A 72,089-nucleotide genomic window follows, 5' to 3' on the forward strand; every position below is an offset into this window, starting at 1 on the left:
CCAATATTAACCAATGAGGAATTGCACTGCGGTTCCCGACTGCCTCCCGCCACGGCGCACCAGAATTACCTCACTTCCACCTGTCCCTCCACACAGGACACGCGGACGCCATTTCGGGGGGGGCAGCCCTATGGAATAATGCTGTGTCACAGGAGAAATAGGCACATACTGGACAAATCAAATTGACCCATTACATGTTTAAAGATTCCAAACTACTGTTATGGCTCCATTGTTCAATTTGTGACAGGCTTTTCACTCTTTTGTCCCTTAGATTCCTACCGCTGAAGATGAATAGGATATGGAGACAATCCCCTTGTACAGAACCTTGGTGAACTTGGCCACACTGGAAAACAGGCACATATTACTCACCTATAGACTGCACAGGGCCACAATCACAAAGCTGTGTGCCCAATTGGCGCCTGACCTGATATCTGCTGTCTGTCACCCCACTGGGATCTCACCTCTTGTACAAGTTCTAGCAGTTCTCCATTTCCTGGCAACTGGTTCTTTCCAAGTGACAGCGGGCTTGGCAGCAGGAATGTCACAGCCAATGTTCTCAGTAGTGCTGACAAGAGTATTGTCTGCCCTGATAAAACACATGTGCAGCTACATTGCATTCCCCCAGGTTGAGGATTTGGCCACTGTGAAGGCCAAGTTCTATGCAATGGGACATATCCCCAATATAATTTGTGTGATTGACGGAATACATTTTGCATTTGTCCCCACCGCCAGAATGAAAAGGTGTTCAGGAATCATAAGAGTTTCCACTACATGAATGTGCAGATGGTGTGCTTGGCGGACCAGTACATCTCACACATCAGTGCTAAGTATCCAGGGTCGGTGCATGATGCCTTTGTCCTGAGGAATAGCAGCATCCCAAATGTGATGGGCCAACTACAGAAGCACAGGGTGGCTAATAGGTGAGCCCTGGTTCCCACCCAGTATATGTTGGTGTATGGGTATGGTGTGGGACATATAGCATAGTGTGTGGCTAAATGTTGTCCTTCAATATTTGCAGGTGACTCTGGTTACCCAAACCTATCATGGCTGCTGACCCCTGTGAAGAATACCAGGACAAGGGCTGAAGAACGTTATAATGAGGCACATGGGCGAATCAGAAGGATTATTGAGAGAACCTTTGGCCTCCTGAAGGCCAGTTTCCGGTGCCTCCATCTAACAGGTGGATCCCTGTGCTACTCACCCAAAGAAGGTCTGCCAGATAGTAGTGGCATGCTGCATGTTATACAAGCTGGCCCTCAGACGCCATGTCCCTTTTCGGTAGTAGAAGGAGACTGGAGATGCCCCTGTGGCAGCAGTTGTCCCTGTAGACAGTGACAATGAAGAAGCAGAGGATGAGGATGAGGACAACAGAACAACTGTAATCCGTCAGTATTTCCAAAGACACACAGGTGAAACGGTGTAACTTTACATTTCATAGACTTTGGTTGTATTCTGTGTGGCATTGGCATGCTGGTATTTCGCAATTGAATGCCAACTTACTCTTCCCTCTGACTATTCATTTTGCAGATGTTGGTGATCACTACAGCCAGCTACAGGTCATTAATTGTATGCTCATTCTATGTACAGTTCATTTGCACTGGTAGTACCTGTTTCAATCAATACATATTTGAAATATATGACATACTCTAATTCGATTTGTTTTCCAATAGTGTTTACTGAAGTGCTAACATATAGGGGGTAAGTGCAGTAGGATGGGGTTATGATGGAGGAAAGTCCAGGGTATTGTTCCAGTCTGTTTGTAGCACAGGTGCAGTGTTCAAGTGGACATAGGAAGGGGAGCAATGGCAGTTCAAGGTGGACAGGGTGAATGTGTAGGACACAAGGGTGACAATCAGGAGAGTCTCATTACTTGGTGGGGTCTTGGCAAGTGTCTCTGGCTTCTGTCTATATTGCAGGGAAAGTTTGTGGGGTGGTTCACCTTCTGCAGGGGGAGGGGTGCTGGTGGCCTGTGGGTCCTGTGGCGGGGCCTCCTGGCCACTAGCGGCGGCAGAAGTGGAAGGCTGTTCAGATGACTGGCTAGTGGCAGGGGCACACTGATATGAGACTGCCTCCCACATAATGTTGGCCATGTCTGCCAGCACCCCTGCTATGGAGAACATGGTGTTGTTGATGGCCTGCAAGTCCTCCCTGATCCCCTGGTACTGTCCCTCCTGCAGCCCCCTGTTCTCCTGCACGTTGTCCAGGATCTGGCCCATCGTGTCCTGGGAATGTTGGTAGGCTCCCAAGATCTCGGAGAGTGCCTCCTGGAGAGTCGGTTCCCTGGACCTGTCCTCCCCCTGGCGCACAGCAGTCCTCCCAGTGTCCCTGGTGGCCTGTGCCTCTGTCCCCTGAACAGTGTGCCCACTGCCACTGACCACAGGTCCCTGATTGTCTTGGGTATGAGGTGTGGCCTGGGGTCCCTGTACAGGTGTGCACATTGCTGATTGACCTGTCCTGGGGACAGAGGTGTGGGTACGCTGGGTGGGTGCTGTGGTATTGTTTCCTGATGGGGGAGACTCTGTGGTGGTCTGTGACTGGGCTTGGGTAACCGGCTGTCCAGTGGTCCCTGATGGGCCAGGTAGATCGTCCAGATCCTGAAGTCCAGAGTTACTTTCATCACTGTGGGCCTCTTCTGTTGGGGTACTGGATAGTGCTGATACCTCCTCTCTGGTGACATTGGCAGGGGTGGCTGTGGGGATGTAAATGATGTGTTATGGTTCATGTGTATGACATATTGTACATCCCTGGCTTCACCTCTAAGGTTGGTGTTGCCCTGCCAGCCTTTACTTGTGTACGTTGGTGTATGGTGGGATTGTTAGTTCACCTATGCTGTGCATGCTTTAGTGATGAGTGTCCATGTAGGGTTATGAGGGGTGTCCATGCATTGGTACAGCATGCAGGGCTTGGCATTGGGTTTGAAGAGATGGGATGGAGTGGAGTGATGGGAGTGAGGGTGAGAGTATGTGATGGCGTGCAGGTATGGGGGTTGATAAGTAATAAATGTTGACTCACCAGTGTCCAGTTCTCCTCCGACTCCGGCCAGGCCCTCAGGATGCAGTATTGCCAAGACTTGCTCCTCCCATGCTGTGAGTTGTGGGAGGGAGGTGGGGGTCCACCGCCAGTCCTCTGTATAGCGAGCTGGTATCTTGCTGCTATGGAACATACCATCCCCGTGGGTCGTTCCACATCTTCCTGATGTCGTCCTTTGTTCTTGGGTGCTGTCCCATGGCGTTGAGCCTGTCCACTGTTCTCCGCTATAGCTCCATCTTCCTTGCAGTGGATATCTGCTGCACCTTTGCTCCAAATAGCTGTGGCTCTACCCTGACAATTTCCTCCACCATGACCCTTAACTCCTCCTCTGTGAAATGGGTGTGTCTTTGTGGTGCCATGGGTGTTATGTGAGGTGTGTTGGTGAGGGTGTGTTGGGTAATGTTTTGGGGTATGTGATGTGTAGTGCATAAGTTGTGTATAGGTGTGAGTAGTGTGTGGCTCTAGTTGGCTAAGTGGTCTTGGTGTCAGTCTCATGCCAATGAATTGTAATCGTAAAGGTTGTGGGTAATGTGGGTGTGTGTTTTATAGTGGTGTGGGTGTGGTGTGTGTATGGGTGTCAGGTGTGTGTTGTTTGAATTGTCCAATGTGGTGTTGTTTTGTCTGTGGGTGTCCATTGTGAGCGTGGCAGTATGTACCGCCAATGGTTTACCGTCGCTGAATGCCCACCGTGGTGATTCGTGGGTCATAATGTGGTGGGCGTTGTTCTGTTGGTGTAACGGTGTAGGTTTTGATACCGCCACTTTATCACTGACCTTTGGTCTGGCGACTTTGTGTATGTGGCTGAATTCTGACGGATTGGTGTGTGCGTCATAATACTGTGAACGGATGTCCGCCGCAGTAACTTGGCGGCCGTCAGCGTGGCAGTAAGCAGGATTTACCGCCAATGTCATAATGAGGGCTAAAGACTTTATCCCACCGCTGATACACCAAATTTCAGAGGCTGGTCCTCTATGTAGTGTGCAAAACTAGGCACACTATGCAGTGGGTCCCGACAACCGCACGTTGGTTTACGGAGGTAAAAATTAGACCACTTAATGCTTCATTTTTTAAGGTAGCTGGTCAAGCAGTTAGGCTAATCCAGGAGATGTGCTAAGTATTTGCTGTACTCCCAAATCAAGCCATGCACCACACACACTCTATGAATAACTCGAGTCCAGATTTGATAAAAATAATTCAGACTTTTGTATACATTTTAAGACAAAGATCTTTAAGATATGTTAAGTACTTCTTAAGATATGACTTTTCAAAGTTTTAATAAAGTTAGTCTTTCTGTGCATAATTACGCACCATAGAAATCAATAGGCAGTCACTTTTAAAAATTAATTAAAAATTGTACAGTTGGGTTACCAGTCTCTTCTTTTCAGGGTGGTCAAGGTAGTCGGTGGGCACCATGTGCCAGCTGGAGACCCTCGGGCAACTTCCGGTTCCGGCGGGAGCAGCACTGGAATGCCTCTTGGCACAGGCACAGGGCCACCTGGATGGGCCACTTGGAAAAGGAGCTGGTTTGCAGATTTAAAGGTGGTGTCTGGGGGTCCCCTTTGGCTGATGAGGTCACAAAGGGTTGGGGACCCGGGGCACACAGCAGATCCTGTGGTGCAAGGCTCAGGGCGTCCAGGTGCAGGGCGTTTTGGAGGTCTTGGATGCTGTGCACAAAGGGACCCTTTGGACCTGCAAGTAAGTCTTCTTCTTGAGGCCGTGCAGGATGTCGCAGGTGCTCTGGCGGGAAGTCCAGGGTGTCACTCAAGTCCCTCGACTGGGGCTTCCTCTTGCTCCAGTTGCAGCTCCGGGAAGCTGTTTTTGATGATGTCTGATGTGTACTGGTCAGTACCTGAGGTATTGCCACAACTCCGCCACAGGAGGGCCCTGTGCCACCAAACTCGGCACACTTGCAGGTCTCGCCGGGCTGTCGTTGGTGTGTTGTTGGGTCCAGCTGCAACTTCCGGTTGCGGAGATTTCATCGTTCGGTGAAGTGTGCATCACTGGTTTGCAGGTTCCTTTAGTTTCTTGAGTGGTTCCTCCACTCAGGAGGTTGATCTCAGGGTATTTGCAAAGCCTGGAGGTCATCTGTGTATTTTGAGGTCAGTCCAGTGGTCAGCTCCTCTGCATCTGCGATTGTCAGGACACTGGTGCAGCAAGCAGGGGTCTTGGAGCCTCTTCGGATGCAGGAGGGTCTCTGTTCTCGTCTTGGTGGGTCCTTTGGTGCTGTCTTCTTTCTTCCAGATGAATCTAAAATCTTGGTCTAGGGGAGCCCACTAAATACTGAATTTAGCGGGCGTTTTAGGGGGTAACCTGGTAGTGTTCAATGGGACACTTACCCTTGGGTGGCTGCACCCACTACAGTGACCACTTCCTGTGGGAAGGGTCATTTCCCTAAACTCTATTGGATATTTTCCTGCCATACAACATGGAGGAAAATGAGATGGATGATCCACTTTTCCTACAAGCCCCTTGGGTGGTACATGCTCAGTGAGGCCACTCCTCTTACCCTTTGTCTGGTTTCCGACCTTTGCTCCTGCCAAAAGTTGGGGTGTACAAAGGGGAAGTCATCTGATGCTAGCAGCAGGCCTGGCGGCTCGAGTTTCAGGGGCAGTAGCCCTTTGAAGCTCACCGCCAGGGTGTTATACATTCCTGAAGGAGGGGGTGTTAGTTCCTCCACCCAGGAAGGGCATTGTTTTACAAATCGGAGATTCATTGCTCTCCCCCAGGTTTGTATATTGGCTGTCTGGAGTGGCAGGCTGGATGGAACAAGTCGGCAACTATGCCACTTAGTTTAGCTGTTGCCAGGGGCGCCTCTAAGGTGGCCCCTAGGTACACTTAGGGTTAAATCCAATGCTGGTACCAGTCTGGATTTAATATTCTGAGTTGTTTGGTACAGAGTGGCCATCATGTAACTTTGGGAACTTGTGTTTGACCAGTGTCCAGTACATGTACTTAAAATGACTGTTCTGTGCACTCACTATGGTGGTCATTTCGAACTCGGCGGGATTTCCTGCCGTATTCGGGCTGGCGGTCTTTCCATCGACTGCCAGCCTCCTGGAAAACCCACCGGCCATATAATGTTTTCCCCACCAGGCCGGCGGGCAGAGACAGTGTCTCCGCCCACCAGCCTGGCGGGGAACACGGCTGCAACATTGAGGGCGGCTCCATGAGGAGCGCCGCCAATGTTGGTGTGCGATGGGTGCTGCTGCACCCGTCGAGCGTCACTGCCCGAAAATCAGGCAGTGACATGCGCAACGGGTGCCTGCACGGGGGCCCCTGCACTGCCCATTCAAAGTGCATGGGCAGTGCAGGTGCCCCGGGGCACCCCCCTTTATCCCGCCAGGAAAAGGCTGGCGGCATATGAAACATTATCCACAGGGTAGCGCAGCTTCCCTGGCTGATGGTGTTTCATCCCGCGGGAGCATGGCGGTGGTGCCGTCACCGGGCCGAACCGCCAAGTTCATAATGACCGCCTATGTCCCAGGTTTGGTAAGGGCACAGTGGGGGCATATTGCTCATGCTATTATACCTTCACATATTGTATTGTGCACCCTGCCTTAGGGCTGTAAGGCCCACCGGATGGGTGATTTACCCATATCATATGCGGTTTAAGGTGGACAGGGCACAAAGGAAGTGTGCTGTGTCATGTTTTCCTTTTTAGTTTTGCCCCGGTACACTCAACGTGCATTGGCAGTTCTGAGTGCATCTGTGTTTAGGGACCCTAGAGGGTGGCACAATCAGTGCTGCTGCCGTCAGTGACCTATTCATACTATCCCCTGCCCTGGGTACTGGGGTATCTATTTACTAGGGTCTTATAGTGATATGTAAGAGTATATCCAATTGTGCCAAGCTTCACAACAGATTTAGGGAACCTGGTTAGCAGGAGCCCTGGGCACTACCAACTTCAGGAACACATCACCATCAGACAAAAAGTGGGGGCTAACCATGCAAAAAGAGGCCTCCCCTCACAGGTTCGGATAGGGTAGTGAGTTTGGGAATGAACCTGATGCAGTAGGTGGTCATGCCCAGTAAGCTGCATACCTCAGTCACATTTTTTGGCGCTTGGGCTTGTTTAATAGCTTGTGACTTCCTGGGGTCATACTTGAACCCTTGCTGGTTGAAGACATACCCAAAACACTCAATCAATGTTTGGAAGAAAGAACATTTTTCCTTGTGCAGAGTGAGTCCATGCTCTGACAGGCACCGGAGCGTCGCTTTCTGATGTTGATGGTGCTCTTCTGCTGTGGTGGAGTGGATCAGGATGTCATCACTTGACATTCATCACTCTTTGTAGCCCTGACAGGATCTTGCGAATGGTGTCTTAAAATACTTCGGTGACTGACGAGATGCGGAAATTCAAGCGTTTGTACCTCCGTAGCCCTAAATGCATTGAGAATTTGTTTATGTAGATGCTCTCCTCTACCAAGTTCGATTGATGGTATCCGGCGTTTAGTTCGATTTGTGAGGACTACATTGAGCCGTTCATGTCGGCGATGATGTCATCAATGGTGGGTGTTTTGTGCCTTTCCCTTTTGCTTGCTTTGTTGGGGAGATGCATGTCGATATACAGACGGATCTTTCCGGGTTGCTTGGGATTTTCTGCGATTACCATAGGTGACACCCAATGGATGGGACCTGATACCTTCTCTATCGCCCCTTTGCTTTCAAGTTTGTCCAACTCCTGCTCCACCGGCGGGCGGAGATGCAACGGGATGCGTCTGTGCCTCAGAGCCACTGATTTCACGGCTTTGTCGATGTGTAGCTGGATAGGAGGTGCCTTTAGGCACCCCAGGCTGGTGAACAGTTCTGGAAATTGTGCCAACAACTTGTCCACTTTGAGTGTCCTCATGCTTTTCGCAAAGGACACTAAGCCGAGTTCTTCAGCGGAGTGGCTGCCAAGCAGGGTGTCTGCTTCCTTGCTGACTACGTGGAATGTGGCCTGGATTTTCCTGTCATTTGACTTGATACTCACTGCCATTCTCTCCCTTAGCAGTAGGGGTGTGTGTCTGTCATAGGTGAAGCATTTGGTGGCCGAAGGTGTCAGTGCGGGGGGGTGGTCTAAGGCGCATATGTTGCTGTAGGCCCAATAAGTTTACTGAGGGGCCTGTGTCAGTCAGGGCTTTTACTGGTGATCCAGCCACTTCCACCACACACTTAGGCTGGGGTCGCCTGTGTTTTTTTTTAGGTTTTCTGTGAACGATATCATGAATACATCTTCCTCTTCCGGGGACGAGTCTGCTGTGACCGCGTGTGTGGTTTGGTATCGTACGATGTACAGTGTTGGCTCCTCTAGCGATAATAGTCTGATTGCCCTCTGGGCAGCGCTCCTTCCTCTTGCACCTCTCCCTTTTGGGTTGCTCCTGCCGACAGGTGCAAAATGGTTTGGCTTTCCGCAGTTGGAACATGTCTTCCCCTGGGCTGGACATTCTTTTGGATTATATTCCTCCCTTCTGCAGTACTAGCAGCTTCTCCGTTGCTTGGTCGAGGTGTATACGTTCTCGTTTTTCTCCTGGGTTGTTGAGTCTGTACTGCATCTGCTTGTTCCATTTTCACTGTTGGGGGTTTCTCGGGTGCTTGGGTCAGGGCCAGGTCATTTCTGCTGGCCGGGCTGCCGGGAGGTCATGTGATCGTGCCATTATTAATATGTCATCTAGACTGATGTTGGGCTGCCTCATGATGAGACCTCTTACTGTCTTGTTTTGGCACCCCTGGATGGGCCCTTATTTCTTTGGCCTGGTTGTCGTCGATGCACGTATTCGGAAGCTCCCTGAGCCATGTGTAAACTTGATCGATGGACTCCCCTTCTTGCTGACGTGCTTGGCAAAGTTTACAGTGCTCAAAGTCGCGTTCGATTGCGGATCAAAGTGTGTATTCAGTGTTCTTACTGCTGCATCATAGTCATCAGCAGCGGAGGTGTTCAGAAAGTGTCTGAACAACTTATATAACTCGTCTCCCCCGAAGTGTAAGAGGAGCAAGCGCTTGACCGCATTGTCGCGTTTTAGGTGGCCACAAAGTAGTTTCTAGTCTGCTGACCCACATTCTCCAGTGAGGGGATGCTGTTGCAGGATCAGCTATCGCTGAATGGCAGGATAGTATGTTGCTGGTGGGGTGCGTGGGTTTTGGGCTGGGGACTGGTCATCGACCATGGTGTGAGCTGAACAGTTACCACGTCAGTGGGCTGAGTGATGTTGTTTCTGGTTGCGTGGGTTGTCACTGGGTCACACTGGTAGTTTGTCGGGCAAGATGGGTGGCACAGTACCTGTGGATAAAGTCTCTTTGGGACGGAAGGGTGCTCGTAGTTCTTCGGTTGGACTATGTGCCTGATCGTCCTTTAATGTGTCACTTTTGTTTTGTCTTTTTCTTTTTCTGGAGGCAGCAGGTCACCATTGAGTAGGTCACCTACTGCCTTCACGGTGAGTGCTGGTGGCAGTATGCACCAATTTTATTTTATTTTTCTCTCTTACACTTTTCTCTCCTGCAGTAACTGGCCCTTATTTCATGCCAGTGACGAGAGTGTGTGGCTCGGCAGGCCCAGGGCAGTGCATGGCTGTTGGAAGTTGGCTCTGTATATACTATATCGCAATGAGATATAGGCCCTCATTTTAACCCTGGCGGTCTTTTGACTTCCAGGGTTAATGTGGCGGCATTACAGCCAACAGGCTGGCGGTACATTCCGCCACATTGAGTGTGGCAAGTTGGCTGCAGCAAACCCGGTTCTTCTCCACTCATACCGACATGGTGGTATGAGCCTCCAGGCTGGCGATGTCAATCTCCAACCCCGCGGCCGGCAGACTACAGCCGGTGGCATTCTAAGCCTGCCTATCGCCATGGTTTCTGTGGCGTTAGCAACGTCATGAAAACCATGGTGGTAGGCTCTACCAGTGACAGGGAATTCCTTCCCTGCCACCAGTAGGCAGCTCCCCCAACACTCACCTGACACCCCCAACACCCGCCGATTCAAACACCCCTCTCCACCTCTGATAAACGCATCCACCCCCCACCCTCACTACAGTCAAATCGCCCCACTCCCCCCTCCCCGCATACACACATACATACACCCACATGCACCATGCATACACCCATTCACGTACACTGGCATACATGCATTCACTGGCACATATGCATTCGTCCAGACATACTCACACACATTCTTACACACTGACATGCTGACACACACTCTCTTCACCATTCTTACACGCATTCACTCACGCATACAACACACACACACGCATTCACACACTCAGACACACACACACAAAACACACACCACCCTAAACTGTAAAACTTGGCACTTGTATGCGCACTACTCACCCGTTAGGGTCTCATGGCGCTGTACGCATACCGCTGTGGAACCCCTCCTGGCTTTTCCCTGTGAGGCGCCCACTCCTGGGCAACCCCCAGGGTGAAGCCAGGCTTCCAAGCGCTGTCAGGGCCATTGTGGAGATTAAGCAAGCTATTGCCCAGAGTTACAGAGTGGGACCTATTCATTAGATTAGGCATGAGGTGAGAATTATCTGGTCCAAGGTAATTGAGCCCAAGACCCGCCAAGTCAGGAATTGAACCCTGGTCCCAGGCCAGATCTCTGCATCAGGGTCTGCTGCTCTAACCATTATGCTACACTTCTCCAGCCTCCCACCCCCTCCTAAACCCCCCCCAACCCCACCCTGTCGGACGCCTGACGTACTTTGTCCGGCGAGGAGGTCGTCTGGCAGGGAATGAGAATGGGCACTGCTAACACCAACAGCGCCTCACCAGCAGAACACCGCTAGGCCACATTTCTGCACAAAATACAGCTGGCGGCGTTCTACTAGCGGGCGATGCTGGTGTTCGCAGCGCCAGGTCACCACCGTCCACCAGTATGAATAGTGCTGGATTTCCGTCATTAATGAGGCAGATGTCAGGCAGTGCTCATAATCTGGCAGACGGATGGTCACCGCCGTGGTAATATGTTAAAGGAGTCACTGCAGCGGTAGGCGTTTTCTACCGCCAATGTAATTATGAGTGCCATAGTGTGCAGAGAGTCCAGGCGTTCCCCAGAGGCTTAACAGAGGCCAAAGTAGATAATACTGATGCTCTCTTTCGTGGTAGTGTGGTCGAGCAGTTAGGCTTATCAGAGGGTAGTGCAAAGCATTTGTTGTACAGACACAGATGATGGAAGAAGCACACACTCAATAGCTTAACTCCAGACCAATGGTTTTTATTAAGCAAAAATATATTTTCTTTATTTCTAGAACCACAAGATTTAAGTTGTAGGTAAGTACTTCAATAGATTCTTATTTAACACCTATATCACTAGTACTTTGCTTTAAATCGATAAGTTATACCGTTTTTGAAACATTGGCAATTATCTGTTTTAAAAGTTGACTGCAATTTTCAGAAACAGTTCCTGGGGGGAAGAAAAGTTAGTACGGTTTACAGGTAAGTATTCGACTTACAGTACCAGTCTCCTGGGTTTAGGAAGTCCACTGGTTGGGGTTCAATTTAACCCCAAACACCCACCACCAGCAACACGGGGCCGCCCGGGTGCAGAGGTCAAAGTTGAGGCAAATTTAACATGGGCTCCTATGGAGTCTGGGGCACTCGGTTTCAGATCTGCAGGCAGGTAAGTACCCGGTTCTTCGGAGGGAAGGCCTGGGGAGTTTAGAGGAGCACGGGGGACACAAGTAGGCCCCAAACATACACCCTCGGCGGCACAGGGGTGTCCTGGTCCAGGGTGCAAACAAGGCATCGGGTTTCCAATGATTCTCTATGAGGGAAACCAGAGGGTCACTCAGATGCTGCAGGTGAGGTACAGGGGGGTCAACTCAAGATAAACCACAGGCTGGACAGGGAGGTGGGCTGCCTGCTGAACGTAGCTGTACCCACAGTTGGGTTCTCCAAGGCCTGGGGGCTGCGGGTGGAGTGTGTCTTTAGGCATTGGATATCTTCGTCTGGAGCTTTCGCAGTCAGGGGGGTCCTCGGGATTCCCTCTGCAGGCATCGTTGTGGAGGGGTGGAGAGGTCAACCCAGGGTGGGTACTTGCTCAGAATTGCCTGGGGTTTCTCTCTAGCTGGTTGGGCCACCTGGACACGGCCTGTGGGCGTCGGGTGCAGAGTGGTCAGGACTCACGCATTCAGAATGAGGCTGGAGTCCTTGGTTGTTTCTTTTTGGACAGGGCCGCTGTCCATGGGAGTTCTTGGTCCTTTTGGGTGCAGGGCAGTCCTCTGGAGCTTGGCAAAGGGCGTTGATCCCGCTGGTTGTGTCGCTGGTCTTGTGCAGGTTCTTTGAAGCAGGAGACAGGCCGGTAGAACTGGGGCCAAATCAGTTGTTGTCTTCCTTCTTATCTGCTGGGGGTTCAGCTTAGCAGTCCTTCTTCTTTCTTGCCAGGTCACCAGGAATCTGGTAAGTTGGGTTCAGGGAGGCCCTTAAATCCTAGATTTAGGGGCATTTCAGGGGTCAGATGGCAGTAGCCAATGGCTACTGTCCCTGAGGGTGGCTACACCCTTCTTGTGTCCACTCCCTTTGGGGAGGGAGCACAAACGTAACCCTATTGGTCCCTGCCCTCCAAACAAAGATGGAGGATTCTGCAGGAAGGGGGTTACCTCAGCTCTGGACACCTAAGGGTGGCGCTAGCTGGGGTGGTCACTCCTCCCTGTTTATCCTAATTTTAGTGGGTGGGCAGCTCCACTAGCTGGAGTGTCCTGGGGCACTGTAACCTGAGGCTTGAGCCTTTGAGGCTCACCGGCAAGTGTTACAGTTCTTGCAGGGAGGTGTGTGTGTGAAGCACCTCCACCCAGGACAGGCTTTGTTTCTGACCACAGAGAGCACAAAGGCTCTCATCCCATGTGGTCAGAAACTTGCCTGAAAGTGGCAGGCTAGTACAGAACGATCAGTCCTGCAGGAGCAGTTTGGCTAACATCTCGAAGATGCCCTCTGGGTGCATTTTTCATAAAATCCCACACTGGCATCAGTGTGGGCTAATTGTGCTGAGAAGTTTGATATCAAAATTCCCAGTATTCAGTGAAGTTATTATAGAGCTGTGAAGTTCGTAATGACAACTCCCAGACCATATACTTAATATGGCTACACTGCACTTACAATGTATAAGAATGGACTTAGACACTGTAGGGACATATTGCTCATGCAGCTATCCCCTCACCTGTAGTATAGTGCACCCTGCCTTAGGGCTGTAAGGCCTGCTAGAGGAGGGTCTTGCCTATGCCACAGGCAGTGGTTTGTGGGCCTGGCATGGCACCCTGAGAGGAGTGCCATGTCAGCCTTGCCTTTTTCTCCCCACCCAGCACACACAAGCTGCAAATGTACATGTGATTGGTGAGGTGTCCCCCAGGGTGGCATAATATATGCTGCAGCCATTGAGGACCTTCCATGGCCACAGGGCCCTTGGCACCATGGGTACCTTTTACAAGGAACTTAACTGTGTGCCGTGGATGTGCCAATTGTGGAACCAACTGTACAGATTTTGAGAAAGAACACTTGTGCTGGGGCCTGGTTAGCAGGATCCCAGCACACTTTCAATCAAAGCTGGCATCAACATCAGGCAAAAAGTGGGGCGGTAACCAGGCCAACAGTGGCACTTTCCTTCACCGGCCGTGGCTGGTGGGCAGGGCCTCTGGGCTGTGCCTCACGTGTGCTGTGGCCGGCTTCAGGAAGGACTTTAGGAGCGGCTGTGGGCAGGCAGGCAGAAGGTGTCCGCCAGGGAGAATCTGCCGACGGTCTGCTGGTTGTGCGGAGGTGGAGGCTCCCAGGCACCAAGTTTCCCCAACAGGCAGTGCCATTGCCGGTGCGTCCTGGGGCCAGAGGTTAGTGGCCGGTGCACACGGCTGCTATCTGCTGCTCGGCAGGTAGTGGACGATTTTATAAGGAGGGGGCACCACACTCTTTGCCAGTGTAACAGCACAGTGTGTCTCACACGCTGGATCCAGCGGTAATAGTTCAGACCACACCAGTGATATATTCTGGGCACAAGAACCCCTTACCTGGTTCTTCCCCTTTATTTATATTCTCCGGCCCCATGCCCAGAGGAAGTCCTCTCCTACCATCCGGGTCTGCCAGTCATGACCACTCACCAGCGTGACATTGGACCGTGGCATGCCATTGCAATTCGGAGGCATGAAAACGTCACAGAACCATCTGCTGCTCAACTGAGAGAACAGTGACAACTCTACATTTACAGGTGGGAGAGACTCCACAGTATAAGATCACTCTATGCTGATGAGCCACAGGCAGCCTCGGTTGGAGAAAGGGGGCTACGTTTGGCGAGCTGGCAGCAAGGCTAAATAGCACAGCCAGACCGGATGGGAAAAGGCTGTGAAACCACAAGGAGCCCGAGCCGCACCTGCATTAAGGCAACACGTACTGGGGACATAAGGCTTCTGTCAGCCTGCTCCGTGAGCCCTCATGAGCTTGCCCCTGCTCACCTCGACCAGAATCTCTGTGGGTGGAAAAATATTGCTGTTTCACATAGCGCAAATTTGAGCCATAACTACTAGACCTTACATCAAGTCACTCGTTTCTAGCAACGGGGAGATAAACGGATTTACCCAGATTCTCTTCCAGGGGATCCTCATTAATAGTCATAAACATTGAATATTCCCGCCCTCGTGCGGGGACCCCGGAGCATACATAAAATACGCACATATAAAAGTATGAAATATACACGAAAAATATATATATAGCATTTTTAGTAGACAAATTTTCATACTAAACTCATATATACGTGTGTAAAACAGCAATGCAGACTATATTCATAAACAAGCTAAAATGCTTTAGTTCTATGGAGTTTTTTTTTTTTTTTTCTAAACAGCCCTTTTCAAAATTACAATAAGAGAAAAAAAACTTTCCAAAGCCCCATAGCTGGGCCCAGGGAAAGAAGCAGTAGCAACATCAGTGAAAAAAGAGAAAAAACTACATTGAAAACAATGGAGCATTATTAGCCAATAGGCTGCATGCAGGTTAACACAGGAGAAAACATAAAAACTCTGGCACTGTGCCTTTAAGACCCTGAGCACCTCCAGTATCCCACCATGCCTCAGGGGTGAAGGAGAGGTGACAGTTGGTTCACAGTTAGGTCAGTTCTTTTTTCCGGCTTCTTCTGAGAGGATCCTGGAGCATTGAGCTCTCAGTTTTTCTCAGAAAAATACTTCAAAACAGCGTTTTTTCTGCTTTCACTCGACATTTTACACCTTTGTCAGAGTAAGGAGACTTTTTTTCTGACTGAAAAATGCCTTCTCTTTTTGTGAAGTGCCCTTCTTGTGGGAAAAAGAAAGCCCAGTCAGACCCACACACTCTCTGCATTGTGTGTTTGCCTCAGAGTCACTGCCCTGACACTTGCAGACACTGCAAGAACATGTCAAAGAGGACTCTGAAGGACAGGTAGATCAGACTTCATGGTCTTCATGAGAGGCAGAAGACATCGTCCTCTTCATTTCCCAGGCAGCCAGCAAGCCATTCTCAGGAGAGACAGGCTAGATCGACGTCAGCAGGTAGGAAGGTACCTGTTTGTTCCCCGTCGATGTCATCGCTGCCACGTCACATTGCCATAGATCGACGGCGACCCGACCAACGTCGAAGGATATGACGTCGAAGGAACATGGCCACCACAGGGGCAGATCTCCGTCGACGGCAACCCACTGATCGACGTCGAGCCAGCACCTGCGTGCCCATTCGCCGTCGAAGGCCTCGCACCCCTCGCCGGCATGAAAAACGACGTCGAAATCGCCTCAACGGCGAGAGCAAACACATCCGCCGTCGACGGCCCATCACTCGATGGCGAGGCACACGACGTCGAGCAGGTCGCGGTCAACGGATCGCCGGTCACCGTCGAGGCGCTCAACATTGAGACTAGAGCAACCCACGTCACTCCCTTCGACGTTGTTGCAACTGTCGACGTCGACACAGGTTTTGCCTGTCTTACAAGGGGAAGAGCGTCGGCTACCACCGGCGGATAAGGCCACCCCAACATCTCTGGTGGTCTCCTAAAGGAGTGGTTCATCTGGGCGGTCGAGAGCTGCATCGTCTGGGCATGTCTCGCCCATCAACTTGTCGCCAAGATGGTTGGAGAGCCTTAATAGAACGACTGCCTCCCAAGACTCGCAATACTCGAGGATGTACTCACCTTCGGCTTCTCTCCCGAGAACACCATCACCAACAGCGCGGACAGGACGGGCTCGTTCTGCGTCTCGCCAGTCTACCACTAGGCCTCGACGCGCCGCTATAACATCTCGGAGTAGGTCACGCTCCCAGAGAAGATCTACATCACAGTCACGCCGTCGCAGAAGGTCCCCTTCTTGGTCATCGTCGGGATCCTCAGTTAGAGAGTACTCCCCTACACTAATGGATTCTCCACCAGCTAGAGTTTCCTCGGTGGACAATATCACAACCTTTAACGAGGTGCTTCTCAGGGGAGCACAAAAGCTGAATATAGAGGTCCCGGAACCTTCTACCTCCTCGTCCGTGATATTTGAAACCCTGCAACATAGAGCGGATTCAAAGAAATTGCTACCGCTGGTGCCTGGTCTTTTACAACCAATGGATACCTTTTTAGCACCAGCCACCCTCAGATCAGCTCCTGCTAGGATCTTGAAGAAATATAAGGCACCTGAGCAAGATCCTTTGTTTCTCAGGACTGATCCACCGCCGGACTCAGTCATATTGGCCGCAGCCCGGAAGACGCACTCAGTGGCATCATCCTCCACGGTTCCACCGGACAAGGAGAGTAGGCACCTGGACTCTCTGGGGAGGAAGATGTGTGGCATGGCGGCTTCCATGATGAAGGTCTCCAGCGCCTCCGCACTCCTAGGCAGATACGACCGATCACTCTGGGACTCACTGAGCAGGTTCACAGAGAAACTGCCTAGGGAGGACAGGCAGGATTTTCAGGAGATCCTTCAGGAGGGGTGCCTGGTCTCCAATCAGGTCATCAGTGCAGCAGCAGATGGGGCAGGCTTAGCAGCACATGGTTACGCGCATGGGGTTTGTGCGAGAAGGTCTTCCTGGGTGAGACCGACAGGATTGAAGCAGGAAGCGCAGCAGCGTATCCTAAACATTCCGTTCAACAGAAACTCGCTTTTTGGAACCCATACAGATGAGGAGATGGCGCATATGAAGACGGAAGTGGACACCATGAGAGCAGTGGGCCTGGAGAGAAAAAAGGACTTCAGGCAAAGGTATAGACCTTACGACAGGCGCCCTTTTCAGCAGAGGGTTCAAACCCCTCATTGGTCCCAGAGGCCACAACAGAGACAAGGGCATCCACTTTTCCAATCTCGTAAGACCACGAGAGACCGAGGGTCAAGCAGACCGCAGCAGTTCACACCCAAAGCTCCTGCAAAGCAATGAGGACTCGCTTCCCTTAACACCGTGCACCACTCTGGTGGGGGGAAGTATCACAGCGTTCATTCACGAGTGGCGTGGCATAACAAAAGACAAATGGGTGCTCAACATTGTAGAGAATGGGTACTCTCTTCTTTTCCGACAACCTCCTCATCACTTGCCACCAACCAAATGCAATCCGGCTCACATGAGCCTATTACGCAAAGAGGCTCATGCCCTTTTACTGAAAAAAGCAATAGAAAAAGTCCCAGTCGCGCACAGAGGGAAAGGAGTATACTCTCGCTATTTTCTGGTAGCAAAAAAAGGTCGAGAAGGAGTTTTCAGACCGATTCTGGACTTACGACTACTGAACAAGTACGTAAAAAAGCAAAAGTTCAGGATGCTGGCTCTCCACCAGATATTCCCTCAGCTACATCGAGGAGACTGGATGTGCTCCATAGACCTGCAAGACGCGTACTTTCATATCCCGATCATTCCCAAGCATCGGAAATTCCTACGCTTCCGGATAGCCTCCCAGCACTATCAGTTTAAGGTGCTTCCATTCGGCCTAAAATCTGCCCCTTGCGCTTTCTCAAAATGCGTAGCAATGGTAGCGGCACATCTAAGGAAGCAAAACATCTTCATTTACCCATACCTAGACGACTGGCTACTGAAAGCCTCCTCTCCGGAGCAGGCGAGAAGCCATCAGGACATTGTGGTCAGTGTTTTTAGATCTCTAGGTCTACAAGTCAACTACCAAAAGTCCACACTAATTCCAACGCACAATCTCCACTACCTGGGAGCAATACTGAATACAGAGGTCGCAAGAGTTTATCCTTCTGAGGAACGACTATTATCAATAAAGAGAAAGTGTCAAGACCTTCTGAAGTCTGACGCACCTACGGCCCGTCAGGTGACATCTCTACTGGGTTCCATGGCCTCGTGCATTTTTATTGTCCCGAATGCCAGGCTACTTATGAGGCCTCTTCAAGAGGCGCTGGAAAACGACTGGAACCAGAGCACAGGCTGCTGGGAGGACAGAATGCGTCTTCTGATAGAAGCACGACAATCGTTACAATGGTGGATGCACAGACCTCACCTGTCAGTAGGAGTTCCATTTTACCAGCTAATCCCGTCCGACACTCTGGTAACGGATGCGTCGCTTCAGGGATGGGGAGCTCATCTGGGTTCCCTTCAAGCTCAGGGCCTGTGGTCCGACAACGAAAGAGAGTATCACATCAACCTGCTGGAGCTCAGAGCAGTTCATCTGGCTCTCAAGTCTTTTGCTCCATCGATTCAGGGGAAATCTCTTCTAGTGCAAACGGACAATACGACAACAATGTATTATCTGAACAGACAAGGGGGGAACGAAATCCCTTCCCCTATCTCTGGAGTCTCAGGCAATCTGGCATTGGCTCTTAGCGAGGGGAATGTCTCTTACAGCAGTCCACCTACCAAGGCAACAAAATGTGGAGGCGGACTTCCTGAGCAGAAATCTCGAGGATGCCCACGATTGGGTTCTTCACAACGAGGTCGTCGAAGACATCTTCGCTCAATGGGGTCGGCCTCAATTAGATCTCTTCGCAGACGAGGAAAACAAGAAATGCCCAGACTTCGCGTCCAGGTTTTACCGTCCAGGGTCTCGAGGGAATGCCCTGTGGATCGACTGGTCAGGGATATTTCTCTACGCTTTTCCCACTGATTCCCCTCATACCTGCGATGATCAACAAACTCTACAGATCCAGCACCAGAATGATTCTCATTGCTCTGCAATGGCCTCGTCAGTTCTGGTACACAGATCTCCTCAACCTATCAGAACAGCCTCACAGGAGGCTGCTGTGCAGACCGGATCTCCTTTGTAGGCTGGGAGGCAGGATACTTCACCCCAACCTTCCCTCTCTGAGCTTGACGGCATGGCTCCTGAATTCCTGCAGTATGGGCACCTAGGCCTCTCGCAGGAGTGCATGAACATCTTAAAGGAGTCCAGACGACCTTCCACGCGACGTTCTTACGCGTTCAAGTGGAAGAGGTTCTACATATGGTGTCCTCAGCAAGGTCAGAATCCTATACTGGCTCAGGAAGAGGTCATACTGTCTTACCTACTCCATTTGGCAAAATCGGGTCTGCAAGTGTCATCAATTAAGGTACATTTATCTGCCATTACAGCCTATCGTAAGTCACCTTCTCAGGAATCCTTTTTTACAAGGCCAGTAGTCAAGGATTTCTTAGAAGGTTTGAAAAAAGTTTTTCCACCCATTCGACAACCCTTCCCTCCATGGGAGCTAAACATAATACTGTCGAAACTCATGGGCCCTCCTTTCGAACCTATACACAAAGCCTCCTTGCAACACCTTACGTGGAAGACGGCTTTTCTGGTAGCCATTACTTCCGCGAGGAGGGTCAGTGAAATTCAGGCTTTGTCCTCCAAAGAACCATACACAGTCTTCCACGAGAATAGAGTGGTTCTACAAACTCATCCATCATTCTTACCAAAGGTGGTGTCAGATTTTCACATCAATCAGACTATTTCACTACCAACTTTTTTCCCCAATCCGGATACTCCGGCGGAGAAAGCTTTGCACTCCCTGGATTTGGAAAGAGTACTAAAATTTTACTTGGATAAAACCAAACTAATTAGAAAATCTCACCACTTATTTGTAAATTACGGTCATTTGAGAACAGGCGAGGCAGCCTCAAAACGAACCATATCTAGATGGATAGTTTCATGTATTGTTACTGCGTATCAATTGGCTAACAAACAACTGCTTGCTAGGCCAAAGGCGCATTCGACAAGAGGAAAGGCTGCCCTCCTTAATAATGTTCCAATCTCTGAAATTTGTAAGGCTGCTACATGGAAGTCTGTACATACATTTACTAGCCATTACTGTTTGGACTCAGATGCCAGAGCAGACGCCCAAGTTGGGCAAGCATCTCTGAGAAATTTGTTTGCATAATACATATCTCTTCCTGCACTTCTATTAGACAGTCCGCAGAGTTAAGGGATGGGCTTGCTAATCTATTCAAAGTTTATGACTCTTGATGAGGATCCCCTGGAAGAGAAGGATAAGTTACTTACCTGTAAATCCTAGTTCTCTTCCAGGGGTATCCTCATCAAAGTCATAAACAACCCACCCTCCTCCCCGGACGCAAGTCTCCTAGAAGTGCAGGAGACACTATCTTTCGAATCTGCTACACAAGTTGTCACCGTAAAAAAGTACTGACCTAACTGTGAACCAACTGTCACCTCTCCTTCACCCCTGCGGCATGGTGGGATACTGGAGGTGCTCAGGGTCTTAAAGGCACGGTGCCAGAGTATTTATGGTTCTCCTGTGTTAACCTGCATGCAGCCTATTGGCTAATAATGCGCCATTGTTTTCAATGTATTTTTTTCTCTTTTTTCACTGATGTTGCTACTTCTTCTTTCCCTGGGCCCAGCTATGGGGCTTTGGAAAGTTTTTTTTCCTCTTATTGTAATTTTGAAAAGGACTGTTTAGAAAAAAAAAAAAAACTCTATAGAAATAAAGCATTTTACCCTGTTTATGAATATAGTCTGCATTGCTGTTTTACACACGTATATATGAGTTTAGTATGAACATTTGTCTACTAAAAATGCTATATAAATATTTTTCGTGCACATTTCATACTTTTATATGTGTGTATTTTATGTATGCTCTGGGGTCCCCGCACAAGGGCGGGAATATTCAATGTTTATGACTTTAATGAGGATACCCCTGGAAGAGAACTAGGATTTACAGGTAAGTAACTTATCCATCCTGTTGAGCTGACACCAAGAGTCAAACCTGGTTCCCCAGTGGCAGCTCCCCACTTTATTGCTAGGCTTTCTTTGCTCCAGGGCATGTCCCTAGTTTGAGGGAGCCCGTATGTTATGTTTGCAACTACCCTTTTACTTTCTCTGTTGCCTTATTCTGGTGTCCCCGCCATCAGGCATTCCGGGGCACACCAGTTTGGCAACCTTATCATTCCTTATGTCTCCGACCCTATTTTGCTTCATTTATTTATATGCAGTGTATGTTGTTTCCCGAAATCGCTCAATGCTGCTGCCTCCTGGGGGGAGGGGGTCATTTACTGGCTTCTTGGGTGAAGTTAAATCCATCCTGATGGATTGTCATTTGATGGCCCTTGCCTATTCGACAAGAAAGCAGATTCATCCTTGTAAGGAAACAGCCTCCAGCCCTTGGTTTTCACAAGCAGGGAGTACGTTTTGAGAGTACCAAAACACAACTTCCCTTTTGCCGGTGTCTATTCTCAGCCCGTACATCAGCATAAAAAATCCACCCTCCCCCACCAATGACATACCTATAATTATGAGGACCAGCCCTTGACTTTAATGAAGTATGCATTTTCTATTCTAACTCCACGCGCACTTTGATAGTAGGGAGGGTTATAAAGTGGACCGAGACAAATATTACTATACTTTTAGATTTTTGATGCGCTCACTCAAAACTAACTAAACACACTACGGGGACCGGTCCTCCTAACGCACCGGCCCTCACAAGGATAGTGTTTTTCTGGAACTGAGAGTGCTTACCCACTCTATGAGGAACAAAGCGGTCCTCACAGCGTGGGCTATACACGTCCACTCACACACACCACACACACTTCAGAGAAATGCAGTATATTTCTTTACAGCCATGAAACATGTTGGCGGTGGCACACAAGAACACTACTCGTTATCTTGGCGCCACAGGCGCGCCGTATGTGCTGTGTCTGATTCACTCAGTCTGTTGAGTATCTCTTCAGACGTGGCCAGTTGAGTTCCTATTGTTTTTAGGTTGAGCGTACAAGCGCTTTGACCTGTTGTAAGTATTGTGGGTTTTTGCCACACCCATCTCACGCCCATCACTTTCATTTGTTCCTGGGCTTGCCTTTCTAAAATCCCTTGATGTCATTAGTAACTGCTTTACGTTTGTCCCGCCTTGCAGCTGTTTTCGTCATTCAGACTGTCCCTGTACATGGATAATTATTGCATGACTGCCAATATACTTCAGCGTGGGTGAACAGTTTTTTTCTTTTGTCTCTCCCCTTCGTGCTGCATGGCAGCCATGATGCTCATAGTGCGAACAGATACAACAGCGTGAACTTGATCAGCGGTATTGGGGCGCTGGTCACATTGTTCACAGTTACCTAATCAGAATTATTTTCCTGTGGCTCTTCGCCTAAAACACTTGGAATTGGTAAATGCTTAACATAAAGCAGATATCCTTAAAGCAAAATCAGCTCTCTTGGCACAGAGGGAGAGCTGATACTTCAATATTCACTGCACTTGGGAAACTCACCCCATAATGCTTTGCAGGGCATTAATTTTACAAACCTTTTTTGCTCATAACTCAGCCTGGGGTGGTCCTAGGACAATGGAACCACCACTAAAATGTTCAGCGCGGCACATTCTTTCTTTCTAGATCATCTCTGGGTCCCCACACAAGGTTAGTGGGGACCCCAAAATAATAACCCTCCCACCAGTCAGTGTCTATGCTCTCACAGCTAAAACTTTTCTTTTACGGCTGGGAATGGCTTGTATTTTAAGGGCCTTGTATGTAATATCATTGCTATAGGCATGCTACCCCTGAAAATGTGTAATGCAGTACACCCTCTAGGAGCTAAATATATGGATACAGTGCACTACTTTCTGCCATTTTCTTTTTGTGTGATTATGCTCTCTAGGGGCTAACTTTACAGTTACATGACCATGTTTCTTACAAATGCTGTTTCATTGTAGTGCCCTCTAGGGAATGTTCTAAGCATTACAGTCATGTCAACATACTAAAAATTTGTGGTACTGAAACTTGCTCCTTAATGTTTTTCAGGGTATTCCTTTTACAAAACATTGTTTTCTCATAACTCAGCCTGTAGTGGTCCTAGGACAAGTGGACCACCTTCAAAACATTGGCCACAATGTGCTTTTTCTGTCTACATCATCTCCGGGTCCCCACTCTATGTTAGTGGGGACTCCAAAATAACACCTACCACCATTCTTTATCTTTTTAAGCTCTTTCATGGCTGGAACGTTTGTTTAACAGCTGGGAGAAGGTATGTTTTATTTACCTTGTTTGTGATACCATGGTAATAGTTCTGTTAGCCTTGAGAATGTGTAATGCACTATGCCCTCTAGGGTCTAAATATAAAATTATACTGCATTATTTTCTCCCATTCTTTTTTCATGTGGTTATGCTCTCTAAGGGCTGACTGTATGGTTACATGACCATGTTTCTTCTAAATGCTCTTCTTATTGTGGTGTCCTCTGTGGGCTGTTCTGGGCATTGTATTCAACGTACTATAATATTCGCTGCACTCTGTCATCCTATAATGCTGTGCAGGGAATTACTTTGACAAAACATTTTTGTCCCTAACTCAGCCCGTGGTAGTCCTAGGACAATGGGGCCACCTTCAAAATGCTATTTCTGTCTACATCATCTCTGGGTCCCACACTAGGTTAGTGGGGACCGCAAAATAATAACCCCTCCCACCATTCAGTGTCTTTTAAGCTCTCTCATAGCTAGAACTTTTGTTTTACAGCTGGGAGACGTTTTGTTTTAAAGGCCTTGATTGTAATATCATTGCATTAAGCCTGCTACTACTAATCATGCCCTCTAGGGGATAAGTATATGATTACAGTGCATTACTTTCTCCGGTTTTCTTTCATTCAGTTATGTCTTCTAGGGGCTAACAATATGGCTACATGACCATGTTTCTTTCAAATTATATTTTTGTTATGGTGCCCTCTAGGGGTTGTTTTGAGAGTTCCCTGTTGTCTTATCCAGGTGACTGGTTGACACCTGTTCGGTATAAGTCAATAAGGACGCTCAATGAAGGACCACACGCCAATTATGAATACACTTTTGCTTTACTAGAATTTCAGGTAAATGCATGCATTTAGCACGTCAACAATAGTAGAATAAGAATAGCAATGAAAAACATCTAATTTATTTATGAGTACACTACAAAGAGCATCTATGCATAAATATATATATATAAGCAAAGAGTTCATTGACAGATATAAGCTTTGATTAACTGTATACCAAAATGCATCACACTACGATGTTCAGGAAGCAAAATATACATGAGTTGAATACTTCAGATAAGCTTTGATTTACTGCACACCAAAATACATGCTTCAATTACTGCAGCAGGCTCACACTACGATGTTCAGAAAGCAAAATATAAACGAGCTGAATACTTCAGATTAGCTTTGATTAACTGCATACCAAAATGCATGTTTTCAATTACTGCAGCAAGCTCACACTCCGATGTTCAGAAAGCAAAATATAAACAAGCTGAATACTTCAGATTATAAACACAGTGCAAGCATAATAATCAATCATAATAATAGAGCAGAGAAACAAAGGCCTTTTATCCCTGTGTGGAACTTAACTTAGTCCATGAAATGCTGGGAAGCCCTCTACCGCCCGCTTGGACCTCTTCCCCTCTCAAGCATCACGGTCTCTGAACAGCAAACAGAGAGGCAGCACTGGGTCTGGAGATGGCAGCTTTCACAACCCCATCTGCGAGCTTCAAATCCCTCACCCGCACTTCAGTGCTTAAATAACTCAAAGCTTGGATTCTATCTCTTTCTGGCATTTTCTAGCTATGTTATCAGCACTTGTCTCTTGGCTGCTCTGCCTTTCCCCAGCCTTTGTTTTCATTCCATCTTCTCCCTGCACTCTCGTTCTCAAGGTTGAGATGGAGTTTGCTACACAAACAAGCTTGAAAATAACATCATGAACTTTTCCACATTGTTCGGGGGTTTCAGCAGGCATCACGCTCATCTACACTGCTCAAGCTAATTAACCCTTCGCGTCACAATGTCTTCCGCACCTTTCCCTATACTGATCACAGTCTAATGCCAAAAGTGTTATTCTGATAAAGGTTTATATGATAATTTCATATGTTTTAATAATCCCTCCTTATTGCAGTTATAACCATGATTCCGGCCAACTTAACATCTTTATTACACTATGACTGTTTGAACACTCGATATGTTTGGGTGACCCTTCTGGTTTATTTCTCCTCTGTGGCTGTCTTGTGTCTTTTTGGGGGTAATTGTGTTACCCCGCCAGCAGCTCTGATGGTGTGGTGGTGAAAGTGGTACTCTATTGGAATTAGCATGGCATATTTAAGTTACAATGCTAAATGGCAACATTTTCATTTTTTGCTGCAGAGAGAAGAAGAAGGTAAATTTAAGTGCTTTAGTGATACGCAGGGGGAGTGGAATTATATGGCAGAAAAAGATGAATTTATGAGGCAGGGTTGACCAATTTATGTGGCAAGAAAAGTCCAGTTATAAATGTACAATGCCGATAGCTGTAGCCAAACAAATGTGAGACCTTTTGCATTGCAAATGCTTGTTCTGCCTTGTGCAGGAAGCCCTGGCTTAGGCCTGCCAAGCTCTCCCACACTTTAACGCACCCCTTTGTGCGAGAAGCCATTGAGGCTGCGCCAGCACCTGTTCCTGCTCTGCTGCAGCCCTCTTTGTCTCTGCTCCAGCACTTTGCTTTAAGTACTTTCACAACTTTATTTCTTCTAACAATTATTGGTCTCCGCGCAGATTCCAGGAATATTTCTTGGCTGCTCGCCTCGGGTGGGCACAAATGATTTCCCTTGTGAGGAAACTAAGTGGTTTTTTTTTCATTTCTACCTGGTTTTATTTTGAAATGTTACATCTGGGCTTCTGGGTCTTTCGGCTGCATCGTTTTCTAAAAAGCACAGCTCATTCGCGCAGCTGGCGGCCTAATGAGTAGTGGGGGCCACCGTGGACGGTGACAGGGTGTGCAAACCATGCTAACTGTTTGGCCTTTTCAGAAGGTTAGCACCCACTCACTGGTCATGGGCCACCCACCAATCCAGGCCCTTCGGTAGCGAAAATGGCGCCCGTGACAGTCACTAAGCTCACAGATTTATCATGGCACATTTTTAGGGTCGAGCCTGTATCGCATGCGCTTGCTCATGCGTTTCACTAAGAGAGACGCTTTAGGAATTAAAAAGGGCTCGGAGCACTGTCCACGTCACGTCAGTGTCTTTCACTGGCTCGTGGGCTTGCCTGTTAGAATCTGCTTGATTTCATTAGTGGAAGGCATGCATACGTCATGCCTTTTCCGGTGGATAGCCCTCCTAGAGCGCATCGACCAAGTACAGAAAACATGCGAGGCTCGCTGTTTTCCATCGGGCTCGTGGACTACTTTTTGTCTATTTTCCCAGCGCGATCTCGCTTAGCAGAAGTCGAGCGATTTCCATAATATCGACCCTGTTACAAAGTTAATTGCACTTTTTCCGGTTACGTACATAAATGCACTTTTGCCGATAGGTTTCATTACGAGTGAAAAGTCGGGTTAGGAGTTTACAACGCTATCAGTTCTAACACGAGCAAATGCGAGACCCGTTGCATTGCAAATGCTTGTTTCTTTTTCAGCTCCCGAAGTTGGGTACCAGCTGCAAAAGGCATTTCGTTTTTTTACTGATGTTGTACAGCATTGCCAAAGACAATAGTTTCCAAAGACACCATCTGTGTGCTTTGATAATGCTGGTTAAAAATGTAAACTCGTGGTAACCTATGTAAAGTGCATCTCCTCGAGCTTTTCCCAACAGAATAGAGAGGCGGGCATCAATCAATGACATGTATTGTGAGCATTACTTTTACTATTTGTTTATTTGTATAAATCTCCTACTCCCACAGGCAGTGCAACCCTAGAAATCACAAAGAGTGAAGAAAGGAACTTGGCCGACAGGATAGGTTTTGCGCATTCTTCATAAAGGGTGCTCCTTCTGGTGCAGTACATTGGTAGGGAGGGCAGTTCAGAGCAGGTCTCTGGACTTGGGAGCGTACGTCTAGCTCCCACCCTGGCTGTAGGGGCGCCTGAAGCAGGGCCCTTCAGGAGTAAGAGACCGCTACTTACCAGGTGTTTTACTGGGTCTTAATAGGAGACTAGATTGGAGCGAATATTGGGCTCGGTGCTAGAGAGAAAGCAGTGTATCGTGCACACTGCCCCGGAACTGAATCATTTGCCTCACTGGCAATCAGTGCAGCCGGCTCAAAGTGGAGCCAAGCATTGGCAAAGCCAGTATGTCTCGCCTTTGGGGCCTTTTGACTTTGCTGTACTGCGTGAACATGCTGTGAAGCATTGGCGGTCACGTCCGCACGCGAGTGCACCAGCGAAATGCCTCGGGTGTTAATTTACTTTTTATTTACCGATCCAAGATGGCGAAGGTTATTATATTGGTAAAGTAAAAAAAAAGTTGTTTGGCATGAAAACACCAGTTTAAAAATCAAATCATGGTTGTTGCTTGCAGAGGTGGGAAGGAGGAGGACGTAGGGAAATCACAAACCTCTAAACCCCCAGAAGCACTATCCAAGAGAGAGTAAGGTGGAGTGTGGGGAGAGAAGCACATGGACAAGAGGACAACGTAGAGCGGGGGGAAAACATGCTGAAACAAAAAGAAAAAAGTAGTTCTCTAAAAGTGAGCAGTGGAAGAACACAAGTAAAGAGTCTCTGCTATAGCCGAAGGACAAGCACAGGCCGGACAAGGCAAGCTATTAAATGAGAAGCAAGCAGCTGAAATGGACATTGAGGCCTTCTCATGGGAAGCAATGGCCGCTGAGTCCTGAGGCCCTGTATGATCTCGGTAAGCTGACGCTAGGCAATTTTCAACCAGACAGCTGCGCTATCTTTTGTAGTCGCAACCTACCAAGGAAGGGGCAGCAGGCCTTCCTTCCTTCCAGTGGCTCGTGTACTAAAGGCCTCCTGTACATGATCTAGAACCTGCTAGCAGCCACCCTTGCAGTCTCTAAGTAGCCTGGAATCGGGGCAGAGGACCCCCCTGGAAGGGTGCAAGGTGCAGGCGATACTGAGTTTGGCTGTAGTGAGCCACTTAAATATAGAGTATCTGGGGAATCACTGAGAGTATGTCACACCATGATACTGCCTTGTTTTCAAGCGCTACTTCTCCATAGCAGGAGAGAACCTGTGTTTCATCGCTACTCTTCAGAGTACAACCCAGAGACGAACAAATGAATCTCTCCAATACCTAAACATCAAGCTTCTCATCGCGTCTCGCTTGGGGATAAAAGCTGGCTTTTGAGAGTAAGGCACCTCCCTCCCAGGGGTCCGTTTTACTAGTCTGCATCTTAGGCCACACCACTAGGGTGGGGTTTTTCTGCGACCGTAACAAATCATACAATGGGAACTTTCAGGATTTGTTTTTCATTTCATGCATTGCACAATTATTAAGTTTCACGAATTTTGCCACCGTAATTTACATTTTCTCTAGGCCTGGTCTCCACCTCACCCCCAGTAGCATCACTTTAACAGTGTTGTGTGGCGGAGTGAATTAATGCCTTTTTGTATAGTGCACAGATTGCCCGCTCGTCCTCAGCCAGATAATGCTCCCTGGTGACCTAAGTGCCAGAGACGTTGCAGCTCCTCTCCATCCTGCTCTCAGAGACCCGTGGGTACAAACTCTGCACCAATTACCTGCGGCGGCTGCCCCTGAGATGCACGCAGGTGCTGGTGTCAGGGCTTTACCTTGTTACTTGCAGAAGGTAGCAGCATGTCGCTCGGTGCGTGGGTCGGACCCAGACTGTACCTTGGCGGATGTTGGCTGTAAATTGGCTGTTCATTCTCCGAGTCACGAAAATTAATCCACTTTCTCATGTAGCCTGATCTCTCCTGGGTGCAGTGGAGCTCCGATGACCCCCCCCCCCTACCCATCAGTCCGCCTGGAAGACTCTTGGGGAAACATGACCTATATGTTTCTATGGGGAAGCTTGTGTGCTTGTTAAATCACAGCGTTATTGGAGTCTGTTGGCTGCGCAGGTGCCTCCTACCGGCGCTGCGGTGAGAAGGAGGGGGTTTGGTAGTTTATCATTGTGTGTAAACCCCAGTTGAGTTAACAAATCACTTTCTCAATGTAGTAAAGTACCCTCTTTTTTGCATGGTTACCCCCACTTTTTGCCTGCTGTCAGTGTGTTTTGACTGTTTTCACCAGTGTCTGTGCTCTCTCCCTCTAAATATGGTTGTTCCTGATTTAGTACACCCACAATTGGCATACTGGTGCCCCCATATAAGTCCGTAGTATATAGTACCTAGGTACCAAGGGCATTGGAGCACCAAGGGTTCCCCATGGGCTGCAGCATGTATTATGGTAACCATGGGAGCCCATGCAAAATGTGTATTCAAGCCTGCCATTGCAGCCTGCGTGAAAAGGTGCATACACCCTTACACTACAGGACACTGCACGAGGTCACTGTAAGGCACCTCTATGGCACTCCTAGCAGTGGTGGCTCCTCCGCTATGGCGGAGGAGCGCCCCCGCAGCAGAAGCTGCAAAGCTTTCACAACAAACGGATAATAAACTATGTTTATTGTCCCCCCGTTGTGAAAGGGGCAAGGCTATGTGCAGTGTGCTCTCTCCAGCCCGGCACCGTGTTGCCGGACTGAAGAGAGCCTGCACAGGCTCCCAGTCTGCCTGGGAGCGCCCAGCCAGGGCGCTCCCAGCCAATCCTGATGCTGCTCTGAGCAGTGTCAGGATTGGCCGCAGGGCAGGCTGGAAGCCCGTGCCTTCATTGCAAGACTGAGGAGCGGCGGCGCGGGAGAAGCGGAGCAGAGGTAAGTTTATTCAAAATTCCCCCCAACCATCCCCCTGCCCCCACGCATCCCCCGCCCGCCCCATGTAACCCTCGCTAGCCGCGACTGCCTCCTAGCCCAGAGGGCAGAGTTCAAGTGTAGGAAAGTACCCTATTTCTGTCATGGTTACCCCCCACTTTTTGCCTGTTGTCAGTGTGTTTGATTGTGTTCACTGGGATCCTGCTAACCAGGAACCCAGAGACTGTACTCCCTCCCTTTAAATTTGGTTGCTTGGACCACACACACCCCACATTTGGCATACTGGTTCCCCCTTTTAAGTCCCTAGTATATGGTAACCAGGGCATTCGGGCAACAGGGGTTCCTCATGAGCTGCAACATGTATTATGCCACCTATGGGGAGCCCAGGAAAAGTGTATCTGCAGGCCTGCCATTGCAGCCTGTGTGAAAGGGTACATGCACCCTTATCACTACAGGTTACTGCACCAGGTCACTGTAAATCATCCCTATGGTAGGTCTTCCTAGCCCAGAGGGCAAGGGCTGGCAGGGTACAAGTACCTGTGTGTGAGGGCACCCCCTGCATGAGCAGAGATGCCCCACAAACTCCAGCTCCATTTTCATGGATTTCGTGAGTGCAGGAATGCCATTTTACGTGTGTACTGGACATAGGCCACTACCTATGTCCAGCTACTTAATGGCAACTCCAACCATAGGCATGTTCAGTATCAATCATGTCAGTATCATCCCCCAATACTGTTGCCAGTATTGGAAGTATGATTCTCTCGTAGGGGATTTCCATTTATAGTCATAAGCGCTGAATATTCCCCACCCGCCTGCGGGGACCCCAGAGCACTTTTTCCAATATAACTTCTTAAGTGTCCATGTTCGCCTTACTTCAGAAAGGTCTGCCAAGTCACTTAAGAATGTTCCCATGCAGCCTACAGGAAGGGCTACAGTGTTCAAACTTCTTCATTCAGATTGTCCTTGAAGTAAAAGCATTAAAATGCTTGACAAATGAATGCAATTTTTTAGAAAAATTCCTTCACAAACCTCTTTGATATCAGAAAAAAAACCTATGAAGGAGTGCAGAGCAGTGCAGCCCATAGGCTGCCATTAGTAATGAAGAAAAAGGATACTGTGCCTTTAAGAACAGCCAGTCCTCCTGTATCCCATCATCCTTAGAGCGAGGCAGTTACCTCAGTTCTTTTTTCCGGCACCTGCTGACAGGACCCTGGAGCATTGAGCTCAACCTTTTTAAGTTTTTTCCTTCAAAAATATAGAGAAACGTTGAGAAAAAAGACTTCATTCAACATCTTTTATCTTTCTCTACTGGATTTTGAAGTTTTCTGACAAGAATTTAGGGCTTTTTTACTCAAAAAATGCCTTCCTTGTTTGACAAATGCCCAAAATGTGGCAGGAAAAAGGCCAAAACAGATCCTCATGAGGTCTGTATCATTTGTCTGCCTTCCTCACATATTCCTGCCTCCTGCAACATCTGCAAGACATTTTCCAGGCGCACATTACGTGACAGAGGGAGAGCCTTCAAGGGAGAGCAGAGAGAAGACGCCAAGGAACCAGTGGGACTTCTGAGCGAGGGGAAGGTCAGTCTTCCACCAGGGCTCATACCTCGGCCTCCTATTGTCGTGGAAGGTCTGAGAGGCGTTCTTCAGGGCGAAAACGCCATTGGTCCCAGTAGACGTCGAGAAGATCGGCATCGAGAGGAGGGACGCGCCGACATGCTCGCTGTCGAAGTCCGGCTTGACGTCGTATAGAAGTCGCCGTTTGACATCAAGGCACCGCATGACGTCGAAGACCCCGAGACACACGACGTCGAGAAGCAGATCGTCGGAGTCGACGTCAAGAAGTAAACGTAGACGTCATGGGTCGACACCCCGTACAGCGTCGATGTCGAGGAGTCCATCGACGTCGAGGATACACAAGAGACGCAGAATTTATTTGTCATCAGAGCGATCTACTTCAGTAGTGCTGCTTCCCTCGTCACTTTCTTCTCGTGCTTCTCCGCATGCTTCTCCTCCTCCAGATCTATCTGCAACGTCACCTCAGCCAACTAGTCAGGAGTTACCACAACCGGCACCGCTCCCAGTGCCTCAAGTACCGGCTAATGTCCCAACTAGACCGCGCTCTACATCGCGCCACTGTGCACGTCATGGCCATGACTCATCCCGCTCAAGGTCGCACCGCAGATCTAGGCATAGATCAAATTCAAGGGAGCAAGAGAGGGAGTCTTGGTCTTCCACCAGAGACTACTCCCCTACCTTATCGGACTCTCCTCCACCTCGAACGATAGATCTTTGTAGGATTCCCTATTGCAGTTCGCAGAGCATCTCCCAAGAGATCACAGAGAGGACTTCCTAGAAATAGCCATAGAAGGCGCTATGGTCTCCAATCAGATCATAAGCGCGGCGGCGGACGCGTCTTTACTTTCAGCACATTCTTACTGCCATGGGGTGACGCTGAGAAGACATTCATGGCTGCGGCTCACGTCATTGAAACCAGATGCGCAGCAAAGAATAATGAATCTGCCATTTTCAGGATCAACCTTATTCAGAACACACGCAAATGATGAAATGGCAAGGATGAAAGCTGAGGTAGACACATTAAAAGCAGTAGGACTGGACAAACCTAAAGAGCAACGTAGGTCCTCCCGTCCTTTCCATCGCTGCTACACCACGCAGAGGGTTCAAACCCCTCAATGGGTCCCTACAAGGCCTCAACAGCAGTACCAGCGAGCCTACCAGCCTCAGTGTAAGGCACAGAGGGGACGATCGTCTCATCAGTCCACTCAGAGTACCCGACAACCTACCAACTCAAAACCCTGAGAATTTCCTCCCCCCAACTTCGTTAACCACTCCGGTGGGGGGAAGCGTCACCAATTGCCTGGTAGAGTGGCAAAGAATTACAACAGACGCTTGGGTCTTAAACATTGTACAGAATGGATATTGTCTCAGGTTTTCCACACCACCTCCGGCTATCCCGCCAAAACCCTCAACTGCACACCTCGTGCTCCTAAAGGCGGAAGTTTCCATCCTCCTTGAAAAGAGAGCAGTAGAATTGGTTCTCCTCAGCCAACGGGGGAAGGGTATTTACTCCAAATACTTTCTCATCTCAAAGAAGGACAAGAACGAATTCAGGCCCATTCTAGACCTCAAAATTGCCAACAAATGGATCCGAAAGGAAAAGTACAGGATGCTATCCTTACACCAGATATATCCTCAGATTTAACAAGGAGACTTGCTTTGCTCAGTGGATCTACACAATGCGTATTTCCATATCCCCATTACGAAGAAGCATCGGAAATTCTTGAGGTTTGTGATGGGGCAAGATCACTTCCAATACACGGTCCTACCATTCGGTCTCAGATCTGCACCCATAACCTTTTCCAAGTGCATGGCGGTGGTGGCAGCTCATCTCAGGAAAAATCTAATTTTCATATATCCGTATCTGGATGACTGGTTAATCAAAGTATCCACTTATGCAAAAGCAAAACTGAATTTCCAGATGACCTGTGACCTCCTGTACCGACTAGGTCTTCATGTCAACTTTCACAAGTCAACAACAGTTCCTGTCCAGAAGTTACACTACTTAGGAGCTACCATAGACACACTGCAGGCAAAAGTGTGTCCTTCGGAGGAACGATGCTTATCCATTCTCCGGAAGTGTCAGGCTCTCCGATTAATGCGTCACCCAACAGCGCGAACAGTCTCCTCACTTCTCGGCTCCATGGCATCCTGCATTTTTCTGACACCCAACGCTCGCCTCCACATGCGACCGCTTCAGAAATGCCTAGAGGACCAATGGAATCAATTGTCGGGGAACTGGGAGGATCGAATTTGCCTATCCACCCATGCAATCAGATCTCTAACTCGGTGGTGCTCTCCGGCCAATCTACTAAAGGGGATGCCATTCCGGGCACAGCCTCCAACGCAGACTATTGTGACAGATGCCTCTCTCCTCCGATGGGGAGCTCATATGGATCACCTGCAAATACAAGGTCGATGGTCTCACAAGGAATCATTGTACCACATCAGTCTCCTAGAGCTACGGGCGGTACACTTAGCTCTCAAGGCATTTCTACCCTCAATCACCACCGACAACTTGCTGGTACAGACAGACAATACCACCACTATGTTCTATCTGAACAAGCAAGGGGGCACCAGGTTCAGAATCTTGTCTCAAGAGTCCCAGACATTATGGCACTGGCAAAAAAATTGGAGGGATGGGGAGGTATTGTGGTCCAGTGTATATCCTCCCAAGTAATACGTCAAAAATATAAGATACACTGTTCCAAAGGAGTGAGAGAAGACTAAAGGATACCTTAGAGGGGGTACTAAATTTTAGGAGCAAGGCACCTCACACATCCCAGGGGATGTCATGCTTCATCATCGGAGCTGCTCCTCGTCAGACCGGCGGTGCAATGTCTGACGGGCACCACCCCAAAAGGGAGGGCTCTTTGCCGAAGATCTTTTTATAGTGGTGAAGCCGTAACCCGAAATGCGGGAAAATATATTGAAGGAGATCAAAAAACCGGGTGATTAAAATTGGCTCACTAGATCAGCACAGGGTAACTGCTTTATTAGCCCAATGCAAAGAAAAAGGGGCCAAGGTTAAAAAGTGGTCACAGGAGTGAAACCAAAATAATGTTCAGTCACTCTGTATCAAATTCGTTAAAGACAGGGTGGAGGAACCATCCCTATCTAGGGTCAACATGTTTCGCATCCTGGTGGTCCATAAGGATCCAGTGATGCTTCATCAGGACCAATAGACAACTATGAGTATCTCCTAAATAAGAAAAGAGGGAGGTCTGGAAATATATTAAGAGATTATCATAAAGGTATCCAGTCACTCACATGATAAGGAAGAAAGTTTTCATTGACCGTCGCCCAACCCAATTAGGGAAAAGCGCTTCATAGGGCCACACAGACCTTTGGTTGAGCGCAAAAGGAACCTGCAGTGAAGGTGCACGATTGGTATTGCTGCTGCCGTAGCCGGTATATCTACCCAGGTCCGTGTTCACTTTCCAGGGAACACGGACCCGGGTAGATATACCGGCTACGGCAGCAGCAATACCAATCGTGCACCTTCACTGCAGGTTCCTTTTGCGCTCGACCAAAGGTCTGTGTGGCCCTATGAAGCGCTTTTCCCTAATTGGGTTGGGCGACGGTCAATGAAAACTTTCTTCCTTATCATGTGAGTGACTGGATACCTTTATGATAATCTCTTAATATATTTCCAGACCTCCCTCTTTACCATTATGGCACTGGCTCCTAGCCAGGAAATTGAGCATAGTAGCAACCCACCTTCCAGGGGTTCAGAAAATGCTAGCGGATGCCCTCAGCAGAGTTCTAGAAGAGAACCACGAGTGGGTGCTCAATGAAGACGTCACTCGAGACATTTTCCGTTTGTGGGCAACACCTTCTATCAACCTCTTTGCCACAGAAGAAAACAGGAAATGCCACGACTTTGCCGCCAGATTTTACCACCCAGAATCGCTGGGGAATGCTCTGTGGATAGACTGGTCCAACAAATTTCTGTACGCCTTTCCACCAATTCCGCTGATCCCAGCAGTCAAACTCTCGATGACAGCCACAATGATCCTCATTGCACCAGAGTGGCAGAGACAGTGGTGGTTCCCGGATCTCCTTCACCGATCACTCCAGCCACATCTCAGGCTACCCTGCAGACCGGACCTCCTGACGAAGTTCGGTGGACAAATGAGGCATCCCAATCTCTCCTCATTGACTTTGGCAGCATGGCTCCTGAGGTAGTCCAGTATGGTCATCTAAACCTTCCACAGGATTGTATGGACATCTTAAAAGAGGCGAATCGGCCATCTACTCATTCAGCATACTCCTTCAAGTGGAAAAGATTCTGCATCTGGTGTTCCTCTAAGGGGATAGATCCTACATCTTGCAAGGAAGATGTCATTCTCTCTTACTTCTTACAATTGGCAATATCTGGCCTGCAAGTTTCTTCAATAAAAGTTCATTTGGCAGCCTTAACTACTTATAGGAAGACTCCTTCACAAACCTCTTTCTTCAGAATTCCAGTGATCAAAGATTTTCTAGAGGGGTTAAAGAAGGTTTTTCCTCCAGTTAGGCGCCCTTCTCCGCCATGGGAACTTAATGTGGTCATTTCACGTCTAATGCAACACCCATTCAAATCCATACCAAGGCCTCCCTCCAACACCTCGCTTGGAAGACGGCCTTTCTCGTGGCAATACCTTCAACATGAAGGGTCAGCGAAATCCAGGCCCTCTGTGCCCACGAGCCCTACACAACATTTCATTTATCTAAAGTAGTCCTACAAACACATCCTAAATTTCTACCCAAGGTTATATCCGACTTCCACATTAACTAGTCGATTTTCCTACCTACTTTCTTTCCAAACCCTTCCACTCCAGCAGAGAGGGCTCTCCATTCTCTAGATGTTAAGAGAGTGTTCAAATGTTATCTAGAAAAGACCAATCCCCTACGGAGAACTTCACAACTGTTTGTTAATTATGGTACTGTCCGTACTTGCTTAGCCACCACCAAGCAATCAATAGCGAGATGGATAGTCTCCTGTATTTTATTTTGCTATCAACTAGCTAAGAAAACCCTACAGGGTAAACCTAAAGCACATTCCACCAGAGGCAAGTCGGCTACCACTGCTCTATTGCGGAATGTTCCATTATCAGAAATTTGTAAAGCTGCGACTTGGAGATCGGTTCACACCTTTACTAAACACTATTGCCTAGACTCTGATGCTAGGGCAGATGCTCAAGTAGGACAGGCTTCTCTTAGAAACCTCTTTGCTTGAGAGAATATTCTCTGATTACTCTATTTGCTCCTCCGCGGGTTATGGGATAGGCTTGCTATTCTATTCAACGCTTATGACTATACATGGAAATCCCCTACGAGACATATGAGAACAGGCGATGCAGCCTCAAAACGAACCATATCTAGATGGATAGTTTCATGTATTGTTACTGCATATCAATTGGCTAACAAACAGTTATTGGCTAAGCCTAAGGCTCATTCAACAAGAGGAAAAGCGGCTACTGCTGCCCTCCTTAATAATGTTCCAATCTCTGAAATCTGTAAGGCTGCTACATGGAAATCTGTACATACATATACTAGGCATTACTGTTTGGACTCAGATGCCAAAGCGAACGCTCAAGTTGGACAAGCGTCTCTGAGAAATGTGTTTGCATAGTGTATGTCTTTTTCCTGCACTTTCTATTAGACAGTCCGCAGAGATAAGGGATGGGCTTGCTAATCTATTCAATGTTTATGACTATTGAGGATCCCCTGGAAGAGAAGGATAAGTTACTTACCTGTAAATCCTAGTTCTCTTCCAGGGGTATCCTCATCAAAGTCATAAACAACCCACCATCCTCCCCGGACGCAAGTCTCCTAGAAGTGCAGGACAGGACCATCTATCTAATCTGTTGGATGCGTTGTCACCGTAAAAAAGTACTGACCTAACTGTGAACCAACTGTCACCTCTCCTTCACCCCTGAGGCATGGTGGGATACTGGAGGTGCTCAGGGTCTTAAAGGCACAGTGCCAAATGTTGTGGTTCTGCTGTATTAACCTGCATGCAGCCTATTGGCTAATAATGCTCTATTGTTTTCAATGTAGTTTTTTCTCTTTTTTCGCATGTGTTGCTAGTGCTTCTTTTCCTGGTCCCAGCTATGGGGCTTTGGAAAGTTTTTTCTTGTAATTATAAAGGAGAGTGTTTAAAAAAAAAAAAAAAATCCATAGAAATAAAGCATTTTAGCCTGTTTATCAATGTAGTCTGCATTGCTGTTATGCACATGTATACATGAATCTGGTATGAAAATTGTCTACTAAAAAATGCTATATTTTTCATGTATATTTCATACTTACACATGTGTGTTTTTATATATGCTCCGGGATCCCCGCACAAGGGCGGGAATATTCAATGTTTATGACTAGGATTTACAGGTAAGTAACTTATCCATTTTTTCCAACAAGGTGAGTCGTTTTACAATATAATTAATATAATGTATAATGATGTATCCGCCATCCGGTGTTATATGCATGTGTATTCGATTGAGATATATATATATATATGTGTGTATGTATAGTATATATAGCACTGCTAAGTATTCTGATTCAAGCATGAGAATTTATGAAAGATACCCCAATACTGGAGAAATAATTTGTTAATTACCTGTAACTCCCTTTCTCCAGTATCAGTATCTTTCATAGATTGACATGGGACCTACCCCCCTCTCCTAAGAGGATTTCCTTCTTGGTCAGTGAAGTTTATCTCACTAGTGCTTTGAAAATCTTAGGGATGACGCCTCTGTTGCGAGTGTTTGAAGGGTACTGTCGCCTGATTCGTCTTTGGTCACCTTTTGTCCTTTTTTAAAAAGGACATGGATAGGCTATTAAGCTGAACTTTGTATTCCGATTACAGCCTATTATACTGATATATACTGCTTACTGTGATACTGTGGGACTCCCACTTAGCTGACAGGGAATTATTCAGGCATGTGAATCTATGAAGGACACCATTACTGGAGAATGGGAGTTACAGGTAAGTAACACATTCTGTCTTCAGATTCTTCCTGAAAAAGGGTGTTGTTCTGTGCCTTTGATGCATGTCTTGAAAGGTCGTTGCATACCTCAGCAGCGAATGCTAATTGAGCCATCTTGACCGCTACTTGTGCAATATCTTTGGAAACATGCACACATATCTGATCCTGTTCCAAACTGCTGTTGTTGCAGATGATCATAAATGAATGTGTGGGGTTTTGTTTAGAGCCAGTGAAGAAGAATCAGAGGAGCAGTTGGATGTGGTTCCAAGGTCTAAAATATGAAACTACCCTGGTTCCCCCATTTTTGGTTATCCATACCTTCTCAATCACTGCAGTGAGCAGGGCAGGTTTGGGAACTGCTGTAGTCTATACGCAACAAGCTCATTACCTCTATGAGAGAGTATATGCATTTCACGGATGTTGTAGCAGTACTGCCTTATCAAGACTGATTTGGAAACTGATGTTCTTGAGAAAATGTCTGATTTAGCTGGTGCAGGACACCACTGCTGTTTCTGACAGCCCTTGAGGGTGTCTTTGGCAAAGAATCAGCCAGGTTGACATGTTTTGGGTAGCTGGGGAAATGCCCCCAAGTAGGGTGTCTCTTACAGCCAATGGAGTTTTTTTTTATACAGGTACAGATTGTGTGGGCAGTGATGAATGTGTTGGCCAGGCTTCCTTTCAAGCTACAACCAGCAAATGGTATTGACAACATTATAGAAGCCAACAGTGCAAACACAGGATCCCAGCCCACAGTGAAAAAGCGGAGACTGTAGAAACGAGCAGTAAGTCATGAACATCCGTGGAACAGAAGGATGGAGCATTCACTGGCTGTGATTGCTAGCAAAGAGGGTGACCCTTTCAAGTGCTTTTCTTAATGCGCCTTCCTAGCCTCTCGGGCAGGCCAGGAAAAGTTGAGGGTTGATGGTGTAAAAAGCTGCTGAATCGAGCAGTGTGACCAAGACTGCCCGGCTCTGTTCATCAAAAGCCTCAAAGAGCAGGACCTGGACATCTAACTGTTGATTTGTCCCATGGCATTAGTGGACGCCAGGATGGTTGTAGTGGCTGCACTTGTGAGATGTCGTTGAGGGGCCAAAGAAAGGCAGTTTGACGATTGTTCTGAATTGGGCTGGTTCTGAGGAAGAGAACGACCTGACTGATGGTTGAATGTTTCATTGCCTATGATGAAAGCAAAGGCGGAGGGAGCAACAAGTCTAGATAGATTTTTCATGACGTTCTGTGTAGGGTTCCATGGCACCCTGCTTTTGCCATGGTTTTATAACCTCCAAGAACCGATATTGATAGGAAGTACACAATTAGAAGGGGACTAGAGTGCTATGAAAGTGAGGGAAACAAGAGTTTTGCTGCAAACAGTGCTTAATTTGTGCTTGTTGTTTCCGGTGCTGAGCACCTGGGCTTATTCTTCTGCCTCAAGCATTTACTGCTAGCAAAATACACATATGGGACAGACGGAGGAAGGGAAAAATTAAAAACCGGCATAGAGGGGGAAAGTAGAAAGCTGCAAGAGTGAGCTAAAGGGGCAGGGAGTGGCTTTATATGGATTGAAGGGGCCCGAGATGGCTTCAGAATTAAGCTGCCTCAATATTCCATGCTGGCACAATTAATAGCAGCAGCCGCAGGTTTAAGAGGAGGGCTTTGGGCACCGGCACCTTTTTATTTACAAATTAAGTACTGGCTGCAAATATGGTAGATTTCCTTGACAAACAAGCGAATGAGTTTGACTTTGAATTTTTCTGTCTCTGCAGAGCCAATCTCTAGGGATTATGGGGGTCCTCACAACCCTGGCGGACGGTGTTAAAGCGGCGGTAATACCGCAAACAGGCCAGCGGGGAAAAAAAAGGAATTATGACCGTGGCGGAAACCGCCAACAAAGACAGCCACTTTAACACTCCGACCGCCACAGCGGTACAGACAAGCAGCGCGGCGGTTACCGCCAACAGACAGGCAGGAGACAATGTACCGCCCACACTATTACAACCCGCCAATCCGCCACCTTTTCCGGGGCTGAACCAACGCGAACAAAAACACGGCGGAAACAGCTTTTGCTATGGGAAACCGCTCACCTGAACACATCCCACGAGGAAGGAGGACACCATGGAGCCCAAATTACAAATCCTACCTGCCCTTGTTTTTCTGCTCCTTTATGACCAACAGCTACGTAGGCGCAGAAGATACCGGTCAGTACTGCACCTACGACACAGGGGAGGGGGAGGCAAAAGTTAGGGGGACACCCACCAAACACCCCCACCCTCGCATATCACAACATACACACCAATGTAGTCACAAAAATCACAGTAACAACCCACAATCCCCCCGGAAGAATGCAAAGACAATGCGAAATTCGGGCAAACATTGTAATGTGCCAATATACATGTCATACAAAAATATACAGATATACATATCTCAAAATCACTCTTATTTACACATACAATCCGAGAAGTAGTGCAGATATGTACACAACAATGTCCGTGCACCAACAGTCCAAAAATGCATGGGCGAGGCCCACAATAGATACCTGACCAAAATCAGAGAGAACACTGCCGGGGCATCAGATAGAAACACTACAGGCACCTCAGGGGGAAGGGAAAGGGGGGCACCTCAGCCAGATGAATGCGAAGCCAGATCCACGATGGGGCTCCATGCCTATTGATGTATCCTGGGGAGTGCAAAGCCACAGTCTCTCAAGTCACTACAGTGGGTGGTTTGCCCACTGTGCCATCCTGGGGAGTGCAAAGCCACAGTCTCTCAAGTCACTACAGTGGGTGGTTTGCCCACTGTGCCATCCTGGGGAGTGCAAAGCCACAGTCTCTCAAGTCCTACAGTGGGTGGTTTGCCCACTGTTACATCCTGGGGAGTGCAAAGCCACAGTCTCTCAAGTCACTACAGTGGGTGGTTTTCCCACTGTGCCATCCTGGGGAGTGCAAAGCCACAGTCTCTCAAGTCCTACAGTGGGTGGTTTGCCCACTGTTACATCCTGGGGAGTGCAAAGCCACAGTCTCTCAAGTCACTACAGTGGGTGGTTTGCCCACTGTGCCATCCTGGGGAGGGCAAAGCCACAGTCTCTCTAGTAGATGCAGGTCTCCACTGGTTGTGGAGGGGGACTGGTGCCCAGACTGGATGAGTCTCCACGTGAAAGTACCTGTCCTGTCACTGTCCCAGCTGCACATGGGAGAAGGATGCCTGATGTGGCGGTCCATTCATTCCTACACGGTACATGCCCTGTTCAGCGGTGCTTTGCCATGGCGGTCTTTGCCCTGTTCAGCGGTGCTTTGCCATGGCGGTCTTTGCCCTGTTCAGCGGTGCTTTGCCATGTTGTTTCAGGACTGTTCAGCGGTGCTTTGACATGGCGGTCTTTGCCCTGTTCAGTGGTACTTTGCCATGGCGGTCTTTGCCCTGTTCAGCAGTGCTTTGCCATGTTGTTTCAGGACTGTTCAGCGGTGCTTTGACATGGCGGTCTTTGCCCTGTTCAGCGGTGCTTTGCCATGGTGGTCTTTGCACTGTTCAGCGGTGCTTTGCCATGTTGTTTCAGGACTGTTCAGCGGTGCTTTGCCATGGCGGTCTTTGCCCTGTTCAGCGGTGCTTTGCCATGGCGGTCTTTGCCCTGTTCAGCGGTGCTTTGCCATGTTGTTTCAGGACTGTTCAGCGGTGCTTTGCCATGGCGGTCTTTGCCCTGTTCAGCGGTGCTTTGACATGGCGGTTCTGATAAGGACATTAGTGTGTGGCATGACGATCTCTACACTGGGCATTGGTGTGTGGCATGACGATCTCTACACTGGGCATTGGTGTGTGGCATGATGATCTCTACAATGGGCATTGGTGTGTGTCATGACGTTCCATCATTGCCCATACTTGTGCCCTCCTGGGCAATGACTCCGGCGGTGATCTCCTGACCAGTGACGATACTTGTGCCCTCATGGGCTGTGACTCCGGCGGTGGTCTCCTGACCAGTGACGATACTTGGGCCCTCCTGGGCAATGACTGTGGCGGTGGTCTCTGGACCAGTGACGATACTTGGGCCCTCCTGGGCTGTGACTCTGGCGGTGGTCTCTGGAGCAGTGACAATACTTGCGCCCTCCTGGGCTGTGACTCTGGCGGTGGTCTCTGGACCAGTGACGATACTTGCGCCCTCCTGGGCTGTGACTCTGGCGGTGGTCTCTGGACCAGTGACGATACTTGTGCCCTCCTGGGCTGTGACTCTGGCGGTGGTCTCTGGACCAGTGACGACCAGTGACGATACTTGTGCCCTCCTGGGCTGTGACTCTGGCGGTGGTCTCTGGACCAGTGACGATACTTGTGCCCTCCTGGGCTGTGACTCTGGCGGTGGTCTCTGGACCAGTGACGACGGTGCTGGCGGTTGTGTCTGGACCGCCGGATATGATGGCGCACTTCTCCGCCGTGACACTCACAACAGGCTGGGCAGACTTCCTCTGGACCTTCCCCACCTTTGGTGGAGTTACAGCTGACTCACCAATCGCCTTCGATCCCATGTCACTTGTTGTCCCACCAGGAGTCTTAAGACGGTCCAGTCGTCCACTGTCCATTTTCAGAGCCTTAACAGGGGGTGGGCTGCCACTGCCTTGGCTCCGGGTCCTACTGCCTGCCCTGGTGGCCGGTGCACTCCAAAAACCTGGAACACGCACCACTGGTACTGGAGGCTTTTTGGCTGAGGCGCTACGACGGGACTGATGAATTGGGGGGGGGGGGGGGGGGCAAAAAGGTCAATTTGACAGAGGGACAGTTTCTGACGAACACTGGGATGGGTAGCTGGAGGGGGTCTGGGAGTGGAGGAAGAGGAGGTGGTGGTAGGAGGTGTCACTTTAGATGTTTTGGGTGCAGGTACTGGAGGCTGCCGTGAGGTGGATGGATGTTGGGTGAGTGATTGCCGGCGTTTGGGTACTTTGGGAGGGGGCGTCACAGACACATTGGGAGAGGACACAGGGGACGTGTAAATGGCAGTGGAGGTGGTGAGTGCAGGTGAGCGGCTTGTGGTGCTGGGTGTCCTGGTGCGAGTCCTAGTGCCTGTAGATGTGGTGCATGCAGGTGTGTGTGTAGACGAAACTGGGAGGGAGGACGGAGAAGAGGAGGAGGGGACACAGTGGAGACAGTCGATGTTGCTGTGTCTGTATGTGGGTGAGGCTTGCGTGAGTGCCTGTGGTGTGTGTGGTGCCTATGTTTGCTTGAGCTACTTGTGTGTGTTGACTTGTGTGCATGCTGGTCTGTAGGTGTGCTTGGGATGGGCTGGGGTACAGGAGATTGGGTCTGGGTGGAGGAAGTTGGAGGGGGGAGGCTAGACACAGGGACAATGGCTGCCATCAGTGCTGAGGCCAGAGATTGCAGGGTTCGCTGAAGGACAGCCTGACCAGAATGAATGCCCTCCATGAATGCATTACTGTGTTGCAACTCCCTTTCTACTCCCTGGATGGCATTCACAATGGTAGACTGCCCAACAGTGAGTGACCTGAGGAGGTCAATGGCCTCCTCACTGAGGGCAGCAGGGGTGACTGGGGCAGGGCCTGAGGTGCCTGGGGCGAAGATGATGCCCACCCTCCTGGGTGAGCGGGCACAGAGCGAACGCTGAGGGGCTGCTGGGAGGGCGGTGCTGGTAGGGGGGGTGGCGGCTGTACCTGTAGAAGTGCGGCGAACAGGTGGTACCGCCACCACAGGGGAGCTCCCATCGGCGGGTGAGTCCGTGTCGCTGCTTGCTGATCCGGTGGCCGACGTGAAGCTCCTCTGGCCCTCCGTCCCACTGGTGCATTCAGAGTCTGTGGTGTGGCCCTCCATGGCCATGTGGGATGCAGCTCCCGTCGTGCTCCGGTGCCACTGTACCTCCGCCTGATGATGCTGATGTACAAAAGGACAGGGAGAGCAGGAAAAGGGGGGGAGACAAAACAAAGAGAGTTTTAGTGCATGGCATACCGCTACCGTTGGCGGACAAGACAGACGCAGCAGCCCCCTGCATTACGCCGTGCTCCTGACCTCTGCACATGCAATTTCTGGGACATGGCCTACATGGCTATGGTGGGAATCTGCGCACATGGATGCCACAGGGGCAACTATACCTCAACTTGCCACTCTGCTGAGGTGGGGTTGAGTGCCACATGGCCTACATTACGGAGGGGCCTTGCCTACCTAACTCGCCCTGGCCTAGGGACACCCACAGCCCACCTCCCCCACCCAGACCCCCCTCCACTGCACGCAAAGTGAGCTGAATGAGGTTCTACTCACCCCCTTGTGTCTGCTGTGATGTCCTCAAGCGCCCATCCAACTCCGGGTAGGCCACCGCCAGGATCCGGAACATCAGGGGGTCATGGTGCGACGGGCACCCCTCCCACGTTGGGAAGCCATCCCCAGCTGAGCCTCCGCCGTCTTCTTGCTGGAGCGGCGAATGTCCTCCCATCTCTTACGGCAGTGGGTGCCCCGTCTCTGGTGGGCCCCCAGGGTCCGGACCTCCTTGGCAATGGCACGCCAAATGTCCCTCTTCTGGTGGGCGCTGACCTACATGACATGCACAAGGAAAGAGGAACAGTCATTACCAACTGCACCGTCAATGTGAATGGCCCCCTCCCTACTCTGGCCATGTGGCCCATTCATTCCCATGCATAACTGTTCTATGGACTCTGCCCCCTTCCCTCTTCCACCAAGCCCTCTCCACCCAGGCCTAGCCCATACAACGTGCTCCCTGTGTACTAACCTGTTGGTCTGGAGGACCGTAGAGTAGCGTGTACTGGGGGAGGACCCCATCCACAAGTTTCTCCAACTCCTGTGCAGTGAAGGCAGGGGCCCTTTCCCCAGACGCAGCAGCCATCGTCGCTTCCAGACCGAGGTCACAGCAGCACTAGCAGTGTAGGTCCTCTCCTGTCGAAGGTCAGGCATCTAGTGAGTGAACAGATAGAAAATGACGGTGACGTCCGCGGCGGTGACATCCGCGGCGGTGCGCATCATCACCGCCGGCGCACCTGTTCATTGGCTCCTGGGACCCATAGGGCCCAATGTTAACCAATGCAGCATTGCGCCGCGGTCTTCGACCGCCTACCGCGACGGTGTGGAACGCCAGCGCAGTTACACCACAATCCCACTGTCCCAGTTTAGAGGTCAGGCAGCCGCCATTTCAGGGGCCCACATGGCTTCATTTACTACTGCGTCACGCATAGCTAGGCCTATACTCAACACACATACAGGAAGGCTTTTTTGTCTGGTGTAGTCTTGTGTGTAACTGTGGGTACATACCTGGAGGAATAGTGACTGGTTCTTCGCTGTTGTCCTTCTTAGGCACCGTCAGCTGGGACATATGAGAAGATGGCGGAATCCTCCGGTGTACCGACCGCTGGTGGACCTGTTGACAATGGAAGAGACATGTCATCCTCACCTACTAGTTTGACCGTGCCACAATCCAGGAACTATGTACCTAGTTGGAGCCAAACCTGATGTCACCAATCCGCCATCCGACTGGAATCCCCCCTGACGTGCAGGTGCTGTCAGTCCTCCATTTCCTTGCAAGTGGGTCATTTCAGACAACAGTGGCCATGGCATCAGGGATGTCCCAGCCTATGTTTTCCAAAGTGCTGTCCAGAGTGTTGTCTGCCCTGCTGAAACACGTAAGGAGATGCATCATTTTCCCTGAGGTGGAGGATTTGCCTACAGTGAAAGGTGACTTCTATGCCCTTGGACATATCCCCAACGTCATAGTTGCCATTGATGGGACCCATGTAGCTCTGGTCCCCCCCCCGCAGGGGTGAACAGGTGTACAGAAACCGGAAGAGTTATCATTCCATGAATGTCCAGATGGTCTGTTTGGCAGACCAGTACATCTCGCAGGTAAATGCAATGTTCCCTGGCTCTGTGCATGACGCCTACATCCTGCGGAATAGCAGCATCCCTGATATGATGGGTCAACTCCAGAGGCACAGTGTATGGCTATTGGGGGACTCTGGTTACCCCAACCTTTCCTGGCTATTGACCCCAGTGAGGAATCCCAGGACCAGGACAGAGGAATGGTACAATGATGCCCATGGGCGGACTAGGAGGGTAATCGAACGCACCTTCGGCCTTCTTAAGGCCAGGTTCAGGTGCATCCATATGACAGGTGGATCCCTATTCTACTCACCGAAAAGGTGTGCGACATCATCATCGCCTGCTCCATGCTCCATAATTTGGCATTGCGACGCCAGGTGCCTTTTCTGCAGGAGGATGATCCAGATGACGGTGTTGTGCAGCTGTGGAGCCTGTGGAGCCAGTGGACAGTGATGAGGATGAAGCTGAGGATGGAGAAAACGACAACAGGGAGTCAGTAATACAGCAATATTTCCAGTGACACACAGGTGAGAACATTTTCTGGTTTAACATTACATTAACTTTCACACGTCTACCTCTATCCTGTACCTACATTTCACTCTCTATTTGTTAATTGAGTTGTACCCTTCCATTTCAGTTTCACAAGTGTGGTAACCTACGTGTCAACTGCTTGCATCCTTCAAGGGCTTGTGATGTGTGACATTGATATGTTAGCCTTACAATGGGTAACCCATTATGACACTGTAATTGATAATACAAAGTTCCAAATCATAGACTGACTCAAGATTTTTTTGGCTTTCAAGGGTGTTTATTTAAGTGCTAAAAAAATCAAGGAAGGTTGTAAAATGGGGATGGGTGATGGTGGAGGAATGTCCATGGCAGAGTCCAGTCTAGTCGTCTCACAGGTGCACTGCCCATCTGGGCATTGGAAGTGGAGCTGGGGCAGTTCCAATCTGGACAGGGTGACAAAGTGGGACAGTGGGTGGACAATCAGGGTGGTCTTATTTCCTGGCGGGGTCTTGCCATCTTGCTCTGTCCTGTTCCTGGATCTCAGGGACCACTTGCGTGGTGGTTGTCCGTCTGCAGGGGATGGGGTGCTGGTGTGGTGGTCCTGTGGCGGGCGTCCTGTCCACTAGCGCCGGCGGAGGTGGTGGGCAGTTCGTCGTCCTGGCTAGTGTCAGGGACCCCTTGGAGTGCCACGGTGTCCCTCGAGGTCTTTTGAATGGTCGTCAGCACCCCTACAATGGTGCCCAGGGCGGAGCTGATGGTCCTGAGCTCCTCCCTGAATCCCCAAATACAGTTCGTCCTGCAGACGCAGGGTCTCCTGCAACTTGTCCAGGACCGTGGCCATCGTCTCCTGGGAGTGGTGGTATGCTCCCATGATGGAGGATAGGGCCTCGTGGAGAGTTGGTTCCCTTGGCCTGTCCTCCCTCTGTCACACAGCAGCCCTCCCAGTTCCCCGGTGTTCCTGTGCCTCCGTCCCCTGGACCGTGTGCCCACTACCACTGCCCCCAGGTCCCTGTTGTTGCTGGGGTGGTGGGTTACCCTGGGTGCCCGGTAGTGGTGGACACACCGCTGATTGACCTGTCCTGGGTAGGGAGGTTTGGGCCCGCTGGGTGGGTGCTGTGCTGGTGTTACCAGAGGGTGGCAGCTCGGTGTTGGGCTGTGGCTGGGCAAGGGGAACCGACTGTCCCGAGGCCCACGATGGTCCGGGCTGGTCATCCGGATCCAGTGGGGCAGAGCTGCTGTCGTCACTGTGGGCCTCTTCTGGGGGTGGAGTGGTGTTGTCTGGACCCTCTGGTGTGGTGACGTTTCTTCAGGTTCCTGCAGGGGTATGAGAACATGATTATTGCATCTGTGTGTGTAATGGTGTGCAATGGTTGGGTGTGCGTGATCCCCAGTGCAGGCATTCCTGTGTGGGGGCTTGTGTGGTGATAGTCGGGGGGGGTGTTCTGGGTATGTGCAGTGGGCATGCTTTAGTGAGGGGTGACCATGCTTAGTTGTGTAATGCAGGGCTTGGTGTTGGGACGGGTGCTTGGTGTCATGGGTAGATTAGTGAGGATTTGGGGTGATAGGGGAGGGTGTGAGGGTGGGGGTGTGTGATAGCATGCAGGTAGGGTGAGGGATGTGATAGTTAAGATTTGACTTACCAGTGTCCCATCCTCCACCGACTCCTCCGAGGCCCTCAGGATGCAAGATGGTCAGGACTTGCTCCTCCCATGTTGTTAGTTGTGGGGGAGGAGGTGGGGGTCTGCCGCCAGTCCGCTGTACCGCGATGTTGTGCCTGGAGACCGCTGAACGCACCTTCCCCCGTAGGTCCTTCCATCTCTTCCTGATGTCCTCCCTATTTCTTGGGTGCTGTCCCACGTCGTTGACCCTGTCCACTATTCTTTGCCATAGCTCCATCTTCCTGGCTATTGATGTGTGCTGTACCTGTGAGCCAAATAGCTGTAGCTCTACATGTACGATTTCCTCCACCATGACCCTGAGCTCCTCCTCGGAGAAGCAGGGGTGTCTTTGGCGTGACATGGGGTGTTATGTGTGATGTGTGGGGTGGTGTATGTGTTGATGAGTGTGGTGTGTGTAGTGGTATGTGGTGTTTTGTGCGTGGATGTTGTGTGGGTGATGGTGTTGTGTGCCTCTGTGTGATGGGGTTGTCAATAGCTGTGCTGTCTCTCTGGCCTTCTCTCAGAATTTCTGGTTGTAGGGGTTTGTGTGTGATGTGGGTGTGTGTTTTATATTGTATTGCGTGTGTGGGAGTGGTGTGTGTATGTGTATCAGGTGAGTGTATTTTGAATTGTCCAATGTGGCGGTGTTTTGTATATGTGTGTGTATTTTGAGCACGGTGGTGTGTACCGCCAATGGAATACCACGGTTGAAAGACCGCCGCGTGGATTCGTGGGTCGTATTAGCATGGGCGTGTTTCTGTTGGCGTGGAGGTGGAGGATTTGTTCCCGCATGTTTATCGCTGACCTTTGGTGTGGCGGTGTTGTGTGGGTGTCTGAATTTCGGTGGATTCCGTGATGTGTGTCATAATAGCTGTGGCGGTCTACCGCGGCGGTGTATTGGCGGTCTTCTGCACGGCGGTAAGCACCTTATACCGCCAATGTTGTAATGACCCCCTATATCTTATTGTTGGCGCAGACCATTGGAACCAGAAAGGAGATGTGATTACATATACTGTAGGTGTAAGGCGGAAGCACTGCCCCATACATGTGTTGGTTTGATGTATGGCTTATAGGTGGAGTCCGGGGTACAGGGAGTTACTCATTTCATGTGTATTTATAAAATATACCTGTGGTCTGTTTAGGCGTCCTTGCAGACTTCAGCAGGGGACAAAAGACCACAAACGCTCTTTCAAAGCATCAGGCTCGGCTGTGATAATAATTCTGTACACGCTGTTCCAATAAAGACAGCTCTCCTGTGCTTTTTTCTCTGGAAGTAACCTCGTACCAGGGCTCACTGTACTTCGCATCGTTAACGTATCCAGGAGTGCAGTAAGTTGGGTCTCAGAGAAAATATATCAAGTTCATATTAAGAATCTGGCCATTTACACCTTTACTCAGCGGCTTTCCTCACAGTAATGGGTAGTGATACAATGTATTTTTGGAGTAAAACAATACCTTGCATCTTTAAGTTGTATGTAGGAAAGTACCCTCTTTTGGTATGGTTAGCCCCACTTTTTGCCTGCTGTCAGTGTGTTTTGACTGTGTTCACTGGGAACCTGCTAACCAGGACCCCAGTGATTGCGCTCTCTCCCTCTCAATTTGGTTACTTAGGACTTAGCACATCCCACAATGGGCATACTGGTGCCCCCATGCAAGTCCTTAGTAAATGGTACCTATGTACCAAGGGCATTGTGGCACCAGAAGATCCCCATGGGTTGCAGCATGTATTATGCCACCCATGGGAGCCCATGTAAAATGTGTCTGCAGCCCTACTTTTGCAGCCTGCTTGAAAAGGTGCATGCAGCCTTTCACCACCACTGTAAGGCACCCCTATGGCAGGCCTTCCTAGCCCAGAGGGCAGGGTACAAGTACCTGTGTGTGAGTGCAACCCTGCATGAGCAGAGGTGTCCCCACAAACTCCAGTTCCATTTTCCTGGACTTCGTAAGTGCGGGGAAGCTATTTTACACGTGTACTGAACATAGGTCACTACCTATGTCCAGCTACGCAATGGTAACTCCGAACCTGGGCATGTGGTATCAAACATGTTCAAATCATACCCCAATACTGTTGCCAGTATTGGTTGTATGATTCCATGCACTCTGGGGGTTCCTTAGAGGACCCCCAGCATTGCTTCTCCCAGTCTTCTGGGGTTTTCCAGGCAGCCCACGCTACTGCCACTCCACAAACAGGTTTCTGTCCTCCTGCTGCTTGACCATCTCAGACAAAAGAAGACAGAACAAAAGGATTTTTTTTGGGAGAGGGAGACAACACCCTCTCCCTTTGGAAGTAGATGTTACATAGCTTGGGAGGGGTATCCTCCCCAAGCCACTGGTATGCTTTGAAGGGCACATTTGGTGGCTTCCTTGCATAAACCGGTTTGCATCAGTCCAGAGACCCCCAATCCCTGCTTTGGCATGAAACTGGACAATGGAAAGGGGAGTGACCACTCCCCTGTCCATCACTACCCCAAGGGTGGTGCCCAGAGCTCCTCCAGGTGGCCACTTGATTACTCCAGTATTGGAACTTTCATAGATTCACATGCTTGAATACTTCCCCGTCGTCGAGATGGGAGTCCCCGGTGTAATATAAAAGCTTTGCTTAAATGTGTGTATATATATACAGTAGAAGGCGTTCTGCCGAAACGCGTTGACATCGCATTTCAGGACACTGTGTTACCTGCATTAAGAAATAAATTGACGAACGAAATTCGAGCTTGCTGGATGTGAGTTTGTTTTGATATTGTGATTCTACCAACGGGATCGGTGCAGCCGTCAGATGGCCATTTGTCCATCTGTTGAAGATTTATATATATATATATATATATATATATATATATATATATACAGGATATGTATTAGGCCCTTGGCTTAATGTATAAAAAGGGCCAAACTCAGAGTCAACCAATCAGAACTCACCACCCTCTAGAGCCCTCCAGTGAGGAGCTGTCTTACCTCAGATTTTCCACAGCACATCGTGCTTAGGAGTCTCCCTTGAGCTCTGCTCAGTTTTCACTCTCAGAGACTGATTCAGAGGATTTTGGATTCATTTCTTCAATATTTGTCTTCACCTAGGTGTTCACACTGACAACCATGTCAGAGACACCAAAGAAAGGGCTTTTCAGATCCTGTAATACATGTATGAAAAGGAGATTACATGTGCACGACCCCCATGAGGACTGTATATACTGTCCCTACCATAACCACAAAACTAGAGACTGCAAGGTATGTAGAACATTTTCTACTAAGACATTAAAGGACAAAGAAGATCGTCTCCAGCTCTGGCTACAAAAGTTGAAGACCAGGGACAATCCGGTCTCGGATGAGGACAGTGCCTCATCTTCTATGTCTACGCCTGTAAAAAGACATAGGCCCTCATTGTGACAGTGGTGGTAAAAACTGTCTACCGCCCCGGTGACGGCTTCCAACAGACCGTCGCCGCGGCTACTAGCCGTCTGCCATATTATGACCGTAGCCAGAATTCCGCCAGAAGGATGGTGGAATTCTGGCTACGGTCATGGTGGCGGACGGCGGTAAGGCGGTGACCCATGACACGGCCTGGTGGTGATCTGCTGGCAGATGCTGCTGCTGGCAGCAGCACCCCGTTCCGTCTCCTGCCGGAGAACCCCCTGCAATCAGATAAGTTGGGTGCTTCCACAGGGGAGGGGTGTGGAGGGTGTTGTGTGTGTGTGTGTGCGTGAATGCGGGTGTGTGATGCGTGTTGTCTGTGTGTGCATGTGTGGATGTGTGAGTGCGTGTATGTTGTGTTGTGTGAATGCGTGTGTGCTTGTATGTATGTCGGTGTGTTTGGATGTGTGTGGGAATGGATGTATGCATGCGTGGGTGCATGTGGGTAAGAGTATGTGTATGAGTGTGTGTGATGGTGCGTGAAGGTGCGTGTATGTTGGGGGTGGGTCTGGAGTGGGGCAGTGGTGGGAACCAGGGGAGGGGAGGCGGGCAGGGAAGACCCATATCAATGACAGGGAAGGAATTCCCTGTCACTGATAGTGCCTACCACCATGGTTTTCATGCCGGTAAGGAGGCCACGAAAACCATGACGGTAAGCGGGGTCATAATCCAGTGCTCCATAATCCGGGCTAGTGACAGCCGCAGGGCTGGAGACTGAAGTCTCCAGCCCGGCAGTTGTTACTGCCGCGGCGGACGGAGTGGTACATTGGTGTTTTGGCTAGAGCCAAAGTGCCAATGTCATATTATGGGGAAAAGTACTGCCAACCTGTTAGCAGTACTTTTCTCCATAATACCACCATCCGCCGGGGTCATAATGATGGCCATAGTGAGCCATCAACATCCAAAGAACCTCCAAAATAGGTTTCTAAAAAGTCATCTGAGGGCTCTGTAAAAATTCGTAGCCCTTCCAGGAAACACTGGGTGCAGGCTGACAAACCAGAAGGGTCAGGTACCCTCTTAAAATCTAAGAAAACCTTCTCTGAGCCCTCAACGCCACCTCTGCACATTAAATATGCATTCAAAAAACCAGGATCTACACTGTCAACAGCACCACCGTCGACGGTATAATCATCGACTGCTCTGGTATCAACAGTAACTTCAACGGTACTCACTATTTCTATGTTGACCGCAGCCTCAACTGAGTCCTCGTCGACGATGCTCTCATCTTCGTTGGCGGTGCATCGCATATCGTCACCGCAACTTCATTTTTCATTGACGCTAGACTCAGCGACGATCCTCCCATTGACTATCTCGTCGACGTAGCTCACATCAACCACAGGTGCTGCTTAGCCCTCAACTACAGGGCTCCACTCAGGTACATCCACAAACTTCTTCAGATGACGGTGCTGAAGACTGCAAGATTCGTTCACTACACGATGAGTGAGATGAATATACGCCCAGCATCTGACTCTCCTGTACCACCATCGGTGGAATCCCCTCAGGAGGATATAGGTACTTTCCACAACCTTTTGGAACGTGCGACCCTACGTCTTGAGCTTCAAATGCCTGCAGCTCAGCAAGACTGTTTCCTTTATGATTTTAAAGAACCCCACAGGAAAACCATCAGAGCCATTCCAGTAATAGACCATGTTTGGCAGCAAGGTTTAAAGATAATGCTAACCCTGCAATAGTACCAACGGTGCTGCCTAAATTGGATAAAAAATATAAATCTACAGATGATGCTGCTGAATGTCTTTCAGGTCATCCAAAGCCAGATTCCGTAACATCACAAGCGGCGCAACGGCCCTCCAAGAACCCTTCAGTGCCTGTAACCACACCGCCAGATAAGGAAGGTAGACATCTGGATAATCGGAAATCGATTCTCCTCAATGACTGCCATTGTTGTGCGAGCCACAAATTCCCTAGCGCTCCTTGGCAGGTATGATAGACAACTCTGGTCTGACGTAAGTCAGCATTTAGATGAGTTTCCGGAGAGTACCAAGGTGGAGGTCTAAAAATTTCTGATGGAAGAACAGCGATCCTCTGCAGAAATAGTCGATTGCGTGCTAGATGTTACTGCCATGGGCTTTAGACTTCTAGCAGGCTCAGCAGTTTTGAGGCATCAAGGGTGGCTAAAGGCAACTAATTTCCTCCCGAAGGTCCAAACAATTTTTTTTTTAGATCTCCCATATGATGGAGAAGCACATTTCGGGAAGCATGTTGATGACGCCCTCCAGAAAATTAAATCAGACACTGATACCACCAAATCGCTTGGTGCTCTGCAGTACACAAAGGTGCCCTTTCGTGGAGCCAGAGGCAGGGGACAACCTTCCTTTCGTGAAGGATATTAGCAGTATAGGTATACATCTTACTCCTCCATCGTTAACACCTCTAGGCCCCAGTATCAGCAAAGACAGCCTCCTACTGTGGCATACAACAGACCTCCTCACAGAGGAAAGCCAGGAAGACAAACCAAGGAAGCCTTACGTAGACAATATCTGGAATCAGATTCTAGCTACTCCTCTTTCTTCCCCATTCAGACCCCAATTAAATCATTGGCATCAAATCACAAAGGACAAATGGGTATTAGATATAATACGATTTGGCCACCTCCTGGAATTCACACAGATGCTTCCTGAATGCATCTGATGCACCTACCTCTTCTCATCTTGGAAGAGGAGATCATGTTAAACAAGGGAGCAATCAAAGAAGTACCTTATTCTCAAAGGGGGAGAGGCTTCTACTCTTGTTTTTTCCTAATTCGAAAAAAGTCTTGTCTATGGAGGCCAATCCTGAGAACTGAAAAAGTATGTAAAGAAGCAATCTTTCCACATGGTAACGTTCAAAGACGTCTTACTACTGCTCAACAGAACAGATTATATGGCGTCCCTAGACCTTTAGGACGCCTACTTCCATACACCCATCCACCCAAATCACAGGCAGTTTCTACGATTCCATGTAGCAAGCAGGCATTTCCAGTTCAAGGTGCTTTCCTTTGGACTGAAATCCGCACCCAGGATCTTCACCAAATACTTAGCCCCGGTCACAGCTTACCTAAGACACAACCGGCACCACATTATTCTCTACCTCGACGACTGGTTGATAAAGGCTCCGGACATTCTCTCCGCACGCAAGTCCATCAAAGCAACCTTGCATCTCTTCAAAGACTTAAGCCTCACTCTCAACCAACACAAATTGCAGCTCCTCCCATCCACAAGGATATCGTTTCTGGGCTCTGTACTGAACACAGAACAAACCAAAGCCTACCCAACTTTGGAAAGACAAGACAAGCTGATCACACTAATGAAAAGAATACAACAAAGAAAGTGTCTTTCTGTCCAACGCTACAAATCATTACTGGGAATGATGTCATCTTTTATAGACCTTGTTCCACGTTGTCGCCTTCATATGAGTCCACTCCAAGAGGAGCTAGACAACCAATGGAAACAAAGTCAGGGTTCCTTCTAGGATATACTGCAGATAACTCCACAAATGATAGCTTCAGTCCACTGGTGGCAGTACCCGCAAATGTTTCCAAAGGAATGCAATTTTTAGCTCAGATTCCTCCGCTAACCATAATGACTGATGCATTAATGGTCCGATGGGGCACATGCCTCCAAGATCTTCAAGTAAGCGGCAGGTGGGCTCTTTCTCACCGTTCTGTTCATATCAACCTCTTAGAACTCAAGGCAGTATTCTTAGCATTGCAAGGCTTCCTTCCGAGAATTCGTGGATCAGCAGTGCTTGTCTGAACGGACAATACGTCAGCCATGCATTACATCAACAAACAGGGAAGAACTCGCTTGCAGCTACTGTCCCAGGAGGCACAGTCCATTTGGACTTTGTGCATTCACCATTCAGTGCACATAAGGGCGGAGCATGTCCCAGGCGTCCAGAATACCATAGCAGATTCACTCAGCAGACTAAAAACATCTCCTCACGAATGGGACCAGAATACGCTGGACAGCATTTTCTTCCAGTAGGGCAAGCCGAATACACAAGGCGGATATCAAATATCTCACATAGAAAGTGGCGCTGCTCTTTGCCCTTACCTCCACGCATAGAGTCAGCGAAAAGCAAGCATTTACAAACCAAGAACCCTTTCCCAAGTTCACACATGACAGGGTTATTCTACACACCAATACTAAATTTATCCCTAAGGTCCTTCAGACTTTCATATTAATTAACCTGTAATACTGCGGTCATTCTTCCCTAATCCTCAAACTGCGGCAGAGAGATCTCTCCATTCGCTTCATCTTAGGAGATGCATCAAGTTTTCTTTGGACAGAACAAAAATATTTTGAAAAACAGACCAGCTGTTTATAGGCATTAGTGCTCCGAGGAAAGGATGCCCAGTAACCAAACAGACCATTTCCAGATGGATTGCAAATGCCATACTCTTTTGCCATCAGAAAGCTGGTTGACCTTGGCAGGATAAAGTTTGTGCACATTCCACCAGAGCTGTATCCACGTCCTGCTCATTATTCTGAAGTGTATCTCTACCTGACATCTGTTGTTCCGCAACGTGGAAGATGCCACATACTTTCACAAAGCATTATCTCCTTGATGCGGAGGCGCTCCGGGATGCAGCGGTTGGCCAAGCGGTTCTTCGGTATCTGTTCCAATAAAGGTGAGCCATCTCATTCTTCCCACTTTCTGCTTCTTCTCTTTCAAGTCACATTTTCTAAATAATGTCATTAATTTCTATTCTGTCTGTTTTCTTCTCTAAATTGTCAAATGTAACTTATTTAAAGTGTTCATACACTTTGCTGATTTGCACATGTACAGATTGTCTAAATAGAAATGTGACAATTACTGCTTACTATTCTGATTCAAGCATTTGAATCTATGAAAGTTCCAATACTGGAGTAAGAAATAAGTTACTTACCTGTAACTATGGTTCTCTGGTATTGTAAGCTTTCATAGATTCACATGCAACCCACCCACCCCCCTTGGGGAGCTCACCTTCATTCTCCCAGTAGTATCTGCATTATAGCACTAGTGCTTGGAAAATCTGAGGGAAGGCAGCTCCTCACCAGAGGGTTCTAGAGGGTGGCATGTTTTGATTGGTTGACTCTGGGTTTGGTCCATTTTATACAGAAGGACTGTGATATGCTGCTAAGCCAAAGGCCCAATACATATCCTGTACATATATATATATATATATATATACATATATATATATATATAAACAAAGCTTTTATAGTACACCGGGGACTCCCATCTCGACGATGGGGAGGTATTCAAGCATGTGAATCTATGAAAGCTTCCAATACTGGAGGACCATAGTTACAGGTAAGTAACGTATTTCTTCTGCATCTTGAATTCAAGGTGGGCAAAGTCTCCTGGTAGCAACTGAGTGGCCAGGTCAGGCAGGTGACGTTACAGACTCCTCCTGATAGGTGGTCACCCTGCTAGGTGACCAGTCCCCCTTCCTGGGCTATTTAGGGTCTCCCTCTAGGATGGGTCTTCAGATTCGACATGCAAGAATCCAGCCGGACACCTCTGCATCATTTACTTTCCCTTAGAATGAAGGACTCACTCCCCTGCATCCCCAGGCACTTACTGCAACGACATCCAGCTGCATGAATCTTCTCTCCTGCAAAACTGCGTGGATCCTACAACACAGGTGTTGGTCTGGAGTGGTCCCCTTGGTCATCTCTACCAGCTATCCAACTTGGGAGACGGTAAGCCCTTGCCTAGGCTTGTTTGTTTCTCCTCCAAGGGATCGTTAGGCTTCGTGTAGCCCTGGCCTCCAGCACTCTTCCCTGCAAAGCACAGTCTCCTGTTTGCTGCTCCAGTGACTCGTCTCCAGGTGTGCTGAGTAGGCCTCACTGCGAGTGCTGTGCCTGCTGCCTGTGAGTTGCCTGTAGGGGCTGCATCCTCGTCTTCCAACTATCCTTACTGCTGAGGGTCACCTAGCACTCCCCTCCTTGGGTTGAGTCCCCTTGGACCTTGCTGGGCCCTGGCAGCTCTGCAACTCTTCATCTGCAACTTTTGCCTTTGCAAACGCTTGTTGGTGGTTTTCCAACACCACTGACCAACTGCAACTCTTCTTATGGCATGGGACATTGTCTGCATCACTTCTGGAACTCTTCTCCTGCTCTAGTGCTGCACAGCTGACTCCTTTTCTTCACCATCAACCTGGTCCTGCATCTCCAGAAGGGTGTGTAGTGGCTCCTACCCCAACTGGACACTCCAACTCGAACTGGACTTGGTCCCTTTCTTTTGCAGGTGCCCATCTGTCAGGATCCACCTTTGGGTACTTCCAGTCTTCCTTGGATCTTCTACAGTCCTTTTCCGAAGTTTATCTGTAGGTTTGGGGAAGAACCAGGTACTTATCTCTTCTCTCCTGGTCGCTGGAGGGCACCCTGGTACTTACCTTTTGGGGTTCATAGTTCCTCCAGCCTACCCTCTACCGATTACACTTAATTGGGTGGGGGACTGCCTTTCCCATTCCACTTACTTATTATATGGTTTGGTCTCCCCCTAGTCTCCATTATCTTCTATTATTTTACTGTTCCTATTGCTTTCTATACAGATCCCTGACTTCTAATGTGTATATAACAGTGTGTTTACTCTATTGCCTATACAGTATTTTAGTAATTGTGTTAAGATAATAAAGTATTTTTACTTTTGTAGCACTGTGTGGTTCTTTCATGTGTGCAAGTGCGGTGTGACTGTAGTGGTATTGCATAAGCTGTGCATGTCTCCTAGATAAGTCTTGGCTGCTCATCCACATCTACCTCTAGAGATCCCTGGCTACCTGGACACTGTCTACACCTCACTAATAGGGGATACCTGGACCTGGGATAAGGTGATAACACCATAGGTGATCACCACACACAAGTCCAGCTTCCTACACTGTATTCCTCTTGTTAACTTGTTTTGTATAAAATAATGTTACAGTAGGACACAGCTAAAATAGAGAACCTCTCACAGCAATAGATTGACTTTATCACTGAAGAACCCACTCCACTCCACAATGGTCAACCACGCCACCAAAGTACAGGTGAAGACATTTAGGTGGTACACTGTTCAGTGTTTGCCAGATAGAAAGTCCCACAATAAATGAGTCACAGTTTTTAGCTAAGGTAAAGTTGATTACTCTTGTAGGAAAGTAGCACCTTTCTGGCATAGTTACCCCCCACTTTCTGCCTGGTGTCAGTATGTTTAGACTGTAGTATACTGGCATCCTGCAACCCAGGACCCCAGTGTCAGTGCTCTCACCCCTAAATTTGGGTATAAGGTAACTTTTACACCTCACAATTGGCATACTGGCGCACCCATGTAAGTCCCTAGTATATTGTACCTAGGTACCCAGGGCTTTGGTACACGGGAGGTCCCCCATGGGCTGCAGCATGTATTATGCCACCCATGGGGGCCCATCCAGACTGTGACTACAGGCCTGCCATTGCAGCCTGCATGAAAAGGTGCATGCACCTTTCACTCCAGATATAAGGTTTGCCTTAAATCATGGTCACTGCACTCTGACCCTGTAAGTCACTCCTAAGGTAGGCCCTTCAGCCCAAGGGCAGGGTGCATGGTCCTGACTGGCCTACAAATTCTAGGCTCCAGTTCCTGGGCTTTGTAAGTGCGGGGAAGCTACCTTGAGGTATGTAGTGGACACTGGTCAACACCAGTTATCCAACTACATAATGGTTTCACTGAACATAGGCATGTTTGGTATCAAACATGTTGGAATCATGCAGCTACACCGGTTCAGTACCCGTGCCACAGGTACCATTTTACTAGGGGCTTAAAAGGGTGGCTGAAGTGCCTAAACATAGTACAGTTCTGGGGAAAGAGATCTAGTCCTAGGAACCAGTTTAGCAGGGTCCCAGGGCACTTACAGTTTGAAACCACATCATTTTCTGGGGAAAAAGTGGGGGGCTACCATGTCAAAAGAGGCCCTTTCTCACACCGGTCAACACGAGCTCTCCAACCACATGACAACTACCTAAGCATGTTTGGTCTCAAATGTGTTGGAATCATGCAAGTACACCGATTCCAGTGTTAGTTGCATGCTACTATGTACTCTGGGGGTACGCTAGGGGATCCCCCAAAGTCTGCCTGTACAGCCTTGCAGGGTCTGCATGCCAGCCAGTGCTGCAGGCGACCCCAGACACTGTTCGGCCCTCCTGCTGCTGAGCCTAACTAGGGCAGGGGAAGGCAGGACAAAGGATTTCCTGTAAGATAGAGGTTTGATCACCTCTTCCTTTGGAATTGGTGTCTCTGGGCTGGGGTTGGGGTGGCTCTGAGCGCCACAAGACTGCTTTGAAGGGCACATTTGTTTTGCACCAGTACAGGAACCACAAGTTCCCACTCTGGCAATAAGATGAGCAGAGACTCTTAGGAGGATCTGACTGGTTAGTTTAGCTGATTGATGTCCCTGACCCCTCTGAGAGGTGGGTCACTGCAGTAAGTGTCCAACCCCCTTCCTGGGTTACTTAAGGGGTCCCCTGAGGGTGGGACCTCAGATTCGTCTGCAAGACCTCAGGAACTGTCTGCAAGTCTCCTCTGCAAAACACTTCTGCAACCTGGACACCGGAACCGCTGCTCTACTTTGCTGAAACCAGAACAAAAACTGTAACCAGTAGGAGGGCTCCTACTGCAACTTTGTTTCCAACTTCTGCAAAGACTTCTGAAACCCTGTGACTTTGCTCCCTCCAGAGTCACTGGGACTCTGCCTGCACTTAGGAAAGCAAGAGTGAAGGAGTCACTCCCCTGCCTCTGCAAGCACCTCAACGACGACGACTGGCTTGTGGATCCTGCTGTCCCACGGACTCTCCAAGTCCTACTAGCTCCAAGAAACCCGTCCTCAAGCACACTCCAGCTCCAAGAACGATGTCCTCTCTGCAACTCCTGCGATGTGTGCCTCTCTCTTTGCTGTGCTCCTGAGGCCTCCCTGTGACCCCCTGTGCCTGCTTCCGAGGATCCTGCTGGCTCTCCTTCTTGCTGAGGGCTGGCCCTGACCTACCTGCCAAAGTTGGGTTACCTGGACTTTGCTGGCCTCCACAAATCCTGCAAACTCAATGCAACGCTTCTCTGCATTCGCCAAGGCTTGTTGGTGGTCCTGCTGACAACTGACCCCTCTGCAATTTGACAACCGGCGTGGGACAGCTTGTGGATGACTCCTGGGGCCCTCCTGCATCAACTGGACCCCACAACTGCACTTTTTCCTTCACCATCTTACAGGAAGCGTCATCGAGATGGGTGGGCATTGCCCTCCTGCACCTCCTGGGCACCTCTGGATAGTCTGGGCTCTGTCCCCTCGCTCCTTTTGTCCTCTCCTTCCAGAATCCATGCCTGGGTGCCACCGACCTGGTCCAGGGTTTGCAACAGCAGCTGGACAACCAAGATCCCAATTGACTTCATCCGGAGGTTCAGACCTGACCTCACCCCTATGCCCCTGGGCTCTCTGGTGTAGGTACTCCACTGTTCTGGGTATCCACCGGTGGGGCACTGTCCATCCTCCCTTATCCCAACGGGTTTCCTCGGGGTCCTCTGGGAAGGGTCCTGGAACGCAAAAACTCCAACCATGACTTCCCCATGTTAGCCTATGGACACTGACCCGAGATTTCTACTCTGCACACAAGCGCCTGGAGAATCCTACCTACTTACCTTTGGGATTTTAGTACTTCCCCCGTCCTAAGGGTACTTGGGTGTTAGTGTGGGTTGGGAGGGAGTTTCGCATTTCATTTTTTTAGTATATGGTGTGGCCCATCCATAGGAAACCATGCTATTTTATGCCTTTAATTTCCTGTTGCTAAGTACATTTTTATATGACCATATTGACGGTTAGGAAAGATACCAAAGTTAGTCCTAGAGTGTGTGTTATAATAAATAGTGCATATTTTTCTAACACTGGTGTGGTTCTTTCATGTGTGTACTTAACTGACTGAGCTGTGTCATATTTGCAACGGCTTTACACCCTCCTGGACAAGCCTTAGCTGCTCTACAGAGCTACCCCTATAGGAGCTCTGGTTATCTAGAGCCACCTGCACTATCACAAAGCGTAGCCTGGACTCAGTGCAGGGTGCCTCACCTATAGGTGTACACCATATTCTGAGCCAGCCTCCTACAATTCTATTTTCTTTTATAATTTTTTTTTTTTAAATTGAGGAACTTTACAATGAGCACTAACATTAAAACAGATTACTACAAATTGTCACAGATACTTCTGAAGTGCTTAAAAAGTTGTATTATTTATTTCATCATCACCACATTGACAACAGTTCATCTCCAGAGAATATTAATTCTCTTCCAAGGAATCTTCATCAGTAGTCATAAGCACTGAATATTCTCGCCCATGTGCGGGGATCACTGAGCATGTACCAAATACATAAAAATGTATATATATATATATATATATATATATATATATATATATATATATATATATATAACCATACATTATCCATGCAGCCTATAATAAAGGCTAAAAATGCCTACTTAGATTGTGATCTCCTTTCAAACATTCTTGTCATACTCACAAATCTATAAGACAGAAAAAAGAGTAAACATAGAGTGCAAAAAAAAACCTAAGGGGGTCATTACAACATTGGCAGTAAATGCCGCTTACCACCATGCAGAAGACCGCCAACACACTGATGTGGCCGCGGAATTCCGCCACAGCTGTTATGACCCATAGCTCAGAATCCGCCAAAATTTAGACACCCACACAAGTCCGCCACACCAAAGGTCAGTGATAACAAAACCTCCACCGTCACGCCAACAGGAATACACCCACACTATCACGACTCACGAATCCACGCAGCGGTCTTTCAACCGCGGTATTCCATTGGCGGCACACACTGCCGCGCTCAAAATGCACACACATTTACAAAACACTACCACATTGGACAATTCTAAATACACACACCTGATACACATACACACACCACTCCCACACATCCAATACAATATAAAACACCCACCCACATCACCCACAAACCCTTACGACCACAATTGCGACTGAAGGCCAGAGAGAGACACCACCATTTACAAACTAGCATCCACAGGCACTCAACACCATCACTTACACAACATCCACGCACAAAACACCACACCCCTAAACATCACCCCACACATCACAACACACACCACCCCACACATCACCCACACCACCGCATGGCATCTCTGAGGAGGAGCTCAGGGTCATGGTGGAGGAAATTATCCGGGTAGAGCCACAGCTATTCGGATCACAGGTGCAGCACACACCATAGCTAGGAAGATGGAGCTATGGCGCAGAATCGTCGACAGGGTCAACGCAGTGGGACTGCACCCAAGAACTAGGGATGACATCAGGAAGAGGTGGAACAACCTACGGGGGAAGGTGCATTCCGTGGTCTCAAGACACCAGATTGCGGTTCAGAGGACTGGCGGCAGACCGCCACCTCCTCCCCCAGAACTCACAACATGGGAGGAGCAGGTCTTGGCTATACTGCATCCTGAGGGCCTCGCAGGAGTAGCTGGAGGAATGGACTCTGTTAAGTCAAATCTTAACTATTACATCCCCCACCCTACCTGCATGCTATCACATACCCCCACCCTCGCCCTCACCCCCATCACTCCAACTCCTCACACTATCACAAACCACCCATCCCAACACCAAGCCCTGCATGCAACACCAAAGCATGGACACCCATCACCAATGCATGGCCACTGCACATACCCACACACATCCCTAAACAATTATCACACAAGGTCCCACACAAGAATGCAAGCACTGGGGTACAGGGTCACCCACCCATTGCACACCATGCCACACACAGATGCAATAATCATGCCTTTACACCCCTGCAGGACCCCTACCCAACATCACCGGACAGGAGGGTCCAGACATGTCCATTCCACCCACAGAAGAGGCCCACAGTGATGACAGCAGCTCTGTCCAACTGGATCTAGATGACCAATCTGGCCCATCTGGGACCTCGGGACAGTCGGTTCCCCTGACACTGGCACAAGCCACAACAGAGCCTCCCCCCTCTGGAAACACCAGCACAGCACCCACCCAGCGGGCCCATACCTCTGTCCTCAGGACACGTCAAGCAGAAGTGTGTCCACCACTACAGGGAACCCAGGCTAACCCACCACCCCAACACCAGGGACCTGGGGGCAGTGGTAGTGGGCACAAGGTTCAGGGGACAGAGGCCCAGGAACACAGGGGAACTGGGAGGGCTGCTGTGCGACAGGGGGAGGACAGGCCCACGGAACCCACTCTCCACGAGGCCCTCTCCAACATAATGGGAGCCTACCACCATTCCCAGGAGAAGATGGCAACGATACTGGCCAAGTTTCAGGAGACCCAGCGGCTGCAGGAGGAACAGTATTTGGGGTTCAGGGAGGAACTCAAATCCATCAACACCACCCTGCGCACCGTTGTAAGGGTGCTGAAGGAACTCGTCAACACCAGGAGGGACACTGTGGCACAACAAGGGGCCCCTGACACTAGCCTGGACGATGAACTGCCCATCACATCTGCAGGTGCTAGTGGACAGGAGGCACCGCCACAGGACCACAACACCAGCACCCCACCCCCTGCAGATGGAGAACCACCCTGCAAGCGGTCCCTGAGGTCCAGGACAAAGACAGAGAACAATGCCAAGACTCCCGCCAAGAAATTAGACCACCCTGATTGTCATCCTTCTGTCCCACTTTGTCACCCTGTTCATCCTTAAACTGCTGTAGCTCCTCTTCCTATGCCCCTTTGGACAATGCACCTGTGAGACTAATAGACTGGACTCTGCCACGGACATTCTTCCACCATCACCCCTGACCATTTTACAACCCCCTCCAATATTTAGCACTTAAATAAACACCCTTAAAGCACAAAACAATCTGGAGTCAGTCTGTGCTTTTCGAAAATGTGTATTTGCAATAACTGTGTAAAAATGTATTGTCAACATACCTATGTCACACAGCTCTAGTCCATGAGAAAACAAAGCAGATGTCACACAGTGGGACCCACATCTGTGAAATTGAAAGGGAGAGTGAAAACTCAGGGTCCATACACTGGGTGAAGGTGACAGACAGATGAGAGGTTGAACAATTATATCAGATGTAGCAGGCAGTGATGTCTTCTTACCTGTGTCTCACTGGAAGTATTGTTGGATCACCGTGTTTCTGTTGTCGATGTCCTCTTCTTCTGCTTCCTCTTCTTCACTGTCCACAGGCTCCACAGCTGCCACAACACCTTCATCTGGACCATCCTCCTGCAGAAAAGGCATCTGTCGTCGCAAAGCCAAGTTGTGAAGCATACAGCAGGCCACAATGATCTGGCACACCTTCTTTTGTCAGTAGAATAGGGAACCACCTGTCAAATGGAGGCACCTGAACCTGGTCTTCAGGAGGCCGAAGGTCCTCTCTATAACCCTCCTAGTTTGCCCATGGGCCTCATTGTAGCGTTCCTCTGCCCTTGTCCTGGGATTCCTCACTGGGGTCAGTAGCCATGACAGGTTGGGGTAGCCAGAGTCACCTGCAAATGTCGAGGGAAATCTGTTAGACACACACTAACTCTTAGGGACATCCCCAGACCCAGACACCTAGTCGCACTGTATAGGCTCCATGTCCTCACCTAATAGCCACATACGATGCCTCTGGAGTTGCCCCATCACATAAGGGATGCTGCTATTCCTCAAAATGTAAGCGTCATGCACTGATCCAGGAAACTTGGCATTCACATGGGAGATGTACTGATTGGCCAAACACACCATCTGCACATTCTTTGAATGACTCTTCTGGTTTCTGTACATCTTTTCACTCCTGCGGGGGGGACCAAGGCCACATGTGTCCCATCAATGGCACCTATGATGTTGGGGATATGTCCCAGGGCATAGAAGTCACCTTTCACTGTAGGCAAATCCTCCACATGAGGGAAAACGATGTAGCTGCGCATGTGTTTCAGCAGGGCAGACAAGACTCTGGACAACACGTTGGAAAACATAGGCTGCGACATCCCCGATGCTATGGCCACTGTCGTTTGAAAAGACCCACTTGCCAGGAAATGGAGTACTGACAGGACCTGCACTAGAGCGGGGATTCCTGTGGGATGACGGATAGCTGACATCAGGTCTGGCTCCAACTGGGCACACAGTTCCAGGATTGTGGCACGATCAAGTCTGTAGGTGACAATTACATGCCGCTCCTCCATTGTCGACAGGTCCACCAGCGGTATTTACACCAGGGGATGCCGCCACCTCCTCGTCTGCCCCAGCGGACGTGCTCTATGGAGGAGAACAGCGAGCAGAGAGTCAACCAACACTGAAGTACGTTAACACAACTTTATTCCTCAATTTTTTAAAATCGCTATGTGCCTGTATTAGTGTGTATGCAAGGCCTAGATATGTGTGACGCATTTAAAATTATTGCCATGTGGCCCCCTGAAATGGCGGCTGCCTGACCTGTAATGTGGGACAAGGGGATATGAGGTAACTGTGCTGGCATTGTACACTGTCGCAGTAGGCGGTCGTAGACCGTTGCGCAATCCTGCATTGGTTAACATTGGACCCTATGGGTCCGAGGAGCCAATGATGATGTACACCGGCGGTGACGATACGCACCGCCGCGGACGTAACTGCCATTTTCTCTCTGTTCAATCACTTGATACCTGATCTTCGACAGGAGCGGACCTACACTGCAAGTGCTGCTGTGACCTCAGTCTGGAAGAGACAATGGCTCATGTTTCTGGGGAAAGTGTCCCTGCCTTCAGCACAGAGGAGTTGGAGAAACTAGTGGATGGGGTCCTCCCCCAGTACACGTTACTCTACGGTCCTCCAGACAAACAGGTAAGTACACTGTGAGCATGCAGAATGGGCAATGCCTGTGTGGAATGGTGTGGATGGAAGATGGTGGGGGAGAATGAGGCGTGCATGAAACGACGGTGAGTGCATGTGCGTCATGGCAAGGGTAGGGATGCGGGCCAATGACTGTGACAGTGCGGACGGTTATATCTTCTCCTTTTTCCCTGTACTATTCCTTTAGGTCAGCACCCACCAGAAGAAGGATATTTGGCGTGCCATCGCCAAGGAAGTCCGGGCCCTGGGGGTCCACCACAGACGGAGCACCCACTGCTGTAAAAGATGGGAGGACATTCGCCGCTGGAGCAAGAAGACGGCGGAGGCCCAGCTGGGGATGGCCTCCCAACGTGGGAGGGGTGCCCGTCGCTCCATGACCCCCCTTATGTTCCGGATCCTGGCGGAGGCGTATCCAGAGTTAGATGGGCACTTGAGGGCATCACAGCATCCACAAGGGGGTCAGTACAGTCATATTCAGCTGATTCTGCGCGCAGTGGAGGTGTCTGGGTGGGGGAGGTGGGCTGTGAGTTCCCCTAGGCCAGGGCGAGTTTAGTAGGCAAAGTCCTGTCGTAAGGCAGGCCATGTGGCACCCCACCCCACCTGTGTTCAGAGCCAACTACACCTAGTCAGGCTCCTGTGACTTCCATGTGTGCAGCAATCGGGCATAGGCCTTGTAACCCATGTCCCTGTGATTAATTAGGGAACTCAAAGTGCACTGCTTAGTGCAGGGGGCTTCTGTGTCTGTAGTGTCCGCCAACGGTAGCGGTATTGCACGCACTCAACATGTCTTTCTTCTGTCCCCCCCCCCACTTTTTGTGGTCTCCCTGTTCTTGTGTGCATTAGCATCATCAGGTGGAGGAGCAGTGGCACTAGAGCAGGAGGGAGCTGCATCCCACATGGTCCTGGATTGCGAGACAACGGAGTCTGAAGCCACCAGTGGGACGGAGGGCGAGAGGAGCTCCACGGCGGGGACAGGAGCTGAAACCAGCGACACGGACTCCTCCTCTGATGGGAGCTCCCTTGCGGTGGCAGGCCCCTCTGCAGGACAACAGCAAAGAACCAGTCACTATTCCTCCAGGTATGTACCCACAGTTACACACAAGACTACACCAGACAAAAAAGCCTTCCTGTATGTGTGTTGAGTATAGGCCTAGCTATGCGTGACGCAGTAGTAAATGAAGCCATGTGGGCCCCTGAAATGGCGGCTGCCTGACCTCTAAACTGGGACAGTGGGATTGTGGGGTAACTGCGCTGGCGTTGCACACCGTCGCGGTAGGCGGTCGAAGACCGCGGCGCAATGCTGCATTGGTTAACATTGGACCCTATGGGTCCCAGGAGCCAATGAACAGGTGCGCCGGCGGTGATGATGCGCACCGCCGCGGACGTCACCGCCGCGGACGTCACCGTCATTTTCTATCTGTTCACTCACTAGATACCTGACCTTCGACAGGAGAGGACCTACACTGCTAGTGCTGCTGTGACCTCGGTCTGGAAGCGACGATGGCTGCTGCGTCTGGGGAAAGGGCCCCTGCCTTCACTGCACAGGAGTTGGAGAAACTTGTGGATGGGGTCCTCCCCCAGTACACGCTACTCTACGGTCCTCCAGACTAACAGGTTAGTACACAGGGAGCACGTTGTATGGGCTAGGCCTGGGTGGAGAGGGCTGGGTGGAAGAGGGAAGGGGGCAGAGTCCATAGAACAGTTATGCATGGGAATGAATGGGCCACATGGCCAGAGTAGGGAGGGGGCCACTCACATTGACGGTGCAGTTGGTAATGACTGTTCCTCTTTCCTTGTGCATGTCATGTAGGTCAGCGCCCACCAGAAGAGGGACATTTGGCGTGCCATTGCCAAGGAGGTCCGGACCCTGGGGGCCCACCAGAGACGGGGCACCCACTGCCGTAAGAGATGGGAGGACATTCGCCGCTCCAGCAAGAAGACGGCGGAGGCTCAGCTGGGGATGGCTTCCCAACGTGGGAGGAGTGCCCGTCGCACCATGACCCCCCTGATGTTCCAGATCCTGGCGGTGGCCTACCCGGAGTTGGATGGGCGCTTGAGGACATCACAGCAGACACAAGGGGGTGAGTAGAACCTCATTCAGCCCACTTTGCGTGCAGTGGAGGGGTCTGGGTGGGGGAGGTGGGCTGTGGGTGTCCCTAGGCCAGGGCGAGTTAGGTAGGCAAGGCCCCTCCGTAATGTAGGCCATGTGGCACTCAACCCCACCTCAGCAGAGTGGCAAGTTGAGGTATAGTTGCCCCTGTGGCATCCATGTGCGCAGATTCCCACCATTGCCATGTAGGCCATGTCCCAGAAATTGCATGTGCAGAGGTCAGGAGCACGGCGTAATGCAGGGGGCTGCTGCGTCTGTCTTGTCCGCCAACGGTAGCGGTATGCCATGCACTAAAACTCTCTTTGTTCTGTCTCCCCCCCTTTTCCTGCTCTCCCTGTCCTTTTGTACATCAGCATCATCAGGCGGAGGTACAGTGGCACCGGAGCATGACGGAGCTGCATCCCACATGGCCATGGAGGGCCACACCACAGACTCTGAATGCACCAGTGGGACGGAGGGCGAGAGGAGCTTCACGTCGGCCACCGGATCAGCAAGCAGCGACACGGACTCGTCCGCCGATGGGAGCTCCCCTGTGGTGGCGGTACCACCTGTTCGCCCCACTTCTACAGGTACAACCGCCACCCCCCTACCAGCACCGCCCTCCCAGCAGCCCCTCAGCGTGTGCCCCGTGGCCGCTCACCCAGGAGGGTGGGCATCTCCTTTGCCCCAGGCACCTTAGCCTCTGCCCCAGTCAGCCCTGCTGCCCTCAGTGAGGAGGCCATTGGCCTCCTCAGGTCCCTCACTGTTGGGCAGTCTATCATTTTGAATGCCATCCAGGGTGTAGAGAGGCGGTTGCAACAGACCAATGCATACCTGGAGGGCATTCATTCTGGTCAGGAAGCCCATCAGTGAGCTTTTCAGACTCTGGCCTCAGCACTGATGGCAGCCATTGTCCCTGTGTCCAGTCTCCCCTCTCCAACTTCCTCTAGCCAGACCCAAACCCCTGTACCTCAGCCTATCCCAAGCACACCATCAGACCAGCATGCACACACCTCAACACACATTGAAGCTCTGGCAAACATAAGCACCACACATCCCACAGGCACTCACACAAGCATCATACCCATGCACACATACCAACATCCAGTGCCTCAACTGTGTCCCCCTCTTCCACGTCTCCCTCCTCCCTCCCTTTCTCGTCTCCACTCACACCTTCAGCCACTACCTCCATCACCAGCACACCCATCACCACACCCCGCTCACTTGCACTCACCACCCCCACTACCATTCACACATCCCCTGTGTCCTCACCCTGTGTGTCTGTGAGCCCACCTCCCAAGGTACACAAACGCAGCCATACACCCACCCAACAGCCATCCACCTCACGACAGCCTCCTGCCCATGCACCTTCACCCAAAGTCAGCAAACGTACACCTCCTACAACTACTACTTCTTCCTTCACTCCCATACCCCCTCCATCTACCCGTCCCAGTGTGTCCAAAAAACTTTTACGGTCCAACCTTGACCTCTTCCCCTCACCTCCCCCACCCCTTCAATCCCCTAGGGCCCGCCTTTCCAGGTCCCAACTCAGCACCTCAGCCACCACATCACCGGGCACAGGGGTGCCAGCAGTAACCGGCTTCTGGAGTGCGCCAAGCAGCAGGGCAGCCAGTGTACCAAGGAGCCAGACCACGGACAGTCCCCCACCTCAAAAGCATAAAAAGTTGCCCTGTGCCCGGCGGGAGAAAGGCAAAACATCTACCACCAAAGCCTCTCCCAGGAGTACAGTTGGGAGTGGGAAGACAGCTGCGCCACCATCCAAGGTGGGGAAGGGGCAAAGAAAGACAGGCAAGTCGCAGAAAACCTGCACGGTGGACAAGACCGCCACCAGCACTGCTGCCAAGGACACCGCCGCCACAAGCACCGCTGCCAAGGACACCGCCGCCACCAGCACCGCTGCCAAGGACACCGCCGCCACAAGCACCGCTGCTAAGGACACCGCCGTCACAAGCACCGCTGCCAAGGACACCGCCGCCACCAGCACCGCTGCCAAGGACACCGCTGCCACAAGCACCACTTCTGAGGACACCGCCGCCACAAGCACCGCTGCCAAGGACACCGCCGCCACAAGCACTGCTGCCAAGGACACCGCCGCCAGAAGCACATCAGGCCAATGAGCGCCAAAAGCTCCGACGCTACTGGGGCCGCCACGAGCAGGATGAAGCATTCTAGGCACCAAGCCCCCTCCAGAACCAGTGGAGTATCCCATCCACTACCTCAGTCCTTGGCAGGATGAAGCACTCTGGGCACAAAGCCCCCTCCAGAACCAGTGGAATATCCCATCCACTACCTCAGTCCTTGGCAGAATGAAGCACTCTGGGCACAAAGCCCCCTCCAGAACCAGTGGAGACTGTTATCCACATGAGAGACTGTGGCTTTGCACTCCCCAGGATAAAGCAGTGGACAAACCACCCACTTGAGAGACTTGTAAGACTGTGGATTTGCACTCCCCAGGATAATGCAGTGGGCAACCCACCCACTTGAGAGACTTGAGAGACTGTGGCTTTGCACTCCCCAGGATAAAGCAGTGGTCAAACCACCCACTTGAGAGACTTGTGAGACTGTGGCTTTGCACTCCCCAGGATAAAGCAGTGGGCAAACCACCCACTTGAGAGACTTGTGAGACTGTGGCTTTGCACTCCCCAGGATAAAGCAGTGGGCAACCCACCCACTTGAGAGACTTGAGAGACTGTGGCTTTGCACTCCCCAGGATAAAGCAGTGGGCAAACCACCCACTTGAGAGACTTGAAAGACTGTGGCTTTGCACTCCCTAGGATACATCAATGGGCATGGAGCCCCCTCATGGATCTGGCGTCGTGCACTCATCCGGCTGAGGTGCCCCCCCTTCCCTTCCCCCTGAGGTGCCTGTTGTATTTCAAACTGATGCCCCAGCAGTGTTCTCTCTGTTTTGATCGGGTATCTTGTGTGGGCCTCGCCCGTGCATTTTGGGCCCAGTGGTCCACGGACTTTAATGGTGGAATACCTTGGACTTGTATTATTGGTGTATATATTTGTTAATAGTGTATATATATTTTTTGAATACTGAATTTTAATACATTACAAACGTTCAACTCATTTCCTTTTGTCTCTGCATTCTTCCGGGGAGGTTGGGGGGTGTAACTGTAATGTATCATGATGTATTAGTGTGTTTGTTGTCGTGGGTGAGGGTGGGGTTATTGCGTGTTGCGTGTGTGTGTCACTCTCTTTTCCCTCCCCCCTCCCTTTCCCCTGTGTCGTAGGTGCAGTACTCACCGTGGTCTTCGCCGCCGGCGCACGTGCTCCTGGTAGAAGAGCAGGA

Source organism: Pleurodeles waltl, chromosome 12 (assembly GCF_031143425.1).
Source record: "Pleurodeles waltl isolate 20211129_DDA chromosome 12, aPleWal1.hap1.20221129, whole genome shotgun sequence".
Lineage (NCBI taxonomy): Eukaryota > Metazoa > Chordata > Amphibia > Caudata > Salamandridae > Pleurodeles > Pleurodeles waltl.